This window comes from Erinaceus europaeus, chromosome 4, assembly GCF_950295315.1.
Source record: "Erinaceus europaeus chromosome 4, mEriEur2.1, whole genome shotgun sequence".
NCBI classification, from domain to species: domain Eukaryota; kingdom Metazoa; phylum Chordata; class Mammalia; order Eulipotyphla; family Erinaceidae; genus Erinaceus; species Erinaceus europaeus.
This window is the reverse complement of record NC_080165.1, coordinates 54,442,589-54,513,406: the sequence shown is the minus strand read 5'-3', so window position 1 is coordinate 54,513,406 and position 70,818 is coordinate 54,442,589. Positions and strand designations below refer to the sequence as shown.

General features: G+C 43.0%; 2 protein-coding genes, 1 long non-coding RNA gene and 1 pseudogene across 4 annotated transcripts; 1 reads left to right on the top strand and 3 right to left on the bottom strand.

The window, feature by feature from the left end:
* Positions 1-10,466: 10,466 nt before the first annotated feature.
* On the top strand, positions 10,467-22,437 carry LOC103128070 (saoe class I histocompatibility antigen, C alpha chain-like; annotated as a pseudogene).
* LOC132538064 (uncharacterized) lies at positions 17,028-22,098 on the bottom strand. The gene is made up of 2 exons (XR_009549477.1): positions 17,303-22,098; positions 17,028-17,137 (listed from the first exon to the last, which is right to left on the bottom strand). It is a non-coding gene; the product is annotated as an uncharacterized LOC132538064 (long non-coding RNA).
* Positions 22,438-23,740: 1,303 nt separating the features above from the next.
* Positions 23,741-30,409, bottom strand: LOC103128069 (putative HLA class I histocompatibility antigen, alpha chain H). Its single transcript, XM_016195154.2, has 8 exons — positions 30,216-30,409; positions 29,672-29,941; positions 29,192-29,467; positions 27,780-28,055; positions 27,567-27,665; positions 27,132-27,164; positions 26,940-26,987; positions 23,741-24,184 (listed from the first exon to the last, which is right to left on the bottom strand). The coding sequence occupies exons 1-7, from the start codon at positions 30,277-30,279 to the stop codon at positions 26,971-26,973; spliced, it is 1,035 nt and encodes a 344-aa protein (XP_016050640.1). The 5' UTR covers positions 30,280-30,409; the 3' UTR covers positions 23,741-24,184; positions 26,940-26,970.
* Positions 30,410-43,930: 13,521 nt separating this feature from the next.
* On the bottom strand, positions 43,931-56,561 carry LOC103128071 (BOLA class I histocompatibility antigen, alpha chain BL3-7-like). Of its 2 annotated transcripts, XM_016195156.2 has the most exons (8): positions 56,408-56,561; positions 55,610-55,879; positions 54,848-55,123; positions 45,519-45,794; positions 45,297-45,404; positions 44,657-44,687; positions 44,489-44,517; positions 43,931-44,340 (listed from the first exon to the last, which is right to left on the bottom strand). In XM_016195156.2, the coding sequence occupies exons 1-8, from the start codon at positions 56,472-56,474 to the stop codon at positions 44,336-44,338; spliced, it is 1,062 nt and encodes a 353-aa protein (XP_016050642.1). In that variant the 5' UTR covers positions 56,475-56,561; the 3' UTR covers positions 43,931-44,335. The 2 variants fall into 2 exon arrangements, with proteins under 2 accessions (XP_016050642.1, XP_060045423.1); XM_060189440.1 differs by lacking the exon at positions 44,489-44,517 and having other exon boundaries at positions 44,655-44,687.
* Positions 56,562-70,818: the final 14,257 nt, after the last annotated feature.

The window sequence follows — 70,818 nt, the reverse complement described above, 5'->3', positions numbered from 1 at the left end:
CTTGGTACTGGAACATGAATAGACACACTGATCAGTGGAATAGAATTGACAGCCCAGAAGTAAACCCCCACACCTATGGACATCTAATCTTTGACAAAGGGGCCCAGACTATTACATGGGGAAAGCAGAGTCTCTTCAACAAATGGTGTTGGAAACAATGGGTTGAAACATGCAGAAGAATGAAACTGAACCACTGTATTTCACCAAATACAAAAGTAAATTCCAAATGGATTAAGGACTTGGATGTTAGACCAGAAACTATCAGATACTTAGAGGAAAATATTGGCAAAACTCTTTTCCGCATAAACTTTAAAGACATCTGCAATGAAACAAATCCAATTACAAAGAAGACCAAGGCAAGTATAAACCTATGGGACTACATAAAATTTAAAAGTTTCTGCACAGCAAAAGAAACCAATACCCAAAGAAACCCCTCACAGAATGGGAGAAGATCTTTACATGCCATACATCAGACAAGAGTTTAATAACCAAAATATATAAAGAGCTTGCCAAGCTCAACAGCAAGAAAACAAATGACCCCATCCAAAAATTGGGAGAGTATATGAACTGAATATTCACCACAGAAGATATCCAAAAGGCCGAGAAACACATGAAAAAATGCTCCAAGTCTTTGATTGTCAGAGAAATGCAAATCAAGACAACAATGAGATACCACTTCACTCCTGTGAGAATGTCATACATCAGAAAAGGTAACAGCAGCAAATCCTGGAGAGGGTGTGGGGTCAAAGGAACCCTCCTGCTCTGCTGGGGGGAATGTCATTTGGTCCAACCTTTGTGGAGAACAGTCTGGAGAACTCAGAAGGCTAGAACTGGACCTACCCTGTGATCCTGCAGTTACTCTCCTGGGGATATAGCCTAAGGAACCCAACCCACCCATTCAAAAAGATCTTTGTACACATATGTTCTTGGCAGCACAATTTGTAATAGCCAAAACCTGGCAGCAACTCAGGTGTCCAACAACAGATGAGTGGCTGAGCAAGTTGTGGTATATATACACAATGGAATACTACTCAGCTATTAAAAATGGTGACTTCACCATTTTCAGCCGATCTTGGATGGAGCTTGAAAAAAACATGTTAAGTGAAATAAGTCAGGAACAGAAGGATGAATATGGGATGGTCTCACTCTCAGGCAGAAGTTGAAAAGCAAGATCAGAAGAGAAAACACAAGTAGAACCTGAACTGGAGTTGGTGTATTGCACCAAAGTAAAAGACTCTGGGGTGGGTAGGGGGTAGAATACAGGTCCAAGAAGGATGAAAGAGGACCTAGTGGGGGTTGTATTGTTATATGGAAAACTGGGAAATGTTATTCATGTACAAACTATTGTATTTACTGTTGAATATAAAAAAAATAATAACAATGAAAAAAGAAAAAGAAAAATACAGTCTTAAAAAAATAGGGCCAGGGATGTAGTTCAGTGGTAAAGCACACCTTTCACTTGTACAAGGCCCAGGGTGCAATCTCCAACCCCCTCAACCCCGGAAAAAATAAATAAATAAAATAACTGACAGCTCTTCAGCTCTTTAAATATAATAAGAACTGGGGCAGGTGGTGGCGCACCTGGTTAAGCACTCACATTACAGTGTGCAAGGACCCAGGTTCAAGGTGCAAAGCTTCACGAGTGGTGAAACAGGGCTGCAGTTGTCTCTCTGTCTCTCTCCCTCTCTCTTTCTCTCCCTCTCTCTTTCTCTCCCTCTGTCTCTCCCTCTCTCAATTTCTTGCAGTCTCTACCCAATAATAAATAAAATTAAAAATATAAAAATAAATTAAACAAATAATTAAATAAATTAAAAATATTAAAAAAATCTAACAGGGGAAGTCTGGTGGTAGCCAGCGGGTTAAGCGCACATGGTGCAAAGCACAAGGACCAGCGTGTAGGGATCCCGGCTGGAGCCCCTGGCTCCCCACCTCTAAGGAGAGTCGCTTCACAAGCAGCAAAGTAGGTCTGCAGGTGTCTATCTTTCTCTCCCCCTCTCTGTCTTCCCCTCCTTTCTCCATTTCTCTCTGTCCTATCCAACAATGACACCAACAATAACTACAACAATAAAACAACAAGGGTAACAAAAGGGAACAAATAAATAAATATTTGGAGTAGGGCACCAAAGTAAAAACCCTTGGGTGAGGGTGAGGGTGGATGTTCGCTTCACAGGGCTGGGTGGATGGGATGGGACAGTATTTTGGTTGTGGGAATGGTGTTTAATCATCCTACTAGGGAAAGAGACAGGCTGGGAGTATGGATCGACCTGTCAACGCCCATGGTCAGTGGGGAAGCAATTACAGAAGCCAGACCTTTCACCTTCTGCATCCCACAATGACCTTGGGTCCATACTCCCAGAGGGATAAAGAATAGGAAAGCTGTTAGGGGAGGGTATGGGATATGGAGATCTGGTGGTGGGAATTGTGTGGAGTTGCACACCTCTTATCCTATGGTTATGTCAAGGTTTCATTTTTATAAAAAAAAATTGAGAAAAGAAAGAAAAAATGGGTTGAAATGTGCAAAAGAATGAAACAAAACCACTATATTTCACCAAACACAAAAGTAAATTCCAAGTAGATTAAGGACTTGGATGTTAGACCAGAAACTATCAAATACTTAGAGGAATTTAAAGGCATCTTCAATGAAACAAACCCAATTACAAAGAAGTCTAAAATAAAAATAAATCAATGGGACTACCTCACACTAAAAAGCTTCCACACAATAAATGAAACTCCCACTCAAATAAAAAGACCTCTCACAGAATGGGGAAAGATCTTCACATGTCATACATCAGACAAGAGGCTAATAACCAAAATATATAAAGAGCTCGCTCAACTCAACAACAAGAAAACAAATGACCAAAAATGGGCAGAGGACATGAACAGAATATTCATCATAGAAGAGATCCAAAAAGCCAACAAAAATATGAAAAAAAATGCTCCAAGTCATTGATTGTCAGAGAAATGCAAATAAGACAACAATGAGATACCATTTCACTCCTGTGAGAATGTCATACATCAGAAAAGGTAGCAGCAACAAATGTTGGAGAGGTTGTGGGAAAAATAGTTTTTGTAAAACTTGTCTTGATTCACCATCATTTGACTGCACTTCGCTGAGCCTGATAGCTAACATGCAGGCAGGCTAAAAGTATTTTCTGGCAAGATGGTGTCAGAGTTGAATATAGTACTAGAGAGCTGCATCAGGGCAAAGAGTAGCTCTTTGTCTATTTTCCTCTGCTTTCTTTCTTCCTTTCTTCCTCTCTTTCTTCCTTCCTTCCTTCCTTTCTTTCTTTCTTTGTTTTTTTAAAAAAACACATATATTTTATTTATTTTAATGAGAAAGATAGAGAGAAATAAATACCAGAGCACTTCATAGCTCTGGTTTATGGTGGTGCTGGCAACTGAATTTGGACCCTCTGAGCCCCAGTCATGAAAGCCTACCATTATGCATAACCATTATGCTGTCTCCCCAGCCCTCCTCTGCTTTTTATTTTATTTTATTTTATTTTATTTTATTTTATTTTATTTTATTTTACTTTATTTTATCTTTGTCTCCAGGGTGATTGCTGGGGCTCGGTGCCTACACTATGAATCCACTGCTCCTGGAGACTATCTTTTTTCCTTTTTGTTGCCCTTGTTTTATTGTTGTTGTTGTTGTTATTATTGTCATTGTTGCTGGATAGGACAGAGAGAAATAAAGAGAGGAGGTTAAAACAGAGAGGGGATTGCTCAACAAATTGTTTGGCTTTGTATGTTAACTCTCTTTTCAATCACCAGGTTCCAGATGCCACCAGGATGCTGGCTAGGCTTCCCTGGATTGAAGACCCCACCAATGTGTCCTGGAGCTCAGCTTCCCCAGAGACACACCTTACTAGGGAAAGAGAGAGGCAGACTGGGAGTATGGACCGACCAGTCAACGCCCATGTTCAGCGGGGAAGCAATTACAGAAGCCAGACCCTCTACCTTCTGCAACCCTCAACGACCCTGGGTCCATGCTCCCAGAGGGCTAGAGAATGGGAAGGCTATCATGGGAGAGGGTGGGTTATGGGGATTGGGTGGTGGGAATTGTGTGGAGTTGTACCCCTCCTACCTTATGCTTTTGTTCACTAATCCTTTCTTAAATAAAAAATTAAAAAAAAAAATTAAAAAAAAAAAAACAGAGGGGGAAGAGAAAGATAGACACTTGCAGACCTACTTTACTATCTATGAAGCAACCTCCCTGCAGTTGGGGAGTGTGGGGCTTGAACCGGAATCTTTACTCCTGTCGGTGCGCTTTTTGCCATGTGCACTTAACCAGCTGCGCTATCGCCCAGCCCCAACCCCACTTGCTTTCTTATCTCATTGTCTTTTCTTGTATTTTTTTATATTTATTTATTATTTTCCCTTTTGTTGCCCTTGTTGTTTTTTTTATTGTTGTAGCAGTTATTGTTGTTATTTATGTCGTCATTGTTAGGACAGAGAGAAATGGAGAGAGGAGGAGAAGTCAGAGAGGGGGAGAGAAAGATAGACACCTGCAGACCTGCTTCACCACCTGTGAAGAGACTCCCCTGCAGGTGGGGATCCAAGGGCTCCAACTGGCATCCTTATGCCAGTCCTTACGCTTCACGCCACTGTGCATAAGCCACTGCGCTACTGCTCAACTCCCTCTTGTATTTTTATTTGTGTTTCTAGTTCTAGTCTACTACTGATCACCTCACTTAGAGCCTGTTTCCCTTTCCTTCTTCTTTTCTTTCTTTTTACTTTTTATGTTTTTGATTAGTGATTTAATAATGATTAACAAGATTGTAGGATAAGAGGGGTAAAATTCCATATAATTTCCATCACTAGAACTCTGTATCCCATCCCCTCCATGGAAAGTTTCCTATCCTTTTTTTTTTCTTTATTCCGGGATTAATGATTTACAGTCAACAGTAAAATACAATAATCTGTACATGTGTAACATTTCTCAGTTTTCCACATTTCCATTCAACCCCTGCTAGGCCTTCCTCTGTCATTGTGTTCCATGACCTGAATCCTCTCCCACTCCAGAGTCTTACTTTGATGCAATACACCAACTACAGTTCAAGTTCTGCTTTGTGTTTTCCCTTTTGTTCTTCTTTTTCAATTTCTGTATATGAGTGAGATTATCCCATATTCTTTTGAAGGCTTCCTATTGTTTATCTCTCTGGGAGTATGGACCAAAATTCTTCATGGGGTGCAGAAGGTGAAAGGTCTGGCTTCTATAATTGCTTCTCTGCTGGACATGAATGTTGGCAGGTCAATACATACCCTCAGCCTGTTTCTATCTTTCCACAGTGGGATAGGGCTCTGGGGAGGTAAGGTCCCAGGACACATTGGTGAGGTTGTCTGCCCAGGGAAGTCAGGATGGCATCAATGCCAGCATCTGCAACTTGGTGGCTGAAAGACATTAGAGTATAAAGCAGAACAAATTGTTTAGTAATCAATAACGTAAAGGTGAAAATAGATACAATGGAACTAAAGGTCTTTATGTGGGAAGAAGCTAGGAAGTTTATTTTAGGTATATTCCAAAAAGCTCATGACTATAGTAGTTTTTGCCTGACCCTTATAGCTAACATGCAGGTAGGCTAAAAGTATTTTTCCGGGGAGTCGGGCGGTAGCGCAGCGGGTTAAGCGCAGGTGGCCAAAGCGCAAGGACCGGCATAAGGGTCCGGGTTCAAGCCCCCCAGTTCCCCATCTGCAGGGGAGTCACTTCACAAGTGGTGAAGCAGGTCTGCAGGTGTCTTTCTCTCCCCCCTCTGTCTTCCCCTCCTTTCTCCATTTCTCTCTGTCCTATCCAACAACGATGACATCAAGAACAACAATAATAACTACAACAATAAAGCAACCAGGACAACAAAAGGGAATAAATAAATAAATATTTTTTTAAAATATTTTTTTGGTAATATGGTGTCAGAGTTGAAAATAGGACTAGAGAGCTGGATCAGGGCAAAGAGTAGCTCCCAAATATAAGGGAAGCATCTCCCGTATCTCCAAACTCAGTGGCCAGTCACCTAACTCAAGTTGGACGTGCTAAGATTGACCCATTCTGGAAAAGAGAAATTTCCCATGAGTGGTCATCCCACTCCCATTTATCTTGTCCATCTCCAAAACTCTCTCCCTTTACACTGTCTGAACTGGAAGACGCTTTGAAGAGGGTTAAACCGGGAACGGCTGCTGGCTATGATAACATCACCCCAGAACTCATTCTTAACTTGGGCCCCGCAGCAAAGAAGTGGCTCACTACATTCCTGTCCCACATATTGGAATCCGAATCTATGCCCAAAATTTGGCATCATGAGAAGATAATAGCAGTTTTGAAACCAAAGAAAGACCCAACACTGGCTGCCAGCTATAGACCAATTTCTCTCCTCTCTGTGTGTTACAAACTTCTTGAGAGGCTGCTTCTGTCACGTATTTCTCCTCTTACAGAGAAATTCCTATCACCCGCCCAAGTTGGTTTCCGCCCAGGAAGATCTACCTGTGAACAAGCCCTGGCCCTCTCAACTTACATTGAAAATGGATTCCAGAAGAATTTAAAGATGGGTGCTGTCTTTGTTGATCTCACAGCAGCCTATGACACGGTCTGGCACTGTGGTCTCCTAAGTCAAGATCTCAAGATGCCTGCCTCCATGGGTGGCCAACACTATATCGTGTCTTCTCCAAAACAGAAGATTCCGGGTGCATCTGGGTGACAAGTCTAGCAGATGGAGACTTGTCTCAAGTGGCCTCCCCCAGGGCTCTGTTCTGGCTCCTATGCTATTTAATATTTACATCAATGACCTTCCAGAAACTTCTTCAAGGAAGTTCATCTACGCCGATGACATCTGCTGTGCAACTCAGGCATCCAAATTTGACATCCTCGAGGAAACACTCACGAAAGACATGTCTCTGATATCTGATTACTGTAAAAAATGGCGACTAATCCCTAGCACTGCAAAAACGGTATCATCTGTTTTCCATCTACACCATGCCTTGGCCTCGCGTGAGCTTAATGTGCAGCTTGACGATACGAGAATCCGGCATGAAGCCCAGCCAGTCTATCTTGGCGTTACTCTCGATCACACTCTGTCATTTCACAAACATCTCATAAAAACTGCAGCAAAGGTGGGCGCGAGGAATAACATCATTGCAAGACTGGCCAGCTCCTCATGGGGCGCGAGTGCTTCCACACTACGATCATCATCTCTGGCATTATGCTATTCCACTGCAGAATACTGTGCCCCAGTATGGTTCTGTAGCCCCCATGTCCACTTGGTTGATTCCAAATTATATTCCTCCATGAGGATAATTTCTGGAACCATCCGTTCCACCCCGGTTCCATGGCTGCCAGTTCTTAGCAACATCGCCCTGCCAGATATTCGTCGGGATGCGGCATCATCTAAGTTCATTTCCCACATCTACGCTCGACCGGACCTGCCAATATACGCGGATATCTTCGCCCACCCTGTCCAACGCTTGACGTCTCGTCATCCAATCTGGTCCCCTACGCCTACACTGAACTTCTCTGTTCCAGTCTCTTGGAAACAGAGTTGGCAGTCAGCTGAGGTAAAGAGCAAACACCTCATCACAGACCCCTGCAAGCGTCAGCCCGGCTTTGACCTAGCACGTTATGATTGGGCCCTCCTCAATCGCTATCGAACAGGCCATGGCCAGTGCACAGCTATGTTCCATCGCTGGGGAGCCAGAGACGACCTGAACTGCCCCTGCGGCTACAGACAGACTATGACCCACATAGTCAATGACTGCCACCTCTCCAGATTCAAAGGAGGTCTTGAAACTTTACATCAGGCTCAACCTGATGCTGTTGACTGGCTATGGAAGAAGGGCAAATGCTAGAAGAAGAAGAAGCGCATCATATCTTTGTGGGAATCCAAGGATTCCTGACTAGAGCCTCAGACGGTGGGGTAGCCTGGTATTGATCAAAAGGACCATCACTAAAGTGAGCCGGTCTCTTGCTCTTATCGAGCTTTTGTAGTTCTTACTTTATCTGACAAGATTAGACTTAGAGTGATTGAGGGAAGTGAAGTAGGGGGTAGGAGAGAAGGGTGTCTTGGCCTAAGTAAAAAACATTTGTCTAGGTACTTTATGGCGTATTTTTCAGTTTTCACTTACTTGCTGCACTTAGTGAGTCTAAGTCTACTCACTGCCAACTACTGCACACTTTACTTTAAGGTATACATTTCCCCTAACTTATAGATACCTGTGGACATGTACCCTATCCCTTGGATCCTGTTCTATATCTAGGTTCTGTCACGTTGTTAGGAAGAGTGTCACCCAAAATGAAACTAAACTTCCCTATTCTTTATCCCTCTAGGAGTGTGAACCAAAATTCTTTATGGGATACAGAAGGTAAAGATCTGGTTTCTATAATTGTTTCACTGCTAGACATGGACATTGGCAAGTCAATTCATAGCCCCAGCCTGTTTCTGTCTTTCCCTAGTTGAGTAGGGCTCTGGAGAGGTAAGAATTCAGGACTCATTGGAGAGGTTGTCTGCCCAGGGAAGTCATGATGGAATCATAGTAATGTCTGCAATTTGGTGACTAAAAGGCAGTAAGATAGAAAGCAGGACAAATTGATAAATAAACAGGAAACCAAAGGTAGAAATAGAACAGTGAAATTAGAGGGTCTTCATGTGGGAAGAAGCTAGGAAGTCTATTTTAGATGTGTTCCAAGGGGACCAAGGCTTTAAAGATTTTTGTGTGAGCCTGCTAGCTAACATGCAGATGGACTAAAAATACTGTCTGGGAAGATGGTGTCAGAGTTGAGAATAAGGTTATGGAGCTGTATTAAGGCAGAGAGTAGCTCCCAAACATGAGGAAAGTATATAACTACCATTAACTGTATACCCCAATGATCTGACCTAGGGCCCATATATATTCATATTTAGCACAGGAGTTTGAGTGACCTCTGAGTCCCTACCAGTTTGAGCTTGCAGTCTATGATCACAGCTGGGAACATTCTAGGTTATGCTCATTCTAGGACAGTCTTCCTCAAGTGGCAGAGTAGGTTGTCTTCCTTCAGAGAATGGGGCAGTCCCTACCAGTGCTGCTCTACATTGAGGGCTAGGTCCTATAGAGACCCACGAGATGATGTTCCTGATGGAAGTAACCAGTGATGGTGGAGAGAGGGATGCTAGAGGTTTAGGCCTACCGTATCTATGTGGAAATACAAGAATTCCCTGACTAGGGCCCCAGATGATGGAGTGGCCTGGTATTTACCAAAAAAGCCATCATTAATGTGAGCTAGTCTCTTGCCCTTATCCAGCTTTTGTAGTACTTCCTTTATTTGATGAGGTTAGACTTTCTCCCACTTGTTTAATCATTGAGTATCCTTTGTTGTATCCAAATAGGCTTAGGGTTTATGGGATCTGGCCTCAAGTTAGGGACAGAATAGAAATAAAGTTTAAGTGGGATCTAAGTTAACCTTAAGTTTTACTGTATTTTACTTATTTGATAGTTATAATAGAGTTTGTCATATGGGACAATAATTTTCCATGGTTGACATACATATTTTTGCCAGTGTATCTCTTGGCCAATTACATACAGTATTCCTTCTAAAGATTTTTTAAATTAAAAAAAATTATTTATAAAATAAAAATATCAACAAAACTATAAGAAAGGGGGTAAAATTCCACACATTTCCCACCATCAGAGTTCCATATCCCATCCCCACCATTGGAAGCTTTCCTATTCTTTTTATTTATTTTATATTTATTCCCTTTTGTTGTCCTTGTTATTTTATTGTTGTAGTGATTATTGTTGTTGATGTAGTCATTGATGGATAGGACAGAGAGAAATGGAGAGAAGAGGGGAAGACAGAGAAGGGGAGAGAAACATAGACAACCGCATACCTACTTCACCACCTGTGAAGCAACTCCCCTGCAGGTGGGAAGCCAGGGGCTCAAACTGGGATCCTTAAGCCAGTCCTTGAACTTTGCGCCACATGCGCTTAATTAGCTGCGCTACAGCCCGACTCCCCGAAGCTTTCCTATTCTTTATCTCTCTGGGAGCATGGACCCAGGATCCTTATGGGGTGCAGAAGGTGGAAGGTCTGGCTTCTGTAATTGCTTCTCTGCTGAACATGGACATTAGCAGGTTGATTCATACCCCCAGCCTATTTGTATCTTTCCATAGAGGGGCAGGGCTCTGGAGATATTGGGTTCCAGGGTACATTGGTGAGGTCATCTGCCCAAGAAAGTCAGGTGGATGCCATGGTAGCATCTGCAACTTAGTGTCTGAAAAAGCACTAAGATATAAAGCAGAACAAATTGTTTAATAATCTGGAACCCAAGGGCACGGAATATAGCAGGTGAGATTTGGGGTCTCCATTTTGGAAAAAGTTAGTAGGTCTATTTTAGGTATATTCCAAGGGGCCCATGACTTTACTAATTTTTTGCTTGAGCCTGACAACTAACATGCAGGTGGGCCGTCTGGTATTTTCCGGTCCAGGCGTCAGTCGAGATTTGCAAAAAGACCCCGTGACCTAGAAAGAGCCCACGAGGATGAACTCGGGGTTTGATTTCGGTTTCGGCTGGAAAGAGAGGAACCTGAACCATAGGTACCTTGCGGGGCGGGGCCTGTGGGCAGCACTGACCTCAGAGCCGCGCAGGGTCTCACACCACCAGTAGATGTCCAGCTGCGACGTGGGTCCCGATAGGCGCCTCCTCCGCGGGTATCACCAGTTCGCCTACGACGGCACCGATTACATCGCCCTGAATGAGGACCTGGACTCCCGGACCGCAGCAAACACCGCTGCTCAGATCACCCAGCGCAAGTGGTTAGAAATCGGTGAGGCTGAGCACTGGAGAGCCTACCTGCGGTGGGAGTGCGTGAGTTCGCTCCGCAGATGCCTGGAGATCGGGAAGAAGGAGCTGCAACGAGCAGGTACAAAAGTGGGTTGATCAAAAATAATTTTGATTCGTACTCCTACTGTGGGAGGGAGAAATGATAGGGGAAGATGTTCAGAGAACTCTAAACTACAACTTCATTAGAACCTGGAGAGAGAAGAGGAAAAGGGGACATTTGGATGTAGTAAGTTGTATGTGTGACTTGGAAAGGAAGAGAAGATGGGACCTTAGGAAAAGAAAATGGGGGGGGGGGAGAGATATAGGCAAATAGTTATGGAAATTATAGTTAACCCATATCTGCAGTCTTTTTTATTATTTATTTATTCCCTCTTGTTGTTATTGATGTTGTTGTTGTTGGATAGGACAAAGAGAAATGGAGAGAGGAGGGGAAGACAGAGGAGAGGGGGAGAGAAAGATAGAGACCTGCAGACCTGCTTCACCTCTACTCCCCTGCAGGTGGGCAGGGGGGGGGCTCAAACCGGGATTCTTGTGCTTTAAAGGTAGGTTTAACCTGCTGAGCTACAGCCCCATATCTGCAATCTTAAGAGAACTACTGTAGCTTACAATGGAAGGATTGGGGATTCAGAATTCTGGTGGTGGGAGTGGTGCTAAGTTGTACTTCTGTTATCTTGTAATTTTGTAAATCAATATTAAATCACTAATAAAAAATTTAAGTGGGTTGTGAAGCAGCTAAAAGTTATACAAAAAAGACTTTTAAGAGCCTAAGGCTCTGAGGTCCAGGGTTCAACACCCAGCACTACTAGAAACCACAGCTGATCAGTGCTCTGGTCTCTCTCACACTGAAATATAATAAAGGGTGTGTGTGTGTGTGTGTGTGTGTGTGTGTTAAATACCAAAAACCTCAAGAGCCTGTGGCACTCCCTTATGCTGGAACCAAAGTTGTTCTAAGTGAAGGAAATCCACAGCCACACCATCTTTATTACACAAGTCTCATCTCATCTGGAAACATCTGGTAAGGTAGTGAAACAGAATCCCTACCAGAATACTGCCCCTCCCATAGGTTAGGAGAGCACAAAATTCCCCTAGATGTTCATACTGGGTACCAGAGAGTGGGGCTTGGATTGCACCTGATGGACAATTAAGTCTTTTTTTTTTTAAAGAGACTCTTCTTCTTTTTAAAAAATCATCTTTATTGATTCACTTGGCAGAAACAACCAGAAATTGAGAGGGAAGGGGGTGATCGAGAGGGAGAGAGAAACACCTGCAACACTGCTTCAACACTCGCAAAGCTTTCCCCCTACAGGTGGGGACTGGGGGCTCGAACCTGGGCCCTTGTGCACTGTAACATGTGCGCTTAACCAGGTGTGCCAGCACCCAGCCCCATATGTTTTCTTTTAAGAAATAGTAGGGATTCCCTCTGACTCTTGAAGCAATTCTGGGAACCACAGGGTATGTTATCTCTCAGGATTTCTTCTCTGTCCCAATCAGTGTGTTTGAGGTCTAACTCCAACTTTTCTGACTCATTTGACCTCAAGATTAGGACCAGAAATTTCTTTTCTCCCTCTCAGAGAACTGCCTCCCACCATGACCTGTCTGTTTTGATTTGTAGACTTTTCCCCTGAATGGGAGATTGTCCCAGCGCCTTGACTGGTGCCTAGTTTTCTATTCATTCTCACCCTAGTTGTCCTGTGCAGTCTCACGGCAGTCACTTAGCACTATTTAACAACACAATAAAAATGTAAGGTTCCTGAAATTTCATTTTCTTTTGAATATTTGTTTTTATTTTATGAAAGAAAGGGTAAGAGATAGAGAACCATAGCATCACTCTGGTATACTGGATGCAAGGGATCAAACCTAGGGCCTCATGCTTGAGAATCTAGGGCTTTATCCACTGTGCCATCTGCTGGGCCACAAGTTCCTGACTTTTCTGACCTTTCTCCTCAGATCCCCCAAAGACAGATCTGACCTGTTACCCCATCTCTGAACATCTCCTCTCCTCTCCTCTCCCCTTCCCTCCTCTCCCCTTTCCTTCCCTTCTTTCTCCTCCCCTCCCCTCCCCTGCCCCCTCTCCCCTTCTTTTCTCTTCTCCTCTTCTCTTCTCTTCTCTTCACCTCCTCAGTTCACTTATAATTGCACTTGTCTTTGTAACTCTGGCAGCTAGAACTAACATCTGGAGCAAGAAGAATTCAGGTAGAAAAGGGAGTAGGGGGGTAAGAGTTTTCTTTTCCCTTTGGGAGTTACTCAACCTGTGATAGGGTAAAGAGAAGGAAGTGACCAAAGAGCCTCTACTCGAATGAGTCAAAAGTCTTTGGAGACTCTCAGCTGGACTGGGGCTAAGGCCTACAGATCAGACTCTCATTTCTCTTCCCTTCCTTTCCTAAAGCCACTCCTTCAGAACACCATCCTTGTGGCAATCCTTGTTGCCCTAGTTCTCCTTGGAATTACAGCTGTGGTAGTTGTGATCCAGAGGTGATGCTGAGGTAAGGAAGGGGTGTGGGCTTGACTTTCTTTCTTTCTTTCTTTCTTTCTTTCTTTCTTTCTTTCTTTCTTTCTTTCTTTCTTTCTTTCTTTTTTTCCTCCAGTGTTATCTCTGGGGCTAGGTGCCAGCACTACAAATCCACTGCTCCTGGAGGCTATTTTTCCCATTTTGTTGCCCTTGTTGTGGTTGTTATTGTTGTTATAACTGTTGTTGTTGTTGTTGTTGGATAGGACAGAGAGAAATCAAGACAGGAGGGGAGACAGAGAGGGGGAGAGAAAGATAGACACCTGCAGACCTGTTTCACTCCTTATGCCGGTCCTTGGGCTTTGCGCCATGTGTGCATAACCCACTGCGCTGCTGTCCTGCCCCCTTGGGCTTGACTTTCTTATTGTACTGAATCTCGAGCTGAGATAGAATCTTCTTGCCCTGTATCATTAATGGGAGGTGCCACGCACAAGCACAAATATTTTCCCAGTCTGGGCCCTGATCTGCTGATACGTACTCTGTTGTAAAGTGCATATACAAATGAAGGACAGAATTTTTACCTTGATGAATCTAGTCATTGTTAGATAAGTCAGAGAGAAATGAAGAGAGGAGGGAAAGACAGAGAGGGGGAGAGAAAGAGAGACACCTGCAGACCTGCTTCACCGCCTGTGAAGAGACTCTCCTGCAGGTGGGGAGCCGGGGGCTCGAACCAGGATCCTTAGGTGGGTCCTTGTGCTTTGTGCCACGTGCTCTCAACCCAGTGCTCTATCACCCAACTCCCAACCATTTAATTATTTTTTAAGATTTATTTTTCATGAACTACACACCCAGAAAGAGAGCTGGAGAGGCCAGAGCATCATTCTGGCATATATGGTGTCAGGATTCAAACTTAGGAAGGGCTTCATGTTTATAAGCCCGAGCTCTGCCACTACAAAAAATGAGCCAGTCAAATGATGCTAAGCTGAAGACCTCTACAAACATTCCTAAACTCTTTTCTCATCCTATTTCCGTCTTCTCAGTAAAAAGTCCCCAAAATAAAGGAATACAGAGAGATGAGAGGAAATGAAGCCTTGCTCCCGAAGGACAGACTTTTGCTATGGTCCTGGGGTGAAGGAGGTGACTTAATGGGACTTTTTTATAAAGAAGTGAATATGCTAAAATCAATCTGGAAACAAAGACAGCCTGCCTTAGGGACTTATATCCCCACCCCTGTTACTGTTGAACTTACCCTCCTAAAAAAATGAAGAATAGTTAGGAACTGTAGACTTTTGTTTGATAGTTAGGAACTGTAGACTTTGAGAAGAAGTTATGGTTATGAGGAGTTATGGTTCTGGAGGCTTGAAGATCTCAGGGAACTTTGACCTTTCCCTGATTGCCCCTAAACCTGGCTCCTGGTTTCCTGCTTCCCAACTCATACCTGTGCAAAAGACTAACAATCTCTGGAAGGGTGTGGGTTGATTGAATAAGATATCCTAACTTCTGCTGTGCCCGTGCAAATGGCAACAAAGTCATTTCCTTCATGCAAACACTGGTATAATAGAGTGGTTTCCTGCTGCACTGGGCAGTGGGCCCATGTGGGGCTTCAGAAAGTCTCTCTGACTCTTGCCTGTCCAGTCTGGTATTGAAACTGTTCTTTCTCTTCTCAAATGTATATCTGGACCCCTTGTCCAGTAGCAAATTCATTTCTCCCCACACAGACCTGGTTCCAAGGTGTGCTGGGACTGTGGATAAGAATTATGAGATCTTAGATGTTGGATGTCTTTGTGTTATACTAGGGGTGTGGACCAGCATACAGATCCCTGCATCTGTGATTTTTAAATTTTTTATTTTAAAGATTAAACATTTTTATTAGAGAGAAAATAAGAGATATTTCTATGGTTTCTCTACAAATGCTAGCTTGTTTCCTTAATAGGGAACCTGACAGGTAGATTATTACATTAAGCACTGCAAAATTAAGAGACAATTGTATTTTAACAAAAATACTCTGTACATACCAGCTGCAAAAGGCAAAGCTGTTTTTTTTTAAAGTTTTCATGATTATTTGCTATAATACATAAACAATATGCATTTTACAGCATTGGTTTTACATACTGTAGATGCTCTGACATCCCAAATAAGAAATCCCCATATTTAAAAGTTGCAAGAAACTCCTTTATTCTTTTTAAAAATTTTAAGGGTATATATTAATGAGAAAGGACAGTAGAGAGAACCAAAGCATAACTGTGGAACATGCAATGTTGGGGCTTGAACTCTGGACCTCATAAAAGAAAGTCTACCATATTCAAGTAACCTGCTATATATCATGCCATAGTAAATGCAGGACCATAACTGTGATACATGGTAGTTTATAAGTTTGGCAAATGAAAATGCTAAAATATGTGAACAACTGCTCTGTTTAAGTTCAGAGCACTGCAAAATTCCATGGATGAGGGTGGGGGAGGTAGCATGATAGTTATACAAAGAGACTCTCATGACTGAGGCCCTAAAGACCCAGTTTCAGTCCCTATCACCACAATAAACCAGAGCTGAGCAGTGCTCTGGTAAAATAAATGAATACATACATAAGTAATATATATGTTTTTAATTCCATGAATGATTTTTACATTCTAGTTTTTATGATTTTACATTCTAGTTAACATAGACATTTTACATTTTACATTCTAGTTAACATAGACAACCCACTAAATACAGCATACTAACACACACACACACACACACACACACACATATATGGAAAGTGATACTGTACAAAGATTATAAAACTTTCATAAATCAATACAAGACTCTTCATTATAGATTACAAAATCACATTTTTGCTGGAGTCATATCTTACTTTAGTGATAAATTCTACTCCAAAAATGACATTTACATACCACATTAAAATTCTGGCTTCAGTGGTGGTTTACAGATAAGAAATTTTCCTCATGCAAGATCTTTTATAATTTTTTAATTTTATTTTAACCAGAGTGTTGCTCAGCTCTGGCTTATGGTGGCACAGTGGACTGAACCCAAAACCTTCTAGTCTCAGGCACATACTACAACATACCTGAGCAGTACTCCTTAGAGTATCAAGGAAATTTTAAAAAGCAAGGGAAGTCAGATAACTCACAACTGGAGAAACCTTACAGACATGACTAGGGGGGCAGGTGGTGGGACACTGGGTAGGGTGCGTGTTACAGTGCACAAGAACCCAAATTCAAGTCCCTGGTCCCCACTTGCAGGGGGAAAGCTTCACAAGTAGTGAAGCAGTGCTCTTTCCTTCTACCCATCTATCTCCCCATTCCCCATCAATTTCTCTCTGCCTCTCTGATTTTTCCATTTTATTGGGCAGTAAATAGTTTACAGTGTAGCTGTTGACACATAGGAATAGTTTATCTCCCCCTGGAGATAAACTATTGTGTGTGCAGAACACTCTCACCCCCAGCTTAGCATCCTTCCCATCATCATTCATCAAGATGTCAAGACCTTCCTCACCCCACTTTGCTTTGGTGCAATACACCCCCACTCAGACCAAGTGTTGCCTTATGTTTTCCCTCTCTGTTTCTATTTTTTTAAAGTCCCACCTGTCAGTGAGATCATCTGGTATTTGTCCTTCTCCTTTTGTTATTCAACTTAACATAATGCTTTCCAGCTCCATCCAAGATGAAGCAAAGGATATGACTTTGTAATTTGTAACAGCTGAGTAGTATTCCATTTTGTGTATATATTGGGAAGCCCAATTTCCCTGCCTCTTCACTTTATGAATTAAACAACATCAAAACATTCAGATTCCTTTTATAGAAAGAGAATCAGAAGAATCTTAAAGTGACAAAATAAGTACAGGAATAAATCTTCCATCATTGAGTCCATACAAGACAGTCATCTCACACTGTCAGAGAAAAAAAAAATATTAACAAATTCAGATGAGTCACATAAATGGTGACATTTTCAACAGCCCATCATATGTTCAACATGTCCTATTCAAAGAATCCCCACATCCCAGTTCTATTCCTTTTGTCCCAACCACTACCCATTCAGGCCTCCAGAGTCTCACCTTTAGGACTCATGAGAGATGTATCAGAGCCCTGGGCACTCTCATTTCCTGGGGTGAGAACAAGTAAGAAAGCCATAGTCAGAGGTCACAAAAGATTAGACTAAAAGTGGATTTATGGGGTGACTAAATTCAACCAAAGAAATCCTTCTACACTTTCTCAAGGGCCTCAGGCATCATGTCCTCCTCAATACCCAATTTCCCTCAATATTTACTTGTAGCCTGAGAGTAGTTCTTTCCTTTTTTTTTTTTTTTTTTTTTTTTACCTGAGAGAAGAAACATAAGATTAAGGAGAAAGTCTAGGCCATTCTATGCTAGAGGAATCTTGTCATCCGGGATCACAAGTTTTTAGACCGGTGACTGAAGACCCAGAGCAGGATTAGAAACATGAAGAAAAGGGTGTCCTTAGACTATAGCAACCTTCTCCTGGAGCTTTCTCCTCAGCAGGAGTATTCCCTGTAACCTTCCACTGCTAGGAATCTGGACCCTGTGGCCAGATTTATCACGGTTACAAATATGTCTTCAATCTTCACAGGATCTTGGCAAAACAGTGGTAGCAACCAGAATGCATAATGCATAGTGTGAGTGATACTTTGCACTAATAGGGTTAGCTAATTTCTACCTCTGGTTGAAAACTTCCATCAGGATAGAACATTTAGGACTACTCTCCCCTTATTTTCCTACTTGAGCACTATCTCCACATCACAAATCCAACCATGGCAATGAGCACACAAAAAACCAGGACAACACTGATGACAGTTGTGAGAACAGGAAACTGAGGAGGCTCTCTAAAGGGAAGGTGAAGGGTCCAGACTTCAGTCTTGAGTCCTTACCTATGGAGGGTGTCGAGGGCTCTGCATTCTCTCAGAAACTCTGCCCCTCATCTTCCTCCTTACCCCATCTCTGGCTGAGGAGATGTGCTGCACATGGCAGGTGTATTTCTGCTACTCTCCAGAAGGCACCACCACAGCTGCCCACTTCACTCACAGGTGGTGAAGCAGGTCTGCAGGCGTCTATGTTTCTCTCCCCCTCTATCTTCCCCTCCTCTCTCCATTTCTCTCTGTCCTATCCAACAACAACAATAAAACAACAAGGGCAACAAAAGGTAATTAATAAATATTTAAAAAATAACAATAAGTTAAAGAGTCAATTGGGGGTTATGCTACAGAGTGCCCCAGCAATAAAACCGGCAGCCAAAATATATGTCCTATAGATAGATACATTGTTCTCTCCCCCTCTCTGTCTTCTCTTCCTCTCTCAATTTTTCTATGTTCTATCCAACAACCATAACAGTAGTAGCAACATCAATGGGTAGATAAGGTCTTTATTCCCAGAGCTGGGACCTGGGACCTGGGACCTGCCAAACAGGGGCTTCTTCTGATAGCCTGTTTAATTAGAAATGCAGCAGGGACCAGAAGATGGCTCAGCCGGTAGAGCTCACTCTTTTCAATGTGCTCAAACCAAGACCCAGGTTCAAACCACCAGTCACCAGGGAGAGCACCTATAGGGTGACAAGCAGTGCTGCAGTGTCTCTCCTCTCTGTTTCTCACCTGTTTAGTTAAAAAATAATAATAAATTAAAGAGTCCACCATGGGGTTATGCTGCACCGCTTCCCAGCAATAAAACTGGTAGGAAAAATATCATGTGGTCTATATGTATAGATAGACATAATTATCATTTTCAAAACTAAACAAAATGCAACCTTGTATCCCATGAAGTGGCACAGTGGATAAAGCGTTGGACTCACCAATCATAAGTTTTTTTAAAAAACAATAAGAAGCTGGGCAGTAATGCACTGGGTTAAGCGTACACAGTGCAAAGTGCAAGGACCCACACAAGGATTGTACGAGACCCCTCACTTCCCAATCTTCAATGTCTAGTGCTGTTATAGTCCAAATACAACCAGAAGCCATATGGCAATAGAAGACAGACCATGCTGAAAGCAGAAGTCATGCAGCAGGGTGGAGTAGTTAGGTAAGGACTCTGGGGTGAGAAGAATGTAGAATAATGAGCACACAGAGCTGCAGTGTCTCTCCTCTCTGTTTCTCACCCTGTTTAGTTAAAAAAAAAAAAAAGCAATAAATTAAAGAGTCAGTCATGAGGTTATGCTACACAGTGAGTGTCCCAGCAATAAAACTGGCAGAAAAAATATATGGCCTATATCTAAAGATATTGTTCTCCTCCCTCTCTGTCTTCCTTTCCTCTCTCAATTTCTCTATGCCCTATCCAACAACCACAACAGCAGTAGCAACATAAATGGGGGGGGGGGGAATAGCCTCTAGGAGTAGTGGATTTGTAGTGTAGGCACCAAGCCCCAGAGATAACCCTGGAAGCAAAAAAAAAAAAAAAAAAAAGCAATATAGCCTTAAGCTACTATAAACTCCATCAATGCTAAATTACAATAAGATGCCAAAAGCAGTATATTCTTGGAGGAAAGCCGAGAAGAAGTTCATTAGTGGTTAGCCAGGAGGGTTCTGGGCTGCACAAATCTAATATTAAATACTGTCACTCACTCAGATGTGAGAGACTGGGGACACTGTGAATTGAGACATTAATGTCAACACGGTAGCAAGTGCGCTCATTATTCTCCACTCTCCTCACCCCAGAGTCCTTACCTAACTACCCTACGCTGCTGACTTCTGCTTTCAGCACTGTCTGTCTTCTATTGCCATTTGGCTTTTGGTTGGGTTTGGACTATAACAGCACCAGTAGTTGAGGTTTGGGAAGAATCACTGAGAGTTCTGATTTGATCTGCTCCCTCTAAGGTGTGAGGTGGGTCATTCTTCCACCAGCAGCCACTGGTCAGGTAGGCTGCCCCTCCTGTGAATCTATAGGTTTTTCTGAGCTTGAAACTGTTCCTTCCTCACTACATCAAGTTCAGAGATAAAAAGTTTCACACCATGGAACTCCAGGAGCTACTGTCGAGGGCAAGTGTGTGTGTGTGTGTGTGTGTGTGTGTGTGTGTGTGTGTGTGTGTGTGTGTGTGTGTGTGTGTGTTAGGGGAAGTCCTTAGGCCTCTTGTTCTTTGGGGTGCTCTGTGCTCCAAACACTACGTGGTAAGAGTTTTGTGTGGTATGAATTTTGTAGTTTGTTATTTTATTTTACTTTTATTTTACACCTTATTGTAAAATAAAACACAGATACCAAAAAGAACAAGTGTCTAAAAACAATGCCACTTAAGGGATCGGGTGGTGGCACAACTGGTTGAGTGCACATGTTATAGTGCTCAAGGACCCAGGTTTGAGCCCCCGGTCACCACCTGCAGAAGGAAAGCTTTGCAAATGGTGAAGCAGGGATGCAGGTGTCTCTCTTTCTCTCTCCCTCTCTATCTCTCCTACTCTCTCGATTTCTGACTGTCTCTATCCAATAAATAAAGATAATGAAAAAAAATTGAATGCCACTTAATAAGACAAGCTATAACCATCAAAGAGATAAAAATTTGCCAACCAGCCATTGCCCCTCCAATTTCCAATTTCAGTCATAGCATCTCCCCATCCCCAAATAAAAGCTGGTATTAACTTTTATAATGATCATTTCTTTGCTCTATTTTATAATTTAAACTTCTACAATTATAGTGTAGTTTTTACTTTTAATAATGCTGTTCTTTTTCATTCTTGAGGTTTCTCTTTTGTGTCTTCTATTCTCCAGAAGATATGTCTTTTTTAAAAAATATATTTATTTATTCCCTCTGTTGCCTTTGTTATTTATTGTTGTATTTATTATTGTTGTTGTTATTGATGTCATTGTTGTTGGATAGGACAGAGAGAAATGGAGAGAGGAGGGGAAACAGAAGGGGGAGAAAAAGATAGACACCTGCAGACCTGCTTTACAGCTTGTGAAGCGACTTTCCTGCAGGTGGGGAGCTGAGGGCTCGAACCAGTATCCTTGTGCTTTGCACCATCTGTGCTTAACCCGCTGTGTTACTGCCTTTTTTTTTTTTTTAACCAGAACACTGCTCAGCTCTGGCTTATGGTGGTGTGGAGGATTGAACCTGGTACTCTGCAGCCTCAGGCATGAGTCTCTTTGCATAACCATTCTGCTATCTACCCACACCCAGTATATGTCTTTTAGAGTTTCCCATAGTTTGGATTTTGTTGATTTTACCACCACGGTATAGATAAAAGATATTTCTATCATCTGTATTTCATATAAATTGGTGGTTGATTACAGAGCTTTGATTATATCTGGATCTGATAGAGGAAAGATTACCTCACTGGTAATTTTTTCATTCACCTAGATGCATTCACCGCCTGGTTATTTATTTCATTGTGAGATTTAAAGACATTGTGTTCTATGGCTAAATCTAATCCTTAGCAGCTGTGAAAAGTTACATCCTCAGATCATCATTTCCTCATCATTCATAGGCTGAAGAATTTGAAAAAGCTGACATCTTCACAATTCTACCACCGCTTAGCTAAACGAACTCCAAGTTTGTCGCTTAGTTTCTGAGTTCTTTGCTGCCCACTAGAGAAGATCAGGGTCCCCCTGGAGGTGGCACAGTGGATAAAGTGTTGGACTCTCCACAGCTATATACAAATAATGTCAAAGAACATAAATTATGGTGATGTTGTGTATGATACAGCAAATCCTAACAAAGGGATATTTCAAAGTTGCCAAATAATGTGATTATAGCAATAACTATCTATTGTCTTCTTAACCCTAAGACAGCAGGAAGCTCCCACTTCCTCTATAGGACCTATATTTCCCCCAGTCCTGGAACCTCTAGGGTGGGCCTCAATTTCCTGCATGCTTCTCTCAACTCATACCAAATGATATTGCATCCACAGATCCCAACCTAATCAATGCAATGAGTACCATCTCAGCATGTTTCACTTCAGACTGTGTCCAGAGACCTCTGGCATGGAATGTCAACCCTTCACCCTCATTACTCGGGTGAGACCTTTCCTTTCATAGTATTCTCTAATTCTATTCCAGGAGGTTCACTTCCTAACAAAATCCCAAAACCTAGATATAGACCAGGTCCCATGAGACAGAGCATATGTTCACATGTATCCATAAATTAGGGCAAAATATATACCTGAAAGCAAAAATACACAATAGTCTGTAGTGAATCAGTATAAAGTTCCTAATGAAATATTGTCTATTAGACTTAGATACCCTCCTCACCTACCTACCTTCTATTATAGTTCTCTCACTCACTCCAAAGCTCACCTCATCAAAGCAAGGACTGCAAAAATTGAATAAGGGCAAGAGACTGGCATACTTTAATGATGACTCTTTAGTCACTATCAGGCCACCCCATCAGCTGGAGCCCTATTCAGGGAGTTTTGAGATTCCCAAATAGACAGGATGGGCCTAGATTTCGAATAAATTTCTCTCTCCACTATTACTGGTCATTCCTATCAGGAACAACACAATAGACCCCTTTGTGGGCCCCCACGGGACCTTGCCTTCAACTTGGATCAACAATGGTAGAGAATGTTCCATCCTCCAAAGGGAGGCTGGACAACATACTCTATGCTACACACCTGAGGAAGATGGGTCCTGATATTGGGGCAGTTTAGAATGTCCCTATTCATGACCACAGAATGTGAGCTCAGATCAAGAGGGATGCAGAGGTTGCATAGGCTCCTAAGCTGAATATGGGCCCCAGATCACATCAAATTGATGGGATTTACAGTCAACAATATTTATACACGTTTCCCATATTTGGGAGCTACTATCTTCCCTGATGCAGATTTCTGGTCCTTTTTCTATCCATGACATCACCTCCCCAGACAATAATTAGGATCCACCTGCATATAAGATTTCAGGCTCAGGCAAAAAAACAAAAATAAAAACAAAAACACTAGTATAGCCACAGGCCCTTTGGAACTTAACTAAAATATGCCTACTAGCTATCTAAAAACTGGAGTAACCCCCAACTCTTCATCTGCACTATTCTAGCCTTTAGGTCCACGATTGTTCAACAATTTGTTTGGCTTTGTATGTTAACTCTATTTTCAACCACCAGGTTACAGTTGCTTGCATGATGCCAACCAGACTTCCCTGGACAGACAACACCACCAATGTGTCCTGGGGCTCCACTTCCCCAGAGCCTTTCCCCACTAGGGAAAGAGAGAGACAGGTTGGGAGTATGGATCGACTTGTCAACGCCCATGTTTAGCAGGGAAGCAATTATAGAAGCCAGACCTTCCACCTTCTGCACCCCACAATGACCTTGGGTCCATACTCCCAGAGGGTTAAAGAATAGGAAAGCTATCAGGGGAGGGGATGGGATACAGAGTTCTGGTGGTGGGAATTGTATGGAGTTGTACCCCTCTTATCCTATGGTTTAGTCAATGTTTCTTTTTTATAAGTAAAAAATTAAATTAAAAAGAACACTGAATAATAATGGAAAACAAAAAAAAGTTGGACTCTCAGGCATGAATTATAACAACCTCAATCTCTGACATCGAGTGTGTCAGAATGATGCTCTGGTTCTCTCTTAAATAAATATTTTATTTTTTTAAATAAAGAAGATCTGAGCAGCTAACTCATCTTTCTGTGAGTTACTCCCTTAAATGTACATGGATGGAGTGCTTGGCTAACATTGATTTCTAACTTCAAATATTGTGGTTAGGGTAGCAGGGCACATGAAGAAGTCTATAACGTGAAGAACGATCTCTTTTCTCAGAACAGGGCTCTGAGCATGGCAGGCACATAGTTCTTCATCAACCAAGCAGAATTTCTTCCACTCCTGTTTGTGTCTGTATTCTCAAAGGAAAGAAAATGTGATGGGGGCACTAGAAAAACAGATCACTGTGTGGGGCATGCTCCTTGCCATGTGTGTAGCTGGGCCTTGTTGCTGCGATGTCTCACCTTCTCTTTCTCTGTGTATATCTTCCTGGATGGGGGGGGGGGGGCAGCCCAAAAGTCTCAGTTCTGAAAAAAAAAGTGCTGATGAATTTCTTACCATTTCTGTTAGGGATAAAGTCCTCATTAAGCAACAGAATAATTCCTTTTCCTTAAGAAACCTAGAAAGTTTGGGATTCCCTGATCAATAGGCTTCTAGATGCAGCATTAGAACTGTGCCTTCTTCTTCTGGTATGTGACCAGATTACTCAGCTTTGTGGCTTGGGGGATTCAGTTGTCTGGGGTATTTTGTTTTGTTTTGTTTTGTTTTGTTTTGTTTTGTTGTTTTTGCTGGCACAGCTTTGATGGGACAATACCGCCACTCTGAGATGGCTTTTTTTTCTCTCTCTCTTTTTTCCAGATAGATTATGACAGGCAGCAATGAAGATAACAGATAGAGAATCAAGGGGGCCAGGTGGTGGTGCAGCTGGTTGAATGCCTCTATTTTCTCAACAGTACAGTTCTCTCCTTCCCCCACCACCTCTGCCTAAGCAGTACTAGTCCTCCTGCAAAGCACAGCACACAGCACACCGGTTACTTCAGAAGAGAGGACCCTAGACTACTGGAGCCAATTTTGTAACAATTCTGCATGTAACTTAGACTCTACCTTATGCATCTGGGAATTTGGATCAGAGACAGAAGTCGGATTCTAGATCTTAGAGAGGGAGATGGGCAAGTTGCAGAGAAGAAAGAAAGCCAACAGGAATTTAATAAGGATATAATTTATAGATCCCTCCTCTCTGTCATTTCCAGAATGTGCATCTGTCAAAAAAGGTGGGGAGGAAATCAAAAGAAAATCCAGGAAATAGCCCCAGCAAGAATGGCATGACTCTGATAATTTCTCTCCTGTTGCCACAGAGACTCCTGCATACAAAAGACACCCTAGACCCTGTAGGGACAGTGACAAGGAGAGTGTCTCCTGCCTCTGTCAGAGACAAAGATACATAGAGGAGAATGAGACATGAATTTGTACAAACTCCTACACATATGCAAACTAGTCCTAATCCCCTAAGAACATAACAAACATTCAGAAATAGGTGCTAAGGACCAGGACATGTCTGAAGCTCTGTTGGACCGGTCATTCAATAAACAGTCCTGCCGCTCATAGTCCTGGAGACAGGACAAGGCCTAGGAGATGGCTGAGTACATGTGATCAAGTCCTGGTGGGACAAAGTTCTACTGCAGAGACCAGGACAAGAAATAGAAAAATAATCCATATAATGTGTGACCACATCAAAACCCACAGTGTACCCTACTGTAGCACAAGTAGGGCATAGGTCACATTCATACCTGGTTCCTCAGACTTCTCCTGTTCCCACTAGGAATAGGCTAAACACAGCAAACAAAAAGATCCTAGGAAATTCTCAGTACTTCCTCTCTCAAACTTTAAGAATCTTTTTCTGGGGCTGGGCAGTAGTGCAGTGGGTTAAGCACACATGGTGCGAAGCACAAGGACTGGCGTAAGGATACCGGTTTGAACCCCCAGCTCCCCACCTGTGGTGGTGGGGGGGGTCGTTTCACAAGCAGTGAAGCAAGTGTGTAGGTGTCTATCTTTCTTTCCCCATCTCTGTCTTCCCCTCCTCTCTCGATTTCTCTCTGTGTCAACAAACACAACAACTACAACAAGGGCAAAAAAATGGGAAAAATAGCTTCTAGGAGCAGTGGATTCGTAGTGCTGGCACCGAGCCCCAGCAATAACCCTGGAGGCAAAAAAAAAAAAAAAGTCTCAGTACTGTAGTGTCTTTCTTTTTTTTTTTTTAATTTTTTTAAAAAAAATATTTATTTTATTTATTCCCTTTTGTTGCCCTTGTTTTATTGTTGTAGTTATTATTGTTGTTGTCATTGTTGGATAGGACAGAGAGAAATGGAGAGAGGAGGGGAAGACAGAGAGGAGGAGAGAAAGATAGACACCTGCAGACCTGCTTCACCACCTGTGAAGCGACTCCCCTGCAGGTGGGGAGCCGGGGTTCAAACCCGGGATCCTTATGCCGGTCCTTGTGCTTTGCGCCACCTGCACTTAACCCGCTACGCTACAGCCCGACTCCCCTGTAGTGTCTTTCTATCTATCTCTGTCTCTGTCATTCTATCTGAAAAGGTCATCCTGGAGTGGTAAAGCCCTAGTGACAAAAGAAAGAGTGGAAGAGAGGATCGGAGACAGCCCAGTGTATCTTTTCCTGGTAGAGAAAAGTGGATCATTGAGAAGACAACTCTCCCCACTCTTACATTATTATTAGAAACACCAGCACCCTCATATGCCCTCTGCAGAAAGAAATCAAAGATCTTAAGACTCACAAAGTGGGACTGTAACAAAATCCTGCATCACTGAGTTTCATGTAAGGCAGTTGTCTCACAAAGAAAGAACAAAAGCCATGAACAAATTCAGGTGAGTTAGTCACATGTTCAAAACATCCTATTCAATCCTAACAAAATAAATGGGCAGAAAGGTAGGGAAGACAGCATAATTGCTCTGCAAAAGACTTTCATGCCTGAAGCCCCAGATTCAGTCCCTCTCCACACCATGAACCACAGCTGAGTAGTACTCTAGTAAAAATGATTAAATAAATCCTACCAAGCAAAAATACAGATGCACCCCTATGCTCACAGCTGAACTGTTCACGAAAGCCAAGGTATGTAAGCAATCTAAATGACCACCAATAAGACTATTGGATAATGAAATTATGGGACATAATTTCTGCATTATTTCTACTCTGCATTAAAAGAGATGAAGTACTTTAACTGTCTCCTTTGCTTAGTCTCTCCCCACTTCAGATTTCCAGAATCTTACCATTAGGAACTGTGAAAGATACATCACGGTCCTAGGCATTGTCATGACCTGGAATAAAACAAAAAGAACACAGTCAACCCCACAAAAGATGAAAACCAAGGACAATGGAAGGGGTGGATGGGCTCACTCCATGGACTCCCATCTACACTATTCCCAAGACCTCAGGGATCAGGCTCCCAGCCACATACTTACTTGCAGCCTTATTGTAGTTCCTTGCTTCCCTACCTGAGGAAAGAAACATCGAGTCAGGAGAAGACTGGGTTATGATATTCTAGAGGAAACCAGTAGTCCTGAAACACGAGAAAGTTGAAAGACCTATAACTGAAGACACAGGGCAGGATCAGGAGCCATGAAGAAAAGAAATGTTCCCAGACTGGAGCAACCTCCTCTTGGTGGTCTCCCCTCAAAGGAGCATCCTCTGTGAACCTCAACTGTGGGGATTTAGGATGCCACCAACAGAATTATTAAGGTGAAACTGTGTCTTTGATTTTCACATTGCTACACATCGGAGTGTTAGCATAAGCTACCAGACTGGGCAACACACTATAAGAAGGGAAAACCTCTACCTACGGCTGAAACCTCCCAGAGGGACAGGAAATTCAAAACTACACATTCTCCTTTTTCTACCTGAGTTCTTTGTCACCCAAATCACAGCTCCAATGACTACAATAAGAACCAGGCCAACAGCGATGACAATGGTGAGGACAGGGGGCTGAGAAGGTGGCTCTGTGAAGGAAAGGTAAGAGAGGTCTAGATCTCAGTCTTGAGTTCTGAACTCACTGAGGGTATCCAGAGGGCTCTGCATTCCCTCAGGAACTCTGCCCATCACCCCCTCCTTACCCCATCTCAGGCTGAGGGGCTTAGGCAGCCCCATGTGCTGCACATGGCAGGTGTATCTCTGCTCCTCTCCAGAAGGCACCACCACAGATACCCACTTCTGGAAGGTTCCATCTCCCCCAGGCCTGGTCTCCACAAATTCCATGTCCTGGGTCAGGTCCTCCCCATCCTGCTGCCAGGTGAGGGTAATCTCAGCAGGGTAGAAACCCAGAGCCCAGCACTTCAGGGTGACCTCTCCTTCAGAGTTTGAGTGATGGGTCACATGTAACTTTGGAGGATCTGAAGCGGATGAGTCAGACAATCAGAAAATTCACTTTGGTTTGCCACCATGAGACACTCATTTGACAATCTGAAAAATGGACAAGACAATGTGTTTAGAAGGAAGAAGCATAAAACCCAAATACTGGGGGCCAAGCTGTAGCACAGCAGGTTAAGGGCACATGGTGCAAAGTACAAGGACCCAGGTAAGGACAATGGTTCAAGCCCCGGTTCCCCACCTGCAGGGGAGTCGCTTCACAGGCGGTGAAGCAGGTCTGCAGGTGTCTAGCTTTCTCTCCCCTTTTCTGTCTTCCCCTCCTCTCTCAATTTCTCTCTGTCCTATCCAACAACAATGACAACAATAATATTAACAACAACAATAGACAACAAGGGCAACAAAAGGGAAAAAAATGGCCTCCAGGAGCAGTGGATTTGTAATGCAGGTACTGAACCCCAGCAATAACCCTGGAGGAAAAAACAAACCCAAATACCAGCCTGGATCCAGGCATCTGGGATAATCTAGTCTTTGGAATGAGACTTGGGAAGGAGATTTCTGGTTTCCAAGAAGAACGCAGGCCCTGGTGGTGGCCTGATTGGATGGTGGATGACTCAGAAGAATTGGAGTCAGATCTCCAAAAATGGGTTCTGGGAAGAACGTGGCCCTCACAAGAGGACCATGAGGGCTATGGAAACCTTTGATCAGTTCTTTCAGGGATGGTCCCTCCTTCATTGCAGGAGAGATGGATTTCTTAACTGTCCCTTAGAAAAAGAGTGGGTAGAGGAGCACCTGGTTGAGTGCACATGTCACAAAGCACAAGGACTCAGGTTCCAGCCCCATTCCCACCTGCAGGGACGAAAATTTTGTGAATGATGAAGCAGCGCTGTAAATGTGTCTCTGTTTCTTTCTCCTTCTATTTTCCCCTTCTCTCTTGATTTCTGGCTGTCTCTATCAAATAATAAATAAATAAACATTTTTTAAGTCTGCATGGCAAGAGAAAGGGTCAGGTTCTGCAGGTGACTTACTCTAACACAGAATAAGAAAACCTATGCACACTCTTTCCTGTCCTAACCAGGAGAACAGTATTTGACTGATTCCATGTTCTTTCTCCATGTAGCAGCCCAGCCCCGGAGGAGACCAGGGAGTCCACTCCTCACACCTGCGCGCTGCAGCATCTCCTTCCCCATCTCCAGGTGTTTGTGCAGCCACTCCACGCACTCCCCCTCCAGGTAGACTCTGTCTCTCTCGGCCTTGTGAGACACTTCCCACTTGCTCTTGGAGATTTGCGCCGCCATGTCCGCCGCGGTCCAGGAGCTCAGGTCCTCGTTCAAGGCCACATAGTCGGTGCCATCATAGGCCAGCTGCCAGTATGCGCGGAGGAAGTGTCCCTCGGGCCCCACTTCGCAGCCGTACATCAACTGGAAAGTGTGAGACCCTGACCCGCCCCGCAGAGAGCAAACCTGAACTGAAAGTGAAACTGGGTTCCTGTGAGTTCACCCGGTGTGTGTGTGGGGGGGGGGGGGGTTACTGTCGGATGATCTCTGACCCCAGACTGGGGCTACCGCAGCCCGTCTGTGGGGGTGGGGGTGGGAGTGGGGTGGGGTGGAGGGTCTTGATCTGCACCCGGCCGGTCGCTCACCGTCCTCGCTCTGGTTGTAGTAGCCGAGTGCGGTGTGCAGGTTCGCTCCGTTAAGGTGAGCTGCGTTCTTGCAGATGCGCGTGTTCCGCTCCCAGTAGTCCGGCCCCACCTTCTCCATCCACTGCGCCCGCGGCTCCAACCTCGGATTCGCCGCGTCGTTGTCGAACCGCACAAACTGCGTGTCGTCCACGTAGCCGACGATGATGAAGCGGGGCTCCCCGAGGCCGGGCCGGGACATCGTGGTGTAGAAATACCTCATGGAGTGGGAGCCTGGGGACCAGAGGGGCTGAGACCCGGCCCGACCCTCCCCCCTGCGCCGGCCCATGGTCCGAGATGTTAGGGCCGGAAGGGGAAGGCCAGGGTGCGGGATCACGCAGGTCCCGGGCGCAGGTGTGTGCGGGGAGGAGGTGGATGCTGGGGAGGTACCGAGAGGCACCCGACGCGGCGGGGCCTGGGGACTTAGGGGCTGCAGGCGAGAAACCCCCTCCCCAGCTCCCCGCGCTGCTCCCCCGCAGAGGCCATTTCCTCCCCTCTCCGCACTCACCCGCCCAGGTCTGGGTTAGGGCCAGGGCCCCCCACAGCAGCAAGAGGAGGGTGCGGGCCACCATATCTTTTCCGCCCCTTCCTCTGGTCTGGGGAGACTGAGTACGACTTAGTGAGTGAAGTTTTTTTTATATCCCAAACCGCGGCGACGCTGATTGGCTTCTCCAGAACCCGGCCCACAATGGGAGTGAGCACTGGCGTCGCGCCATCAGTATCCATGCAGAAAGAGCCTACACAGGTTGTGAGAAGCAGAAGTGAAACTCCAGAGAGTTGGGGAACACTGCCCTTCCTAGCCCCAGAAATCCCTGAAGCTCTGGAAGCCACCCTAGTGATCTGGGACCTTAATTCCTTTTCTCGTGCACTCAGGAGCTTTGTCACACTGTAACCAAGGGTGTCTATACAATGCTACAAACTGAGGACCTAGTGGGGGTGTATTGTTATGTGGAAATGTTATACATGTACGAACTACTGTATTTTACTGTAGACTGTAAACCATTAATCTCCCAATAAAGAAATTAAAAAAAAAAAAAAACCAATGCTACAAACTAGTGAGGATGACAGAAATGCTTTTGCTTGTAAGGATCATATCTATCCCCCTCGTCAACCTGAAATGGTACAGTGGGTCGCTCCCACCTGGTGACGGTGTACCACCGTTGTCCCATTTTTTTGGTGTTTCGGGACATGTATTCCGGGTGGCCAGTTGCTCTGTGTCTCCGAACGTGTATTCCCGAGGCCCAGTTGCACCTGTTTCTGTTTTTGTTTGTTGGTTGTGTGTCTCTTTTTGTTTCACTTTTTTATCCTGCAGGAATCCAGGATCATGGGACAAAAACCGTTGACCCCACTAACCACGGTCATAGATCATTTCAAAGAACTCAAGTCAACTGCCCATAATTTGAGCTTAAGTGTTAAAAAAGTTAAATTAATGACTTTTTGTTTCAGAAAATGGCCTGAGAAACATTAATTTTAAGGTTAAAAGTGTAAGTCGCTTTGAAGCTGCATTCTTATCAAAGTTAAAAAAAGCTGTCTAATGTAAAGCTGTATAGATGTTTTAGCTAACCAATTATCTATCTCTTTTCATTTTATTCAAGAAGTGTGCCCCTGGTTTCCCCAAGAAAAAAACTTTAGATGTTGAAATATGGGGGGAGACTAGGTGAAAAATTAAGAGAGTTTTATGTTCAAAATGGACCAGAAAATGTTCTGGTTGAAACCTTTTCACTTTAAAACTTGTTAAGAAATTTTTTTAGATCTTACTCATTTTTTAGATCTTACTTTTGCTTTCACAGCGACTTGCTACTTCTGATATAGTTGTTACTGAGATAACTCCTCTATTTAGAAAGATTACAAAAATTATTATCAAATAATTGGCTTTTGAGAGTACAGATTCTACTTGTCAAACTTTAATTAGTTCTTTTAGATAGTAAAAAATTATTTGGTTCATTTTAAGACACTGTCAGAGATTTATTCTTGATAAATTAAGTTGGTATATGGTGTTTCTGGTCTGATAAAAGATTTGATGTTTGGCAAATCCTGATTTAGCAAAATTATTTAGTCTAAAATTGTTATTTTAAGGTGATGTAAAAGTAAAAGATTATTTTGAACATTTAAGCTATGAGGTTTACTTTAGCCTTTTAAGTTGCCATATCGGAGTTTTAAAGTATAAAGTCTATTAATAGAGTTTTATATCCACCCTTACTCATGATAGTTTTGTGATGAGTAAAGATCCTAGCAAAAACTAAGTTTTAATATTGTGCTTAAATTGTTTAAGAAGTTTAAAAATTATGCTAAAGAAATGGTAATCATTTTATCATGTCAGCATATTGGGTATTGACTTTATATACTATACTGATATACCTGTTTGTTAAAAAGGCCTTGTAAAATTATATAAAGATCTATAAGCCATTTCTAGTCATTGGATTATCAATTTTAGTGAACTTCTAATTTGGTTTTGTGTATGTCTTGCTGGTCACAAATGAATGACTGCAGCTGTGACACCCCTTCAATTGTACGGCCAGTTTCTCCTAGGAGGTCTCCAAGGGGCAGTAAAAATCTAAGGTGAATATAATGGCACTAAATTTGGCCTTTTGTTGCTCAAATCCACCCCAGATATTAGAAGAAAGTTACAGAAAACAGAAAGATTTAAATAAAACCTGACCAGTAAATTGGTAGAAATTGCTCAGAGCGTTTTTTAAAAGTTGGCAAATATTTTGACATTGGACTTTGAAAAAAAAGAAAAAGAAAGTTGGGGCAGTGACCAGAGGCAAGAGAAAAGTCAGAAAGATTAGGCTAAGGGTAGGGAAAGATCAGTGATTTTACTATAAAGAGAAAGGACACTGCAAGAAAGACTTTTATCAACAAGCCATTTAGACTGCTTGTGGATGAACATAAAGGCATAAGCCGGGGAGTGTTGACCCAAAAACTTGGGCCATGGCACAGACCCATCACCTATTTGTCAAATATTGGACCCAGTGGCTGCTGGATGGCCAAAATGCCTAAGGACAATGGCACCTGTGGCACAGCTGGTAAGGAAAGCAGACAAGCTATCACTGGGGCAAGTCGAATGCCCACCTAATCCACTACCAAGCTCTGTTCCTAGACCAGCCATGAGTGAAGTTCAGTGCCACCACCAGCCTGAACCCTGCCACCCTGATGCCGGAGACAGATCCTGAGGCTCCCCCCCAAAAGCATGACTGCCAAGAGGTATGCCTTTGCTACATGGCAAGTGCATGGAACACGTGGGGAGAGAGGACTCCTGACCTCCACCGGGAAGAAGATCCAGCACAAGGACCAGATACTGAACCTACTGGAGGCTGCATGGACCCTGAAAGAAGCAGCCATGATCCATTATTCCGGACATCAGAAAAGAAACCGGAGGGCAGATGAAGCTGCTTGTGCAGCTACACAGCAAGCAGGGCCAGCCTTGGCATTGATTCTACCAGACCCCCTGCTTTCAAAGGACCCTGGATACAGTAAGGAGAAAGATAAGAGGGGCAGGAGATTAGGACTAGGGACTAAGGAAAGAAAAGGTGAAAAAACATTGGGAAGTAGATTTTATAGAAGAGAAACCAGAGACTTTTGGGTATAAGTACTTGCTTGTATTTATAGACACATTTTCAGGTTGGGTAGATGCTTATCCAATAAAGTCTGAGGGGGCATGGATAGTGAGCAAGAAAAATTTTAGATAAAATAGTGCCCAGGTGGAGAGTTCCCCCTCACCATTGGTTCTGGTAGTGGGCTGGCATTCACTGCTACTGTGTCTCAGTTAGTGGCCTGAGCAGTGGGAACAAATTGGAAATTTCATTGTGCTAATGGGTCCCATAGCTCTGGGCAGGCAAAGTGGTAAATTAGACCCTGAAGGAGACTTTAACTAAATTAACCCTTGAAACTGGCGGGAGATAGGTATTGCTCCTAGCCCTGGCCCTTCTGAGAGTGCGCTGCTCCCCATTTGTAAATGAGCTGTCTCCCTTTGAAATTGCTTTTGGCAGACTGCTGCCTCTGATGCCTGTCATGATCCCTGATGCTCTTGTCACTAATACCAATGCTCTACTAACATTGGGGAGAGGGTATGCTTGTTTTTCCACAGGAGCATATTCTCCCATTTAGAATTCAAAGGATCTGAAAAGACCTCCACCCCTGCCAAAAGACTTCATCAACTTCCTCTAATTTGAATAGTAACAAAAAGATTTTTAGATTTTAAAATTAATGATTCTTCTTCTTCTAGCATTTGCCCTTCTTCCATAGCCAGTCAACAGCATCAGGTTGAGCCTGATGTAAAGTTTCGAGACCTCCTTTGAATCTGGAGAGGTGGCAGTCGTTGACTATGTGGGTCATAGTCTGTCTGGAGCCACAGGGGCAGTTCGGGTCGTCTCTGGCTCCCCAGCGATGGAACATAGCAGCGCACCGGCCATGGCCTGTTCGGATGTAAAAGATTTAATGATGCTTAGAGTGAATTTTCTGTTATTCCCTTTCCTCCTTGTACTAAGTTTTTAACAGATTATAATCATACTTGACAGTGTATAGATAAAACTAAAAGAATGTCGCAAAAAGGTTGTAAAAGTAAAAAAAAAAAAAAGCTGAAGTGGAATTAGAAAGAGGCTCTGATAAATGAGGTTTGATGTAAATAAGATGTGTGGGTAAAAATAAGTGATTATGTGGGTAAGAGTAAGTGAACTTTTGTTGGCTAGGAGTTGGCAAACTTTCATATGTGTGGGAGTTGGCCAGGGAGGAGTCTCCATGCTTTGCGGCAGAGGATTTCTTTAGGTGGGTTAAAATGGGTTAAAAAGAAAAGCTGTTAGATTTAGCTCCAAGGAAAAATGTTTATTCATACAGAAGGTCAGAGCATGATTAGAGAAAGCTGAGAAAATGATAAAGACTTTGCAGACTCTCTGAGAAAATGATAATTGTCTAACTACATGAACTTTTGCCTCAACTGTATTTTGTTCATGTTCTGAGAAACTGTACTTTGCTTATGCACCTGGATTATGTTTTGAGAAACCTTATAAAGAGCCAGTCATAGACCAGGAAACAGAAATAGACCCATGATTGAGCCTATTGACTCCCCAAAGAAGGTCCCCAATGTGAGGGCCACTGTTACTCCATATTGTCTAAGGCAGCCAAGAAAAACCTCATAATCCAACAGCTGTAGCACAGCTACACTTTAGCCTTGAAAAACTAGTCTCAGCATTTCTACCTATCAGCAGTTGTTCTGTAAACAGAGGTCATGATATGCTGGGCTAGCTTCTCGAGTGGGAGACAGATGACCAGGGACTCATGGCTGATCTGGGAATGCAGTTCAATCTTTATTGAGTGGGAATGCAGTGTAATCAATCTAATCTCTATTCATTAGAAAATACTGTCCTTTATATCTCCTGAGGTGGAAGTGTCAGGTTGGAAGAGGAAGTACGTAGGATAGGGGGTAGGGAGAAGGAAAAAGCGGGCACACTCAGAAGTATCAATCTTGCATCTAACCAGTGGGGATTAAACCAATGCCCTGTAGGCAGGGCAGGTCTCAGGTAAAGCAGTGATTATGTAAATATACCACAGCTTTAAGCAATGCAAGTGAACCTAACATGATGATCAAAACAGAAGGAGTCTTAGAAGCAGACCAACATTTCCCCCTTTCTTTTTAACTAATGGCCATAGTATCAGGAGTGTGGGGTGAACAGAAACCTATATCACGCAGGCATTTTCAAAAGAACTGGCACAAGACAGGGAGAAACAAGTAAGAGAGCAGCAAGAACCAGCTTGATGTCAAGGGAAGGCTTTCTGGGTAAAGGAACATTTCTTGCCTCAAATGGCGTTTACTGCCTCTGGGGGCATTTTCTGCCTCTGGGATCAGGGCCTGCCGGTGAAGGGAGCATTTCCTGCCTCTGGGGCAAGGGCCTGCTGGTGAGGGGGTATAGCCTTAGAGTCCCAAGACAGCTGGTGGAAAGGTCCATGGACTGCTACAGTCTGTCCTCGAGAAGTCCAGCAGTGTAAAGGGAGTGTCCAAAAGTGTACCAGCAAGTCCCATAGAAGCGTCAGTCCAAGCAGATAACCAAGCAGATGACCACGGAAGAAATGCCAAGGGATGAAATGCTGCACATCTGTCTCAATGGGGAAGGTCAACCATTGTAATTCTGCTTTTCTGTATAAAGTGAGCTTTGGAGTCTGTGAATCAGTTTCTTCAGGTTGTGCCAGGTCACAACATTGGTTTTGGGGGGGCGATGTTGGAGGACAGGGGTCCAAATGGATTTCCAGGGATTCCATTTGAGCAGATGTTTTTTTCATGTGAAGACGACAGTTGTAATTCACTTACTTGTGAAACAAAACTTGTAGCAGATTAGAAGTTAACTATTATTGATAACTCAATTATAATTGGTTTAAGTTCCTTTATAATTTTGGAAGTCCTTTCTAGTACTGTTTTAAGGTTATTTAAACAGTTTAAACTCAATAGAATGTGGAAAGGTAAACAGAAGAACCATGGTTAGAAGCCTCAAGCATGAGAATCATTAGCATAACCATTGTGCTATCTACCCTGCCCATACTCATAGTTTTCAAGATTAAATGTTTCATATTTATACCAGACTTAAAAAAAAAAAAATCAAAAGAGAAAAAAAAACTGATTTTTCTTTTTTGGACTGTTTCTGAACATCTCCAGAAATCATGGCTGCGTCCAGCATTTTTTTTTAAGTCAATTAAATTTCAGAATGCCCCGACCAGCGGGGCGGTGAACAGGGGCTAGGAACCTAAAAGACGTGGAATAACAGGGACAAGAGATACGAAAGAACGACAGCAAGACAAGTTTCTGATTAAGCTGCAAAATTTTATTGTGTTCACAGGCATTTTAAAGCTTTGGGGAAGGAGGAGCAAAGAGGGAAGGGGGAGGCAGAGATCGCGGTGGAGGGTCCCTTGCAACTATTTTTGTTAAACTATAACTATATGGTATGTCACTATAACTATATGGTATGTCACTTAGTTTCTGGCAAACATCCTTCCTACGGGAATTAGAAACTTATCTCAAGGGCTTCTGTTGTTTCAAGGATTAGCTTCTATCAAGCAGAGAAATGGCTCCTGGCATATCCTCCCTTCGTTATAATTTAACTTGAGGCAGGCAATCGGGGGTGAGGAGCAGAGACCTTAACAGCAGGTTTGGTGGGCATAACCAGAGGGGCGAAGTATTGACCCAATTCCTCCCGCGGGGTGAGTGCAAAACCAATCTTCCCGCATCTTATAAGGATCTAGGTGTCTTTTTGGGGAGGGGAGGCAGAGCCACAGTTTCTAGGGAAACAATTTTTGTTGCTGACACCAACCTCCATGCAAATAAGGTTTGCTTCACGGGGGACTCAGAGGTGGATGATAGGGTCCTCCTCCTGCAGTGCTTTGCCTTGCACTCCTTACTGGTGTCCTTGCCCTGCCAAGGTTGGATGCCTCAATGCATAATTCTGAGTTTTATGCCATCCGAAAAGGAGGTCTGTCACCCTCAGGTTCAGCCAGGCCTCTATCAGCCAAATCAAGTCTGTGATAATGTATTTGCAAAGGTTTTGATGCCAAGGAGTCAATCTGCCGTTTTATAAAATCAGTAATCTTATTAAAAATAAAGGGTCTTAAGGTAATCATTAACAAAAGACTAATAAGGGTCCCATAAGGGGCTCTGTAGTGACTCAAGACTATTTGTGGTGGAGTCTGTAACCTGTTGTAATTTGTCAGAAAATTCATGGGAGGAAAATATAGAGTGTCCTAGCATGCCACCAGCAAGTCTAAGGGAAGCAGTCAGTGGATGTGATGTCTAGGGGAAGAAACACAGCACATGTGGTCTTCTGGTGGTGAAATTTTTCCTCTTCATAGAGGGTCAACTGTGGAACAAGCAAAACTAGGAGGCAAGGACTAGGTAGAGAAGAATTGACATGAAAATATAGGATGGTGTTTACCAAAACACAGAGGAGGTACATACACATTAGGTGAGGTTCCTTGAACATGAGGAATATTTTGAGAAAAGTGAGCAGTCAATAAACATGCAAAGATGAAGTCAGCAGTGGTAGGTCAGCAGAAAGAGAAGACTTGGATAGGCTGGTGAGGTTAGCTGGAGTATATACTGCCATGGCGTCCTTTGTGGTAAGGACTTGCCAACAGGGACTCTGTGAATTTTGCAAGAGCAATAATGTTATCCACCATAATAAAAGGAAAACAAACATGGACAGCCAGTGTTGAAAAAGAGAAAAAAGGAATATGTCTCTGTGACTGGAAAAGTGGGTGGCTTTGTCAATGAGATACAATAAATGGACAATTCGAATTTTTGTAAATATTAAGAAGGTTTAGTATGTTACTTCATTGACACTTTAGCCAACTGAATACTGGGGGGTGCATTCCCCTTCTTTTTTTATTAATTAAGCTTAAGGGTTTTAGTTTTTCTTGTTTGAGCTGTAGCCCACATAAATTTGGAAAAAATACCAATTGAGAAAAAAAATGTTTTTGTTCACTAAACATGGGCAGGTGAATTACATCAATCTGTCAGAGAGCATTGGCTTTTATCAATGGAGATTAATCTTAAAAGTCTGAATAGCAGGATCTTAATTAAACAGTGCAGGAGCCAGTAAAGTGCTCTCACTATGGCAGGTCAAGCGTTAAAATTTTAAGAGGCTTGTAAAAAAAATGAGAAAAATTTTAGGATATGAGTGACTTTAGGAGTCATCATACACCCATAAATAAAAGATGAAAAATGTTTAGTTTTAAATCTTACCATATGAGCAGTCAGTTCTTCATGTGCAGATGTACCTATAATTATTTACTTAGGGAGAGAACTTGTACCAACTTCATTGATGATCTAATGGTCAGAATTGGCTTGAGTTCTTTTATACGATTTTAGAAGGCTCTTTATTAGAATATACCAATAGAAAGTCAATACCTAATGTGTTGACATGATAAAATGTTTACCATTTTTTAGCATTATTTTAAACTGATTAGACAGTTTAAGCACACTATTATACCTTTAGTTTACTAAGATCTTTACTCATCACAAGGCTATCATGAGTAATCATAGATATAAAACTCTTAATAGATTTTGCTCTTTAGAACTCTAATATGGCAACTTAAAAGGCTAAAATAAAACCTCATAGTTTAAATGTTCAAAATAATAATTTTGTTAAATCAGGATTTGTCAAAACAAATCTGTCAGACCAGAAGCACCATGTATTACCTTAATTTATCAAGAATAAACCTCTGGCAGTGTCTTAAAACAAACCAGATAATTTTTAAAAGCAGAAAGATATAAAGAGGAAAACCAGAGCAAAAGCCTCTGGCATGTAAATAATTAACATAACCATTGTGTTATCTTTTACTAACCCAAGCCAGTCTTAAACAATTTTAAGTAAAATGTTAAACTTTGTTTGCTAGGATCTTTGTTTATCACAAAGCTATCACACCCTTAGGGCAGCTATGAACAAGGGTGGGTACACAACTTAATTGATCTTTCACTTTGATTTGGATAGGTAACTTAAAAAGCTAAGATAAACCTTATAGCCAAAATGTTAAAATAAATTTTTACTGTTAACATTTCTTTTAGATGACCATTTTACACTAAATAATTTTGTTGAATCACATCTGTTGAATAAAAATTTTTTATCAGGCCAGGAATATCATTTAAACCTTTTTTTCTTGGCAAGGCCACTGCTCTACACTGACTGGGTTATTAGAAAGCCAATTCAAGCATGGAATTAACAAGTTAACAAACAGTGGCAGTTGGTATTGGGGTGCTGGTAATATTTAGAATTTTTACAAGAGGGAGAGAGACTGCAGAGGCATTTTACCACTCCTAGAGATCTCAGAAAATCTTTTAACTAATGAATTGATGCTGATATTAGCTATCAGAAGGACGAAACTGTCTTATATTTTACTCTGGTAAAGGTGTGCCAACTCTATGAGTCAGGATCTTTAAAACCACATTTAGCTTAACTAAATCTTATTTAAAACTTAAAACAACCTTTAGTTACTTAGGGGTTAACACACATTAATGAAAACAAGGTTAGCAGACAGACTTAAAACATACATTTTTGGTGAAAAGAAAAATTTCCCTTTTGAAAAGCGGCTTTTGGATTTTCAACTCACAGCCTCCCAGGAGGGGCGTTTGTGGCTAAGAATGATTGACTGAAGTCTTTGCCAATCTGTGGAGTAGGAGCTCTGTGTCGTGATTGGCTGCATGGACAGAACAGGCGGGCTTAGTTTACCGCCACACAGAGAAAAATCTTTGAAATTTTTTTTCTGGGCTAAGGTACATTATACAGTTTTAAAGAAACAAATCATTAAATTTTTATCAAAAGTGTGTACTGGTTCTCTGATTAATAGCTTTTAAGTTAAAGAGAACGTCTTGTTTGATTGATTTCATTCTTTCTCTAAATAGCTTGCTAGCCAGATAAGATCTCACTCAGAACTGGTTTAACGCTTTCTGAGAGCTCTGGGGGAAGCCAGAGGGAAAAACCTGGATTTTTTTTTTTTTTGGCTTGCTAGTTTTAAGATAATGCCAAATCAAGAGCCCACAGTTCTTTAACTAATTGTAAATGCTCTCATTTTTTTTTCTATTAATTTTATAAGGGAAGCTGTTTTTTGTGCTAGTTGTGGGGGGTCTTCAATTTCTATAGAAGCTTCATGTGCAGGGTCAGTTTGAGCCTGGCTCCGAGTAACAGGGAAAGCCAAAACCGGTTTTGATTTGGATGGTTTAGTTTTAGTTTTAAGGATTGGGTTTAGGTTTTTTGGTGAGGCTGAAAATGTAAGTTCTTTTGTAACTGCAGCTATTTCTTTCATTAATTGAAGCTGCTCTTTCCGGTCAGCAAGGACCTTGCAGAGGGTGGAAATTTCTGTAAGGGCTCCTGAGCGTGCCCGCCTGACAGAAGGATTGTCAAGGAGAGGGTCAGGCTGGAGAGCAAGTGTTTGGAGGGGGATCAAAGGGAGGAGGACACCAATCGGGATTGTGGTATTTGGCAGCCTCTTTTTCTAGCAAAGCCTCATCCTCCGTGGGAAGTGCTTTAGGAGAGGGGGGGGGTTTGTAAAACTGGATAGAGGCGGGGGAAAGAATGCTGGGTTTTATCCTCATGTGAATTAGCAATAGGAGGGTCAATGGAGGGAACTTTAGTGAGTGAGGTGGAACCTATAGGGAGAGAGACAGGGCTTTTACTTTCATCAGGTGCTGGGAGGCTTTTATTTTGACTGGGTACTGGGGGATCAAGATCAATAATCACAGAAGGGCATGGGGATGGGGGTCTTTGTCCTGGACGGCAGACATGAAAGTTGCCGGAGGACCTTTTCACCCTCTGTAATAAGGTTTTTAATATCAGGGTGGTTATTATAAATTTTTAAGATATCATTAATTAAATTCCAGTAACAAAAGGCAGAAACAGGTACACGTTCAGGACCAAAAGACTGATAGTGATCATTGAGACAGTCACCAATTCTCCTCTAATGTTTCTCATCTATAGTGCCTTCCTGGGGGAACCAGGGGCAAATATTTCCAATATAGTCTAAAAACTTCTTTAATTCTTTCTTTTTAACCCTAGTTCCTCGTGTCTTGAGTGACTCCTTGAGTCCTTTAATGAATAAATCTTGTTTGCTAAATTCATGTCCCATGGTTTTGCTTACCTCAGCCGCTGTGACACTCCTCCAGATGTGACTCACAGTCAGGTATTTCCGTGGCGATCTCTGCGAGTCTTTGTGTTACTCCCTCGGCCATGATGAATCAGTGAATTCGGATAGGCCTATCCTCTTGATCAGCAGAGTTCCTAGGTCCAGAAGGCTTCTTCACCCCACGTCCGGGTGCCAGATGCCCCGACCAGCGGAGCGGTGAACAGGGGCTAGGAACCTAAAAGACCTGGAATGACAGGGACAAGAGACACGAAAGAACGACAGCAAGACAAGTTTCTGATCAAGCTGCAAAATTTTATTGTGTTCACAGGCATTTTAAGACTTTGGGGAAGGGGAAGCAGAGGGGGAAGGGGGAGGCAGAGATCGCGGTGGAGGGTCCCTTGAAACTATTTTTGTTAAACTATAACTATATGGTATGTCACTATAACTATATGGTATGTCACTTAGTTTCTGGCAAACATCCTTCCTACGGGAATTAGAAACTTATCTCAAGGGCTTCTGTTGTTTCAAGGATTAGCTTCTATCAAACAGAGAAATGGCTCCTGGCATCAGAATACTCAGAGCAAAATGGGTCATACAAAAATTTATTCAAATCACTCTAATACAAAACACAACTGAAAGCAGACAGCAAACTTAACATATTCAAAGATAACAAGGGGGGAAATGAGAGAAAAGCGGTAGGTAGTTTTTTTTTACCTTGAACCAGATTATTTAGATTCCACTATGTCACATCATGAGTCCCCCAGAGGGTGTCCTAGTCCAAAAAGCTCCTCAAAATTCCATTTAGGGTGCTTCTGGCAGTTCCTGCAGGATTGCTGTAGGCATCCATCCCCAAAAACATCTTCCCATAGAAGAAAGAATTGAATCAGCAGGGTAGAACTAATCACGTGTCTCCATTCTTGGGGATTTCCAGGGTACTGGAGAATGCTCTTCAAGTTAGAGTAGTCCTTCTCCACGGGAAACATGGGAGAGGGAGTCCAGAAAGTCCCAGGGGAAATCTCCACACATCTACCAAGCTCTACGATCACAGTCATAAGGAACCAAAGTGTGGCCCGGAGCAAAATGTTCCAGAGACAGAGAAACTATCTCATGAAGAAAGAGTAGAGGCTTTGGGAAACCTCTTCATAAGTAAGAAGGTAGCCCATGGTGTTGGTATGCATCTAGTTCTGCTTCTGGGATCTAGTTCTGCTTCTGTTACATTGCTTGACATTGTGGTCTATTTACATGGTCTTTTCTGTTACATTGGTTTGGTCTCACTCCCCCCACCTGTGGGAGATTTGGTTTAGCCCTTGCTAGTTTCGCAATTCTTCCTTCTCCCTGCCCCCTACCCTACGTACTTCCTGAGTTCCTGCCACTGCCGCTGGAGGAGAAAGATGGAGGAGCACATTGTGTGGTGATTAGGTGTTGGACTGTTTGCCCACTTGTAAATAAAGATTAAATTGCATTCTTAGCTCAGCCACGAGTTTCTGGTCATCTGTTACCCACCTGTGAAGCCACCCCGGAGAAAACAACACCATGGTATACAGGTAGCCAAGCGGCATATACTTATCCGGAGGCATGTCCATAGGTCTGCCGCTTGTGTGTGAAGCCGAGGGGTAGGTCCTTATTCAGGTGCCAATATGCTGGGCTAGCTTCGCAGACAGGAGACAGACAACCAGGGACTCATGGCTGAGCTGGGAACTCAGTTCTATCTTTATTGATGAGCGGGAATGCAGTGCAATCAATCTAATTTCTATTCATTAGAAAATCCTGATATATCTCCTGAGCTGGAAGTGTCAGGTTGAAAGAGGAAGCACGTAGGATAGGGGGTGGGGAGAAGGAAAAAGTGCGCACGCGCTTGAAAGTATCAAGCTTGCATCTAACCAGTGGGTATTAAACCAATGCCCTGTAGGTAGGGCAGGTCTCAGGTAAAGTAGTGATTATGTAAATAGACTACAGCGTTAAACAATGCAAGCGAACCTAACATGATGATCAAAACAGAAGGGGTCTTAGAAGCAGAATTAGAAGCAGACCAACAAAGATAGCCCCGAAACCCAAAATTTGCAGAACTGACAAAAACTGCCAGGGACTGTGGTCAAAACTCCCTGACAAACAGGTCGGAACTTTAAGTGACCCCCTAAGTCCCCCCCATGTGGATAAAAAGAATCTGTCTGTGTTTCTTCAGGGCTCACATGCCACTATTGGGAAGTGCATGTAGCCCAGGCTTAAGCTTGCTTCAATAAAGGCTCTTTGCTTTTACATGTGATTCTGGCCTCCTCTCTGTGGCAATGGGATTTAAAAATCTGGGCATAACACACATTCCATTGATCAAACTCATACTAAACATTTTTTTCATATCTATTTTTAAAATATTTTATTTATTCATTTATTGAGTAGAGACAGTTACTGAAATGTAAAGGAGAGATAGGGAGAAAGAAACAACTGAAGCACTGTTTGGCCATTTGTGAAGTTCCTCTCTGCAGGTGGGAACTGGGGACTATCAGTTACCACATACTCAACAGAGTGCACCACCACCAGGCCCCAACATTTGGATAGACAAAAGGGAAACATGTCTGCTTCCTCACAGCCTTCTGGCCCCACCAGAACAGATCCAGCACAGCAAAAACTATCTAGAATGTTCTCAGTGCTTTCATTTATTTATTTATTGGATAGAGAAAGCCAGAAATCAAGAGGGAAAGAAGGAGATATGAGAGAGAGAGAGAGAGAGACCTGCAGCCTCTCTTTTTCATCATTCATGAAGCTTTCCCTCAGCAGATGGGGACTGGGGGCTTGATAGTGACAAACTGGGAGCTGGGCGGTAGAGCAGCAGTTTAAGCGCTGGTGGTAAAAAGTGCAAGGATAGGCAGAAGAATCCCAGTTCAAGCCCCCAGCAGGGAGTCCCAGTCTCTTCCCCTTCTCACATGATGTTATTGGAACACAGACTCAGTCCTCTGTGTTTTGCAGAAGGAGAATCAGAGGACCTTAAAATTATAAACAAAGGACCTTCCATAACTCTGTCCATGTAGGGCAGTTGTTTCATACTGGAAAAGAAAACAATCATGAACAAATTCATATGATTCATGTAAATGGTGGCATTCTGTTCTAAATATTACATTTTAAGCATTCCCACAGCCCATTCCTGACCCTTCTGTCCCAATACCTCCCTACGTCAAATCTATGGGGTCTCACCTTTAGGGATCTGGACACTATCATGCCTTAGAAAGCACCCAAAAAAGGGGGGTGATCATGATGAAAGCCAAAACGATAAGAAACTAAAGAGGGAATTATGGTTTGGCTGAGCTCTCCCCACTACAAGAACTCTAAGTGCTTCAAGGATCACCCCCTCCATACTTACCTGCAGCCTGAGTGTAGATCCTTTCTTTCCTACCTGTCAGAAGAGAACATCATGTGAAAAGTGAGGGAAAAGAATGGTTCATAATACTCTAGAGGATCCCCATAGTCTTGAAGCACAGAGAAAATTTTAGACTTGTAACTAAGACTCAGAACAGGATTAGAAACATGAAGAGGACTGGAGAGACAACATAATGGTTATGCAAATAGACTTGCATGCCTGAAGCTCCAAAGAGCCTGGGTTCAATCCCCAGCACTACCATAAGCCAGAGTCAAGAAGTGCTCTAGTAAGAGAGAAAGAAAGAAGGAAAGGAAAGAAGGAAGGAAAGAAGGAGAAGAAAGACAGTCATGAACAAAGGTTAGATTCACGAACTACAGTAATGTCTCCTGGGTATCTATAATCAGCAAGAACATCCCTTTGACCTTCAATTTCTGGGAATCAAGACCTCATCACCAGAGTTACTAAGATAAAATAAGCTTTTAATTTCACAAGTGCTTCACAAGAAAGCTAGTATCAACAATCAAAGTGGGCAACTAATTGTGTGGATGGTACTTCCCATTAAGGAGGCAAGCAAATTTCTACCTCTGGTTAAAATCCTCCACCAGTACAAAACATTCCAGAACTATCCCTCCTTTATTTTCCTACCTGAGAGCTTCCTCCACATCACAGCTCCAACCACAGCAATGAGCACAATGAGAACCAGGATGACATGGAAGACATTGGTGAGGACAAGAGGCTGAGGAGGAGGAGGAACTGTAAAGGGAAGGTGAGAGAGGTCTAGACTTCAGACATGAGTTCTGAACTTATTGAGGGTGTCCAGAGGGCTCTGCATTCCCTCAGGAACTCTGCCCATCATCCCCTCCTTACCCCATCTCTTGCTGAGGGGCTCAAGCAGCCCCTCATGCTGCACATGGCAGATGTATCTCTGCTCTTCTCCAGAAGGCACCATCACAGCTGCCCACTTCTGGAAGGATCCATCTCCTCCAGGCCTGGTCTCCACAAACTCCGTTTCCTGGGTAAGGTCCTCCCCATCCCGCTGCCAGGTGATGGTGATCTCTGCAGGGTAGAAACCCAGGGCCCAGCACCTCAGGGTAGCTTTACCTTCAGGGCTTGGGTGGTGGGTCACATGCACTTTTGGGGGATCTGTTGAGAAAGGTCAGAAATTTGCTTGTTACGAACCTGTTGAGTCACTGAATCAGCATTCATATGACTATCCTAAGAATGGACAGGAAAACCACAGTGGAAAATGGAAACATAAAACCAGACAACAAGTTCAACCCTCAGCACTACTATAAACTAGAGCTGAGCAATGCTTTGGGGAAAAAAATGAGGTGAAAAAATATAAAAATAAAATGAATTTTAAAATGAAATGAGAGGTGTTTCTCACTTCATTTTAAAATTTATTTTATTTATATATTATTTTATTTCTCTTCTCCTCTCCCAGATCAACTAGGAATACCAAAGGAGACCACCTGGGACTAAAACAAGACAGGACTGGAACACCAGTCCTATTTGAGTTTGAGTGCAAACACGTGTGGACAGACAGGAGCCTAGGAAAGATTAAGTGCCTGGTAAAAGTCCACAGTTTACCAGTTGAGATACCATCTCCAGTCTGTTTCACCAACAAAAAGACGGCTGAAGGGAGGAGAGGACTCCTTTAACACTCACCAGATGCAACTGTGAGTCTCCATTGCTACTAACCTCAGAATATGGAGGAGCGGCAGAGAGGCCCTGTACTGATACCAGGGGACAGAGAACTAACCAGGAAACTCAGGAGAAGACCTATACCTCGGTGGCCTAGGGTGGGGCTGTGAAAGTCTCTTTGCATAACCACTGGATTATCTCTACCACACCCTGCTTTATCTCTTGGTCAGGAGTCAGTGATTAAGCTAAGAAGCCTACTTATAGTTGATAAGACCTCAGGCTCCCATAGCCTACAGGTAAGAAAAAGAACAAAAGAAGATTTTAAGCCACTGAGCTCCAAATCAGGGATTTAAATACTATTGAAATAACTGTTAACTTCCACAACTGTGAACCCTTTAATTACCTTACTTAGACACAAGTCAATCCATGAGATAGTGATCAGTAATTTGAAAAGTACTGAGAGAGGGACCTCATAACATAATATATAAAATGGTTAAACCAACAAGAAGAAATATTGGAGAAATGAACCACGACAAGACTTCAGCTAAAAGCCCCCCAAAGGATGAAGAACAAAACAATGAGGTCAACATCCAAACACTAGTTAAGGAAATAATCACAGGAATGAGTAAAGAGTTTGAAAGCACTGTCATCAGAAATGCAGAAGCAACAAATGACACTCTGGAAGAAAACACTAATTATCTCAAGGTTATTAGAGAACTGAAAGCTGAAATAGCTGAGCCAAGAACACAACTAGCTGAACAAGCTAAAACAGTATCACAATAGGGTAACAAAATAGATGAACTCCAGAAAACAGTAGAGAGGAGAGAGAATAAATCAATGAGAATCAATGAGAATTAGCAAGATAGAGGATGAACTAGAGACAACTAAAAAAGAAGTAAGAGATCTCAAAAAGAGATAAAGAGATACTGAAAACAACAACAGAGACCTATGGGATGACTTCAAAAGAAACAATATACGCATTATTGGCCTGCCAGAGGAAGAAAGTATTCTTTTTTAAAAAATTTCTTTATTGGGGAATTACTGTTTTACATTCAACAGTAAATACAATAGTTTTTACATGCATAACATTCCCCAGTTTCCCATATAACAATACAACCCCCACTAGGTCCTCTGTCATCCCTCTTGGACCTGTATTCTCCCCACACACCCACCCAGAGTCTTTTACTTTGGTGCCATATGCCAATTCCATTTCAGGTTCTACTTGCATTTTTTTTTTTCTGATCTTGTTTTTGAACTTCTGCCTGAGAGTGAGCTCATCATCAAGATCAGCTGAAAACGGTGAAGTCACCATTTTTTATAGCTCAGTAGTATTCCATTGCATATATATACCACAACTTGCTCAGCCACTCATCTGTTGTTGGACACCTGGGTTGCTTCCAGGTTTTGGCTATTACAAATTGTGCTGCCAAAAACATTTGTGAACACAGACCTTTTTGGATGGATGTGTTGGGTTCTTTAGAATATATCCCCAGAAGAGGAATTGCAGGATCTTAGGGAAGGTCCATTTCTAGCCTTCTGAGAGTTCTCCAGACTGTTCTCCACAGAGGTTGGACCAATTGACAGTTGCACCGGCAGTGCTATAGGGTTCCTTTGACCCCACAACCTCTCCAGCATTTGCTGCTATTACCTTTTCTGATGTATGACATTCTCACAGGAGTGAAGTGGTATTTCATTGTTGTCTTTATTTGCATTTCTCTGACAATCAGAGACTTGGAGCATTTTTTCATGTGTTTCTCTGCCTTCTGGATCTCTTCTGTGGTGAATATTCTGTCCATGTCCTCCCTCCATTTTTGGATGGGGTTATTTGTTTTCTTGTTGTTGACATTTGCAAGTTCTTTATATATTCTGGTTATTAGTCTCTTGTCTGATGTATGGCATGTAAAGATCTTCTCCCATTCTGTGAGAGGTCTCTTGGTTTTGGTAGTGGTTTCTTTTGCTGTGCAGAAGCTTTTTAATTTGCTGTAGTCCTGTAGGTTTATGCTTGCCTTAGTCTTCTTTGTAATTGGATTCGTTTCACTGAAGATGTTTTTAAAATGTATGCGGAAAAGAGTTCTGCCAATCTTTTCCTCTAAGTATCTGATAGTTTGTGGTATAACATCCAAGTCCTTGATCCACTTGGAATTTACTTTTGTATTTGGTGAAATACAGTGGTTCAGTTTCATTCTTCTGCATATTTCAACCCATTTTTTCCAACACCATTTGTTGAAGAGATTCTGCTTTCCCCATTTAATAGACTGAGCTCCTTTGTCAAAGATTAGATGTCCATAGGTATGGGGGGGGAGAAGCATTCTTCAGGCCATAATAGCTGATAACTTCTCTAGTCTAGACAACATCAAAGACATAAAGGTTCAAGAAGCCCAGAGGGTGCCAAACAGAATTAACCCAGACTTAAAGACACCAAGACACATCATATTTAGAATAGAAAGGAATAAGGATAAAGAAAGGATCCTGAAGGCTGCAAGAGAAAAACAAAAAGTCATCTACAGATGAGAACCCATAAAATTAGTAGCAGACTTCTCCACACAAACACTACAGGCCGGAAGAGAATGGCAAAATATCTATCGAGTGCTCAATGAGAAAGACTTCCAACAAAGACTACTGCATCCTGCTAGACTGTCATTCACACTATATGGAGGCATAAAAACCTTCTCAGACAAGCAACAGTTGAAGGAATCAACTATCACCAAGCCTGCCCTGAAAGAAGTTCTGAAAGCTCTCCTTGAAACAGTCAGACCACCATAAATAGGCAATATATATCAGAACACTGTAAAACTCTACAAGAATGGCATTAAAATATCTTCAATCTTTGATATTAATAAATGTCAATAGCCGGAATTCACCTATTAAAAGGCACAGAGTAAGAAGATGGATCAGAAAACACAAACCAACAATATGCTGTCTATAGGAAACCCACCTAACTCAACAAACAAACACAGACTCAAAGTGAAAGGATGGAAAACTATCATACAGGCCAATGGCCCACAAAAAAGAGCAGAACAGCTATTCTCATATCTGACACAATAAACTTTAAAATACATAAAATTAAAAAGGATAGGGATGGACACTACTTAATGCTCAGAAAATCAGTCAATCAAGAGGACTTAACAATTATTAACATATATGCACCCAATGAGAAGCCATCTAAATACATCAAACATCTACTGAAAGAGCTACAACAATATATTAACAGCAACATAGTCATAGTAGGGGACTTCAACACCACACTCTCTCAGCTTGACAGATCATCCAGGCAGAAAATCAATAAAGACATGAGGAAGCTAAATGAGGAGACAGATAAACTAGAACTACTGAACATTATCAGAGTCATTCATCCCAAGAAAGTGGAATACACATTCTACTCAGGTCCACATGGGTCATTCTCAAGGATAGACCATAAGTTAGGCTACAAAGACAGCATCAGCAAATTCAAGAGCATTGAAATAATCCCAAGCATCTTCTCAGACCACAGTGGAATTAAACTAACACTTAACAATCAACAAAAGATTAGTAATAGTCCCAAAATGTGGAAGCTCAACAGTACACTCCTTAACAACTACTGGGTCAAAGAGGAAATAAAGGAAGAAATCAAAATGTTTCGAGAGTTCAATGAAAATGAAGACACAGCTATCAAAATATTTGGGACACAGCTAAGGCAGTACCGAGAGGGAAGTTCATAGCCACACAAGCACACATTAAAAAACAAGAAAAAGGGGCTGGGTGGTGGCACACCCAGTTTAGTGCATGTATTACAATGTGCAAGGACCCAGGTTCGAGCCCCCAGTCCCCACCTGCAGGGGGAAAGCTTTACAAGTGGTGAAGCAGGGCTGCAGGTATCTCTCTGTCTCTCTCCCTCTTTATCACCCCCTTCCCTCTTGATTTCTGGCTGTCTCTATCCAATAAATAAAGATAATTTAAAAAAGAAAAGAAAAAAAGAAGAAGAAAACAAGAAAAAGCACAAATAAACAGCCTGATTGCACATCTTAAAGACCTAGAAAAAGAAGAACAAAGGAACCCTAAAGCAACCAGAAAGACAGGAATCACTAAAGTTAGGGCAGAAATCAATTAACATTTCTTATTGTTAACATTATTAACAATAAGAAAACCATACAAAAGATCAACGAAAGTAAATGTTGGTTATTTGAAAGAGTGAACAGAATCAACAAACCTTTAGCCAGACTCACAAAACAAAAAAGGGAGAAGATCCAAATAAATCAGATCATAAATGAAAGAGGAGATATCACAACAGACACCACAGAAATTCAACATACCATGCAAGGCTTCTATGAACAACTATATGCCACCAAGCTAGAGAACCTGGCAGAAATGGGCGATTTCCTAGATACCTACCAACTTCCAAAACTAAGTAAAGAGGAAGTGGATAACATGAACAGGCCCATCACAACTAATGAAATTGAAACAGTTATCAAAAATCCCCCCAAAAATAAAAGCCCTGGACCAGATGGTTTTACAAATGAATTCTACACAACCTTCAAGGAAGAACTAGTACCTCTATTTTTAAATCTTCTTTAATCCAGAAGATTGAAGACACTGGAATACTCCCTGCCAGCTTCTATGAAGCCAATATCACTTTGATACCGAAAGCATACAGGAACACAACCAAAAAAGAAAACTACAGACCAATATCTCTGATGAACATAGATGTTAAAATACTGAACAAATTTTAGCCAACCATATACAGCAGTATATTAAAAAGATTGTTCATTATAACCAAGTGGGGTTTATCCCAGGCATGCAAGGTTGGTTTAATATACGTAAATCAATCAACATGATCCACCACATCAAAAAAGCAAGACCAAAAACCACATGGTCATATCAATAGATGCAGAGAAAGCCTTTGACAAAATACAACATCCTTTAATGATCAAAACACTACATAAACTGGGAATAGATGGAAAATTCCTGAAGACAGTGGAGTCTATATATAGCAAACCTACAGCCAACATCATACTCAATGGTGAAAAACTGGAAGCATTTCTCCCTCAGATCAGGTACTAGAAAGGGATGCCCACTATCACCATTACTATTCAACATAGTGTTGGAAGTTCTTGCCATAGCAATGAGGCAGGAGCAAGGAATTAAAGGGATACAGATTGGGAGAGAAGAAGTCAAACGCTCCCTATTTGCAGATGACATGATAGTATACAAAGAAAAACCTAAGGAATCCAGCAAGAAGCTTTTGGAAATCATGAAGCAATACAGTAAGGTGTCAGGCTACAAAATTAACATTCAGGGAGTCGGGCTGTAGCGCAGCGGGTTAAGCGCATAAGGATTCTGGTTCAAGCCCTGGCTCCCCACCTGCAGGGGTGTCACTTCACAAATGGTGAAACAGGTCTGCAGGTGTCTATCTTTCTCTCCCTCTCTCTGTCTTCCCTCTCCCCTCTCCATTTCTCTCTGTCCTAGCCAACAACAATGACAACAATAACTACAACAATAAAACAACAAGGGCAACAAAAGGGAATAAATAAATTTTTTTTAAAATTAACATTCAAAAATCAGTGGCATTCCTCTATGCAAACACTAAGTTAGAAGAAGTTGAAATCCAGAAATCAATTCCTTTTACTATAGCAACAAAAACAATAAAATATCTAGGAGTAAACTTAACCAAAGATGTGAAAGACTTAGGGCAACAAAAGGGAATAAATAAATAAAATAAGTATTTTTTAAAATATTTTTTAAATCTTTATTTATTTTCTGGATAGAGACAGTCAGAAATTAAGAGGGAAAGGGTTGATAGAGAGGGAGAGAGACAGAGAGACACCTGCAGCACTGCTTCACCACTTGTGAAGCATTCCTCCTGCAGGTGGAGGCCAGGGGCTCGAACCTGGGTCCTTGCGCACAATAACATGTGTGCTCAACCAGGTGTGCCACCACCTGGTCCCAAAAATAAGTATTTTTTAAAATAAAATTTAAAAATAAATAAGTCAAAGACTTCTATACTGAAAATTATGAGTCATTACTCAAGGAAATTGAAAAAGACACAAAGAAGTGGAAAGATATTCCATGTTCATGGGTTGAAAGAATTAACATCATCAAAATGAATATACTACCCAAAGTCATACATACATTTAATGCTATCCCCATCAAGATCCCAAGCACAGTTTTTAGGAGAACAGAACAAATGCTACAAATGTTTATCTGGAACCAGAAAAGACCTAGAATTCCCAAAACAATCTTGATAAAAAAAGAACAGAACCAGAGGCATCACACTCCCAGATCTTAAATTGTATAATAGGACCATTGTCATCAAAACTGCTTGGTACTGGAACATGAATAGACACACTGACCAGTGGAATAGAATTGAGAGCCCAGAAGTGAGCCCCCACACCTATGGACATCTAATCTTTGACAAAGGTGTCCAGACTATTAAATGGAGAAAGCAGAGTCCCTTCAACAAATGGTGTTGGAAAAAATAGGTTGAAACATGCAGAAGAAACTGAACCACTATCCTTCACCAAATACAAAAGTAAATTCCAAGTGGGTCAAGGACTTGGATGTTAGACCACAAACTATCAGATACTTAGAGGAAAATATTGGCAGAACTCTTTTCCGCATACATTTTAAAGGCATCTTCAATGAAACGAATCCAATCACAAAGAAGACTAAGGCAAGCATAAACCTATGGGACTACAGCAAATTAAAAAGCTTCTGCACAGCAAAAGAAACCACTACCAAAACCAAGAGACCTCTCACAGAATGGGAGAAGATCTTTACATGCCATACATCAGACAAGAGGCTAATAACCAGAATATATAAAGAACTTGCAAATCTCAACAACAAGAAAACAAATAACCCCATCCAAAAATGGGGGGAGGACATGGACAGAATATTCACCACAGAAGAGATCCAGAAGGCAGAGAAACACATGAAAAAATGCTCCAAGTCTCTGATTGTCAGAGAAATGCAAATCAAGACAACAATGAAATACCACTTCACTCCTGTGAGAATGTCATACATCAGAAAAGGAAACAGCAACAAATGCTGGAGATGGTGTGGGGTCCAATGAACCCTCCTGCACTGCTGGTGGGACTGTTAATTGGTCCAACCTCTGTGGAGAACAGTCTGGAGAACTCTCAGAAGGCTAGAAATGGACCTACCCTATGACCCTGCAATTCCTCTCCTGGGGATATATCCTAAGGAACCCAACACACCCATCCAAAAAGGTCTGTGTACACATATGTTTTTGGCAGCACAATTTGTAATAGCCAAAACCTGGCAACTACCCAGGTGTCCAACAACAGATGAGTGGCTGAGCAAGTTGTGGTATATATGCAATGGAATACTACTCAGCTATAAAAAATGGTGACTTGACCATTTTCAGCTGATCTTGGATTGACCTTGAAAAATCCATATTAAGTGAAATAAGTCAGAAACAGAAGGATGAATATGGGATGATCTCACTCTCAGGCAGAAGCTGAAAAACAAGATAAGAAAACAAAACACAAGTAGAACCTAACTGGAATTGGCATATTGCACCAAAGTAAAAGACTCTGGGGTGGGTGGGTGAGGAGAATACAGATCCAAGAAGGATGACAGAGGACCTAGTGGGGATTGTATTGTTATATGGAAAACTGGGAAATGTTATGCATGTACAAACTATTGTATTTACTGTCGAATATAAAATATTAATTCCCCAATAAAGAATTTTTTAAATGAATGAGATAAAAACAAAAATAAAAAGAGACACAAGACTGGACTCAAGTCTCTGAGGTAATCTCTTATTCTCTATCTCTTTTATACATTTTATTATCCTTACTTATATATTGGATAGAGATAGACAGAAATGGAAAGGGAAAGGGGTAATAGAGAGAGAGAGAGAGAGAGAGAGAGAGCCAGAGAGACACCTGCAGAGCTGCTTCACCATTTGTGAAGCTTTCCCCCTGTAGGTGTGGATGGGGGTTCAACTCAGTCCTTGCTCACTGTAACATGTGCACTCAGCCAGGTGCATCACCAGCCAACTCAAGTCTCTCATTCTCTGGAATCAAAGTGAGACAGTCAAAGGCAAGAGGCAGGTCTCTGAAGGAGAGAAAAGTCATTTCTGGGCCTGGTCAGATGGGAGCCAAATGACTCAGAAAAGCTGGAGTCAGGCTTCAAACACATTCGTGAAGCTGAGAAAGTCAGCTATGCTTCCTAGAGCAGGTGCCAGTCATCTCAAGGACTGCTTCTCCTTCCACCTCCAAAGTGAGTGAATGGGGTGGTTTGCAAGACAAGCTTTCATGCCTATGGCACCAGGGGTCCCAAGTCAAGTCTCCAAAAGGTCAGAGCTAAGCAGTGCCCTAGTTTAAAATCAATCAACAAATAAACAAAATGTAACAGCACAAAGAGAGTGAATCCTTCATTGTCCAGAGACAGGGGTGGGTACTTTTGGAGAGTACCCGGAGTACTCTTGGGTACCCACCCAGTTAGATTCCTGGCTCTGCAGACCAAAAGAAAGGTCATCATTCCATGGTAGGTCCCATTTTCCTCTCTGAGCAGAGAGGTACAACTCCAGATTGAACGGAGCTCCCTCTTACCTGAGACTAGCAGCTCTTCCTTCCCCATTTCCAGGTATTTCCCGAGCCAGTGCAAGCACTCCCCATCTAGGTAGGCTCTGCTATGCTCCGCCACAAACGCAGCATCCCACTTGCGCTGGGTTTTCTGAGCCATCATGTCCGCGGCGGTCCAGGTGCGCAGGTCGTCGTTCAGGGCGAGGTAATCCGCGCCGTCGTAGGCGAACTGGCTGTATCCGCGGAGGAGGCGGCCGTCGGGCCCCACGTCGCAGCCGCACATCCACTGGTACGTATGAGACACTGAACAGATCACCGATTAATCCAGCTCACTTATCTCCGCCCCCACACACGCGACCACACAGCCCCGCTCGTGTGGTCCCGGCCTGCGAGTGGTCAGAGCCTCTTCAACTCCAGTGTAAAGAAAACCTAGGCTGGTGGTGGTGGTGCACCCGCTTGAGCGCATATGTTGCAGTGCACAAGGACTCGGGTTCGATTTCCCGGGTCCTCACCTCTAGGAGGAAACCTCTGCGAATGGTGAAGCAATGTTGCAGCTGTCTCTCTGTCTCTTTCCCTCTCTATCACCCCCTTCTTCTGATTTATGGCTGTCTCTATCCAATAAATAAATAAAGAGAAGACCAAAAAGATAGAGGAAACCCTGGCCATTGCCCATAAGCGCTTCCTGGATGCAGGTGTATCTCGGGGTAATGCTCAGACCCTGAGACTCCGGGCAATCTTGGGGATGCGTGGACACTCGGCATGGACCCCGGCCCGTGTCGTGGCGCTCACCGTCCTCGCTCTGGTTGTAGTAGCTGCGCAGGGTGTTCAGGCTCACTCGGAAAGTCTGTGCCGTATCCCTGTAGATCCGCGTCTCCCGGTCCCAGTACTCCGCGTCCTGCGTCTCCAGCCACAGCGCCCGCGGCTCCGCCTTCTGATCCCCCGCGTGGCTGTCGAACCGCTCGAACTGCGTGTCGTCCACGTAGCCCACGGAGATGAAGCGGGGCTCCCCGAGGCCGGGCCGGGACACGGACGTGTAGAAATACCTCAGGGAGTGGGAGCCTGCGGGCGGGAGGGCTTGAGACCCGGCCCGACCCTCCTCCCCGGGAGCGCGGGCCCTGGGTCAGCCGAGGGCGGGGCCCGCAGGGACAGAAAAGCAGAAAAGAGCCCGAGTTCCGGGAGTCGGGCGGTAGCGCAGCTGGTTAAGCGCATGTAGCGCAAAGCGCAAGGTCGGCTTGAGGATCCCGGTTCGAGCTCCCCACCTGTAGGGGTCTCTTCACAGGTGGTGAACCAGGTCGTGTCTCTCTTTCTCTCCCTATATCTGTTTTCCCCTCCCCTCTCCATTTCTCTCTGTCCTAACAACGACGACAACAAAATTAAAAAAAAGAGCCCGAGTCCCAGAAAGTGGGGAGACTGAGACTGAGGGAGAAGGAAACAAGGGGTTGGCAGGGAGGGGCCAGCGTGGGGGCAGGGAGGAGGAGGAGGGGTTGGGATAGAGCCTCTGATGAAACGTCCCTTAATAAGGGCCTGACACCCCCCCCACCCCCCACCCCCGGCTGAGGCCATTTCCTCCCAAGCCTGTACACCTACCCGCCGGTGTTTCCCTCAGGGCCAGGGCCCCCGACAGCAGCAGGTAGAGGAGGGTTCGGGGGCTCATGACCTGAGCCCTCTGGGTCTCAGTCTGTTGAGGATATGAGTACGGAAGGGTGACTGGAACTTTGATAACCAGAACAGCGGAGGCGCTGATTGGCTTCCCTAGAACCGGCCTGCAAATGGAAGGGAACATTGGGACCGCGTCATCAGTATCTAGGCAGGAAGATATGCTATTCTTCTAGAGAATGGAAAGTGAAACTTCAACGAGATCGGTACTCTCCCAAACCGAACTTTTCTACCCCAGACCCTTCCCTAGGGACCTGACAGCCACGCCTTGAAGAGTACTTTAGACTTTGTCCTCACCTCATGGGTGTTGTGTTCTTAGTTGCGCATAAAGTTCAATGAATCCTTGTGTGTACCCTACTAGTGCGCCCCCCCACCCCCACCCCCCAGCGCCCTCTTTGTGAAGCAGAACCCTCTACCCTGTAGGATTCAAAATGCCAGAGATGATAAGCACAAAATCCCCCCGTGGGTGACTGGAAATAATGGTTAGTGGGGCTCTCCCTGCCTTGTTTTCCTCGACTAAGGAACTTCATACTCTTCCTGTTGATAGCATGGCACCTTGTCAGGTCTCTCACTCAGTGAATACAATATGAACACAGCCAGCCCCATCCCACCCTACACCGCCAGAATATGTCCTCAAAACCGGCATCTTTAGAAGGCCTTTCCAGTGTTTTGTGTGCCCCAGGATGTTATAAATTGTGCTATGACCACTGGATCTACCATCTGGAATTATTTTGCTTTGAAGTAGACTCCCACATTGAATACTCCATGGCGGGGCCAGGTGGCGGTGCACCTGGTTGAGTACACATGTTACAATGTGCGAGGATCTGGGTTCCAGCCCCGGACCCCCACTTGCAGGGGGAAAGCTTCAAAAGTGTGTGTGTGTGTGTGTGAGAGAGAGAGAGAGACTCCCTCTCTTTCTATCTCCCCCTTTCTTATGGTTTCTGATTGTCGCTACCCAATAAATAAAGATAATTTTTAGAAAATTCTCTGACCACTAGATAGTGGTTCTAGTGGAAGTTCTGAAGACAGACAAGGTAAATCCAAACATAAAATAGGTGGGGAGAATACAGGTCCAAGAAGGATTCAGAGGACCTAGTGGGGGTTGTATTGTTATATGGGAAACTGGGGAATGTTATGCATGTATAAACTATTGTACTTACTGTTGAATGTAAAACATTAATTCCCCAATAAAAAGAATTAAAAAAAAGAATATTCACCAAAGAAGAGAACTAAAAGGGGGTCAGGCAGTAACCCAGCGGGTAAAGCGCACATGGCACCAAGCACAAGGACCTGCGTAAGGATCCCGGTTTGAGCCCCCAGCTCCCCACCTGCAGGGGAGTCACTTCACACTTCACAGGCAGTGAAACAGGTCCGCAGGTGTCTATCTCCCCCCCCCCCCCCCCCCCCCGTCTTCCCATCATCTCTCCATTTCTCTCTGTCCTATCCAACAACAATAATAACCACAACAAGGCTACAACAACAAGGGCAACACAAGGGGGAAGAAATGGCCTCCAGGAGCAGTGGATTCATGGTGCAGGCACTGGTAACCCTGGAGGCAAAAAAAAAAAAAAAGAGAGAGAACTAAAAGTTCACCAGACATGAAAAAAATGCTCCAAGTCATTGTCAGAGAAATGCAAATAAAGACAACATGAGATTCACTCCATTGAGAATGTCATACATCAGAAAAGATAACAGCAACAAATGTTGGCGAGGTGAGGTCAAAGGAACCCTCCTGCACTGCTGGTGGGAACGTAAACTGGTCCAACCTCTGTGGGGAGCAGTCTGGAGAACTCTCGGAAGGCTAGAAGTGAAACGACCCTTTGACCCTGCAATTCCTCTCCTGGGGATATATCCTAAGGAATCAAACACACCCATTCAAAAAGACCTGTGTATACCTATATTCATAGCAGTACAATTTATAATAGCCAAAACCTGGAAGCAACCTAGGTTGCATCCAACAACAGATGAGTGACTGAGCAAGTTGTGGTATATACACAATGGAATACTACTCAGCTATTTAAAATGGTGAATTCACCTTCTTCACTTCATCTTGGATGGAGCTTGAAGGAATCGTTGTGGGGTCTTGCATAAGCCGAGGTCAAGTGTGGTGCAGGTCATCCAGGGGGTACCCCTCGATGCCTGGGAGGTAAAGGCCTTCTGTCAGTCTCCCCAGTGTCGGGGGCTGCAGGTTCTTGAAAGGCAAGGCCCCTGGGCCTGTGAGCAAAAGGCTGGCAAAGTAGGCTTTCTGCGAGCCCCTGACCTTTCTCTTAAGATGATTAGAGAAAGCTGAGAAAATGATAAAGACTTTGCAGACTCCTTGGGAAAATGATAAAGACTTTGCAGACAAACTCCCTGGGTAAAAATAGCTAGTTATCTGCCTGTATTTTCATGCCCATGACTGCATGTACTTTCACTGTACCTTGCTTATGTCTTGAGAAATTTACAAAGTTACAAGATGCATGCTGTAAGTATAAAAGACTGTGAGAAAAATTAATCTGGGCTGCCAGTCATTGGGCTGGAGCCCTCCCACTCCCATTTCACTGTCTTCTTTCTCTTCTCAATCCTCCTGTCCTCTCCAGGATCTGTTCCTGGTCAGCTAGCTATTTGCCTCTATGGGTTGAGCAAGAAGGAACCTGCCTAATAGGTCCTAGTCCCCCTGTGAGTCTTCCTCATGCAGGAACCCACATTCCCTCTGTGCTAGCTGGCTCATTCCCCAAACTAACTCGACCATTTACCCAGTGGTTACTGGAAAAACCCTCACAATTTCTCTACCCTCTGCTGTCTTGACCATATAAGGTATCCCTTAACAGACCTCTCCTCGCCCCTGCCACCCTTTAAAAACTCTGCTCTGTCTGACCAAGAAGAGGGTCCATGAAGGATCCTGACAAATCATAGTAAGTGAGATAAGTCAGAAAGAAAAGGATGAATATGTTATGATCTCAGCCTTAGACAGAAATTGAGAAACAAGAACAGAAGTGGAAATACAAAGCAGAACTTGTACTGGGTTTGGTATGTTGCACCAAAGTAAAGAACTGGGGCGGCTGGGGCTGTGGATGGGTTGGTGGGGAGATGTTTACAGGTCCTGATACAGATAGTGGAGGAAGGTGGGGGGAGGTACAGGACAATATGATACGATACAGAATGTTTGCAGAAAACCAAGAAATTTTACACATGTACCAATAGCTGTATTTATTGTTTACTGAAACCATTAATTTCTCCCAATAAAAAATTTAAAAATAATAATAAAAGCAGGGACTGGGGAGTTGGGCTGTAGTGCAGCGGGTTAAGCCCAGGTGGCATCCTCAGCTCCCCACCTGCAGGGGAGTCACTTCACAAGCAGTAAAGCAGGTCTACAGGTGTCTATCTTTCTCTCCCCCTCTATCTTCCCTTCCTCTCTCCATTTCTCTCTGTCCTACCTAACAATGACGACATCAATAACAACAATAATAACTACAACAATAAACAACAAGGGTAACAAAAGGAAATAAATAAATAAATATTTTTAAAAAAGAAATACACTTTAATAAAAAAAGTAACAGCAGGATTCAACTGTATCTATGTATCATTCAGCAGATGCATTTAGTTATTCACTCAGTAAAATGTTTTAAAATCACCACTCAGGTGCTTTCAGAGCAATAGAAATACAGCTGAATAATCAATATCTTTGTCATCATAAAATATACTTTATTGAGGGAGTACAGACATACGCAAATAAAGGCTTTTTTTTTTTTTAAACCAGACTACTGCTCAGCTCTGGTTTATGGTGGTATTAAGGATCAAACCTGGGACTTAGAGCCTAAGGCACTAAAGTTTTTTTTGCTGTTGTTGTTGTTGTTGTTGTTTTGTATAAACATCATTCTATCTCCCCAGCCTGACAAAAACATTTTAAAGTGTATATTAATGAGTAGGATGTGAACTGACAAAACAGGATGTGAACTGACAAAACAGGATGTGGGAGGAGCTCTGAGTGAGGACTCTCAGAGAAGTTCAGAGAGGGAAGTGTTTTCTGAGAGCCATGTTTCAGGCCAGGGAACCTCAGCGATGACTCTAAAGTATGACCCCTTGGAGGAACCAGCCAGTGAGGGCCTGGATCTGGGCCTATCACACACCACACCTTATAAACTTGGCGTTTACTGGAAAGGGTTCTGTAGATAAAAATATTTTTAATATAACATTTTGAAAAGATCATTCAAATTCAAAACCCAGAAGCAAATTCAAGAGATTTCAAAGGACTTACAGTAGAAAGTGTCCATCTCATTAGAGTCCCAGACCTAGATCCACTGACAGAGGAGGATGTTACCAATTTCTCACATCTCCATCTGAGAAAAAGTATACAGATGTTGTTACTCTGATCACATTGAGAGAGAATCCTGGAAAGAAATAGGGAATGGTGGAAATGTGGTTTCCAGTTATCCTGGGTGTTGCCACCTGTGGATTGGGGTGAGACAAGCAGAATAAAGACACTTCAGAGATGACACAGGCATCCATAGCACTCTATTTTCAGTCCTTACCACCTGGAGTCTGATCCCTCCCTAGGCTGCTCAGAAGCTTCTTTCCCTTCCTGAAGATCATCTTCCAGATCAAACACCTCTGCCAACTGGCCTCTGTGTAACTTGAAAAAAGAAAAAAATGAGCTGCTGGGCCTAGGTTTTCTCTGCCAGACCAAAAGTGGAAGGAAGTGCCAGTATCAACATCAACATCAGCATCTGCTGCTAACTCCAGACCAAGGTATCTAATGCACAAAAGCCACAAATGGAGTGATACACAGATAAGTCTAGAAACATGACAAGTCCCCTGAGGAAGACTTGCACCTTGGCGGGGACTAAGTGAAAAGATACATGTGGCAAATGTGACTGGCAATGTCCCTACAGCACCTTATCCCTGTTTCACACAACACAAGGAGCTGACTAATAGGACCTCTCCTACAAAATAATGGTTAGGGGCTGGGTGTTGGTGCACCTGGTTAAGCGCACATGTTGCAATGCATAATGATCTGGGTTCAAGTCCCCAGTCCCGACCTGCACCGGGAAAGCTTTGCAAGTGGTGAAGTAGTGCTGCAGATGTCTCTCTGTCTCTCTTCCTCTCTATTGCCCACTCCTTTCCCAATTTCTGGCTGTTTCTGTCCAATAAATAAAGATAATAAATTTAAAATAATAAAAATAATGTTTATATAAATCTCTGAGGAGAAGGATCAAATCCACATATAAATATACTCATGAAAGAAAAGAGGACTGAGGCAAGGTTGAGAGATACAATTCTTAGCCTCTAGCTCCATGTTCTGGAGAAGGGTTCAGCCTGGAGTCTCTGATCTGGGTTATTGCTGGGGCTTGGTGCCTGCACCACGAATCCACTGCTACTGGAGACTATTTTTTTCCCTTGTTGTTTTATCGTTGTTATTGATGTTGTTGTTGGATAGGACAGAGAGAAATGGAGAGATGAGGGCAGTAAGATAGGCACCTGAAGACGTGCTTCACCGCTTGTGAAGTGACTACCCTGAAGGTGGGGATCCCAGGGCTCGAACTGGGATCCATATGCTGGTCCCTTGCACTTTATGCCACCTGTGCTTAAGCCACTGCGCTATCGCCCGACTCTCCGGAGGCTACTTTTTTCCCCTTTTGTTGTCCCTGTTGTTTATCGATGTTATTATTATTGTTGTTGTTATTGCTGTTGTCGTTGTTGGATAGGACAGGGAGAAATTGTGAGTGGATGGGAAGACAGAGGAGGAGAGAAAGATAGACACCTGCAGACCTGTTTCACCTCTTCTGAAACGAACCCCTGCAGGTGGGAAGCCAGGGGTTCCAACAGGGATCCTTATGCCAGTCCTTGTGTGCGCTTAACTCGCTGCTACCTACCGTCCGACACCCTGCCTTTTACTTCTTTTTTTATTTATTTTATTTATTTATTCCATTTTATTGCCCTTGTTGTTTTATTGTTGTAGTTATTATTGTTGTTGTCGTTGTTGGATAGGACAGAGAGAAATGGAGAGAGGAGGGGAAGACAGAGAGGAGGAGAGAAAGATAGACACCTGCAGACCTGCTTCACCGCCTGTGAAGTGACTCCCCTGCAGGTGGGGAGCCGGGGTTCGAACCGGGATCCTTATGCCGGTCTTTGTGCTTTGCGCCACCTGCGCTTAACCTGCTGGGCTACAGCCTGACTCCCCCGCCCTTTACTTCTTTACAATAATACCAACAGCACTGTCAGGCAGAAGTTGAAAAAATCAGAAAAGAAAACACAAGTAGAACCTGAAATGGAATTGGCTTATCGCACCAAAGTAAAAGATTCGGGTGGGTGGGTGGGGAGAATACAGGTCCATGAAGGATGACAGAGGACCTAGTGGGGTTTGTATTGTTATATGGGAAACTGGGGAATGTTATTATGCATGTAAAAACTATTGTCTTTACTGTTGAATGTAAAACATTAATTCTCCAATAAAGAAATTAAAAAATATATACCAACAGCATACCTAGGTTCAAGTCTAGCCCCACTGCACTGGAGTAAGTTTCAGTGTTATTCAGTCTCTCTCTCCAAAAAGTCAACCTAGAGCAATGAAAGCATAGTAACAAAGAAATTAAAATTTTCTATTAATCAGGTACCAGCTTCTCCACCCACCTAAAATGGTGAACCTGTTCTTGATTTTTCTTACAATGAAAGGTCCACAGTTTGTTTTTCAAGTTTCTAGAGGAAGGAGCTCAGCTCCTGGGAACAGAGTGGTACAACATTGCCACCTTGTGGTTTACGAGCTTCATTTCCCCAAGTGAAACAGGACTGGGCCATTAATTTTTTTTTTTATTGTTTAAAGGAATTTATTTGATACAGTGGTTTAGGGGAAATCCAAGATAAATTACAGTAAACACTGCATTTTATACTTCATGCATGTTTCTTCATCCCTCTACAGAATCAAATGTACTCATATGGCCTCAGGAATATTTTTTTTTTAAAAGTGCTGTTATGCATGCACAAACTATTGTACTTACTGTTGAATGTAAAACATTAATTCCCCAATAAAAAAAATCAGAGTAAAAAAAAAGACAGAAGACATTATATTTTGACATTAGACATTACATTCTTACATTTAGGGGGATGTAAATAATAAAAAGCATGGGAGGGCATTGGGAAGGAGGCTTCAAGGAACTAGGAAGGGGATGTAGAATGTGGGGTTGGGTGAAGGGGCACATAATGGTTGTGCAAAGAGACTCTCACACCTGAGGCTCTGAAGTCCTTGGTATAGTCCCCTGCACTACCATAAGCTAGAGCTGGGCAGTGCTCTGGTAACAGAAAGAGAGAGGGAAGGAGGGAGGGAGGGAGGGAGAGAGAGAGAGAGAGATGCAGGAAAAGAGAGGGCTGCAGCAGAGTTCAGTCTTTCCAGGAGAGGCAGCTGGTGAAGGACAAGGAAAGCAGGTAGAAAAAGAGCTGGACTTCTGCCCACCACATGTGCTTAAGTCCAGTCCAATGTCAACCTGACCTCAGTCATATGCTAATTAGATCCCTCAGCCCCAGCCATATGCTAATTGCGTCCCCCAAATGCGTGCCCTGTCACAACACAAGGTAAAAATGACTCACACATTTTACTCAAATTCTTCTTCTAGCGTTTGCCCTTCTTCCGTAGCCAGTCAACAGCGTCAGGTTGAGCCTGATGTAAAGTTTCGAGACCTCCTTTGAATCTGGAGAGGTGGCAGTCGTTGACTATGTGGGTCATAGTCTGTCTGGAGCCGCAGGGGCAGTTCGGGTCGTCTCTGGCTCCCCAGCGATGGAACATAGCTGCGCACCGGCCATGGCCTGTTCGATAGTGACTGAGGAGAGCCCAGTCATAACGTGCTAGGTCAAAGCCCGGTTGACGCTTGCAGGGGTCTGTGATGAGGAATTGTGGGAGAGACTGTAGCATGATGAGAGGGAGGAGGAAAAGGGCTGGATGGGGAGAGGCAACTAACACCGTGGGGGAAACAGCACCCTGAGGGTACCATCACCCTGGCCTCAAGATCCTGGCTTTTGGCTCCTGAGTTCCTAAGTCTTCCTAAGGGTTTTGAAACATGTGGAATAAGCACCTAATGGCCACAGTGCACTCCTATCACATAAACCACATCCATTTTCCTTAATGTTTGATTATAATAATAAAACTAATAAAGCCTAAAAAAAAGTGCTCATAATCATTGACTTTTGTAATTTTTGCTTGCTCTTGATTAGCTAACATGGAGGTGGACTAAAAATATTGTCTGGAAAGATGGTGTCAGAGTTGAGACTAGAACTCAAAAAAGCTGTTGAAGAAAGCTGTTGGTGTATTGCACCAAAGTAAAAGTCTCTGGGGCGGGTGGGGGGAGAGTACAGGTCCTGGAAAAGGATGACAGAGGACCTGGTGGGGGCTGTATTGTTTGTTATGTGGAAAACTGAGAAATGTTATGGATGTACTACTGTATTATATTCACTGTCAAATGTAAAACATTAATTCCCCCAATAAAGGAAAACAATTTTTAAAAGGGTGGGGGTACAGCATAATGGTTATGCAAAGAGACTTTCATGCCTGAGGCTCTCAAGTCCCAGGTTCAATCTGCCACACTGCCATAAACCAGAGCTGGGCAGTGCACTGGTTAAAACAACAACAACAACAACAAAAAAAAAAAACTAGAAAGCTGGATTAGGGTAAAGAGTTGCTCCCAAATTTGAAGAAACTATATAAATGCAAATAACTGTTTACCTCCTCTATCTGACCCATATATATTCATATTTAGCACAGAAACCTGTATAATCTCTGAATTTCTGTCAGTTTGAGTTTGCAATCCATGATCATAGCTGGGAACATTCTAGGCTGTGCTCCTTTCAGGACCAGTCTTCATAGAGTGGCAGAGTAGGTTGTCTGCCCAGGGAAGTCCGGTTGGCATCATGCTGGCATCTGGAACCTGGTGGCTGAAAAGAGAGTTAACATATAAAGCCAAACAAATTGTTGACTAATAATGAACCTAACGGCTGGAATAGTGCCGATGAAGAGTTAGGGGTCTCCATTTTGTAGATAGTAGTCTAAGTTTATATTTCAAAGGGCCCATGACTATACTCCTTTCCTCCTCCTCCTCCTCCTCCTCCTCCTTCTTCTTCTTCTTTCTTTCTTTTACTTCCTTTCTTTTTTTTTTTTTTTCTGAGCCTGACATCTGATATGCAGGTGGATCCAAGTTATTGTCTGGGAAGATGTCATGGCTGGAAAAAGGACCAGAAAGCTGGGTTAGGGAAGAGAGTAGCTCCCAAATATGGGAAAGGTGTATAAACATTGTTGACTGTAAACCCCACTGATTTGATTTGATCTGGGGTCCATATTCAGCGTAGGAGCCTATGTCACCACTGCATCCTTGTAGATCTGAGTACATATTCTGTGGTCATGAGTAGGAACATTCCAAGCTGCCCCAATTTCAGAACCCATCTTTCTCAGGTGGAAGACAGAGTATGTATGTTATCCGGCCTCCCTTCAGAGGATGAAACATTCTCTACCACTGTTGATCCAAGTTGAGGGCAAGGTCCTATGGGGGCCAAGAAATTTTTTGTTTCTGTGCTTAGATATGTCTCTACCCCCAATGAATTGTCTATCTTCTCTGTTAGGGGTTCTGGCCCTGATTTTAATACCTAAATAATTTCTTCCCTTATGAAAGCAAAATGAGTTTCCCTCACAGTCAGAAAAGGAGAACAGTCAAAGAAAACAGTATTTTCTCATAGACCTGAAACTGGGAAACATGGCATGGAAAACACCTGGAAATTTGGGGAAGGACAAATAATTTGGAGAAGAGTAACTACCAGAACTATTATTACTGCCCCCAAATTTTATTAACCAGCACAAGGTCAGATGTCCTGCCACTAGTTAATCATTGGACTTAATGGTTTAACTTTGCTCTTGTCACTGAAGCTTCAATGGTCCCATTTAACTTTTTCATATAGAAATACAGAGGATGGTGGTTCACTAGGTAGAGCATAGGTGTTACCAGGCACAAAGACCTGGGTTCAAGCCCCGAGTCCCCATCTGTAGAGCGGAAATTTCACAAATGGATGAAGCAGGTCTGCAGGTGTTTCTTTCTCTCTTCCTCTTTATCTCCCCCTTTCCCTTTTAATGTCTCTCTGTATCTATCCAATTAATAAAGAAGAAAAGGAAAGAGAGAAAAGAAAAAGACAATAAAAGAACACCCCTCAGAGAAGTAGTCTGAACACAGCTAGGCTAGTCTGGCACAGGAGGGGCGCTGGAAAACCTTCTCATGCCCCTCCACCAACCCCGCTTCTCTAACCCTCCTGCAGGGGGCAGCCCTGCACGCCCCCTCTGATCTGGGTCAAGAGAGACCCTGCGCCCTGAGGCCCCAACTGCAACACCACTCAAGGAAATCCACCAGAGCCTCTCCAACTTCAACAGACTGAACACACTTGTTCTCCGAGGCAATAAGGTGGGGTGGAGCCCCAGAGCAGGACCTCACTTCCTTTGGAGGTGGAGGAGGTGAGTAGGGCCCCTAAGCGTTGCCCCTAGAAACCCAGTTTCTCCTGGGTGCAAAGGATTAACTCAGGGCTGTCCTGAAAACTGGATGTACTTATAGCTCTCAATAAAATTCGTGGTACTGGAAGTGATTATGCTTAGTGAAATAAGGAGTGACAGCTACAAGATGGTCTGGTTCATATGTGGTGGGATAGCGATAACTAAAGCAAATGAACTTGCCCAAGAGCAAGCAAATAAACAAAAATCCCAAAGAAATAGAAAAAATAACAAAATGGACTTTTAAAAAAGGGGGGAGTGGGCAGTAGCGAAGCGGGTTAAGGGCATATGGCACAAAGTGCAAGGACTGGCCTGCATAAGGATCCAGGTTCGAGCCTCCAGCTCCCCACCTGCAGGGGGGCCGCTTCACAAGCGGTGAAGCAGGTCTGCAGGTCTCTCTCTTTCTCTCCCCCTCTCTGTCTTCCCCTTCTCTCCATTTCTCTCTGTCCTATCCAACAACAATAATAATAGTAACAAGGATAAAAAAAATTAGATGGGGGTATAGCATAATTGTTATGCAAAGAGACTTTCATTCCCAAGGCTCTCAAGTCCCAGGTTCAATCCCCCACACTGCCATAAACCAGAGTTGAGCAGTGTCCTGGTTGGGGGCCGGACCTTAGCACAGCAGGTTAAGTGTACATGGTACAAAGTGCAAGGACAGGTGTAAGGATCTGTTTGGAGACTCTGGCTCCCCACCTGCAGGGGGGTTGCTTCACAAGTCTGAAGGTGTCTATCTTTCTCTCTCCCTGTCTGTCTTTCCCTCCTTTCTCAATTTCTCTCTGTCCTATCCAACAATAACAAGGACAATAACAATAAGGGCAACAAAATGGGAAAAATGGCCTCTAGGAACAGTGGATTCTTAGTGTAAGCACAGAGCCCCAGCAATAACCCTGGAGGGAAGAAGAAGGACCATGGTATAGTGCTTTCCTGAGGTCCAGATGCAGAAAAGAAGGAAAAGGAGAAGAGGGAGGTGGCGCACCTGGCTAAGCACTTGAGCGCACACATCACAGTGTGCAAGGACTGGGTTCAAGCCCTTGGTCCCCCCCACATGCAGAGAGAAAGCTTCAAGAGTGGTGTTTCTCTGTCTCTCTACCTTCCCCTCCTCTCTCGACTTCTGGATGTCTATCCAATAAATAAATAAAGGTAATAAAAATATTTTTTTTAAAAAAAGAAGAGGGAGAGGAAGAGAGGAAGGGGAGAGAAAGAAGGAAAAAGCACACAGGGAAATAGTTCAACAGGTAGAGATCAGGTTTTACATGCCTAAGGCCCCTGGATGGATCCCTGTCACTACATGTACTATAATGGTGCTCAAACCTTTCTCTCTTTCTTTTTCTCTCTCCCTCCTCCAGGGTCCCTGAAGGAAAGGGGGAGTCAGCAAGATGAATGAAGTGAGTGACGCGTCAGATGCTTTAGGTGCAGGAGAGAAGCATCTTTTCCGTCGCTCTGCAGAGATTTATTTATTTTATTTTATTTTATTTATTTATTTATTCCCTTTTGTTGCCCTTGTTGTTTTATTGTTGTAGTTATTATTATTGGTGTTGTTGTTGTTGGATAGGACAGAGAGAAATGGAGAGAAGAGGGGAAGACAGAGAAGGGGAGAGAAAGATAGACACCTGCAGATCTGCTTCACCGCTTGTGAAGCGACTCCTCTGCAGGTGGGGGCAGAGATTTATTTTTAAAACACTTTTTTTGCCCGGATATAGTTGACATCATGTAATATTGTTTTCATTGGGAGTCGGGCGGTAGAGCAGCGAGTTAAGCACACATGACGCAAAGCATAAGGACTGGCGTAAGGGTCCAGGTTTGAGCCCCCGGCTTCCCACCTGCAGGGGAGTCGCTTCATAAGCGGTGAAGCAGGTCTGCAGGTGTCTATCTTTCTTCCCCCTCTCTGTCTTCCCCTCCTCTCTCCATTTCTCTCTGTCCTATCCAACAACAATGACATCAGTAACAACAGCAATAATAACTAAAACAATAAAATAACAAGGGCAACAAAAGGGAATAAATATTTTTTAAAAAGATTGTTTTCATTAGCATCAAGGATACAGATGACATCATGTATAATTGTTTTCATTAGCATCAGGAATAACCTTAAACAGCATTATTATTATTATAGGTATGTTTTCCTTAGAAAGTTCCCTAGGTCTGAGGCATCTTGATCCCTCCTTGAAAGTTTCTTGGGTCTGGGGTAATCTAAATGTTCACTTGAAAGTTCCCTTGAAATGACCACCTCATTGTGTTTTGACCACCTCCCTGTTCTGATCTTCTGTATGAGTAAACATTTTTCCCTGGAGCTAAATCAAATAGCTTTTCTTCTTAACCCATTCTTGGATGGGTCTAAACCAAGTCTTTTGTAATATCTAATAAGCTGTCTACCTAAAGACATCTTCTGCTGTAAAGTAAGCACACACAATGGGGGCTCTCTCCTGGTTAACCTTTGCATATATGAAAGTTTACTAACTTCTACCCACATACCCTAACATTAGCTATTTAACTACACAATCTTTATACTCATCCTGGATGCCTATAAAGTGGAAGCAGGGGGGTTGTGGGTGAGGGTAAACAATAGAGCCTTTTTATAAATAAGTGAAGACCACAGTCTGTCACTCATACTACAAGCCACCTGTAATTCTGGCTTTTGGTCTGAGTCCAGCTGATTGAAAAGCGGTAGTGGTGATAAGTAGCTCCTTTTCTGAAAGCCTTTCAGTGGGTACAGCAGCTTCTGTTCCTAGTCCATTTTTAGTCTTGTCACACTCACTGCCATAATTGCTGTCACTATGTACTTCCCCTGGGGATCTCTTTCTATTGTCCCCAGGTAATATTTGTGTATTTCCAATATAGCCAATAAGTCCTCAAATTATCAATGTAATTAAAGACAAACAGCTTCAGTTTAGTCTAGAACTTCCCGCTCTGCAGTAGGTTCCAGTCTGTTCAGACTGTCTGGCAACATATGTGACGTCATCTCCGCTATTACACAAAAAGGATGAATAGTTTCAGTTCAGTCCTGGCTTGCTTGGATTTTGTCTGACAGCAGCTGTAACATCACCTCCACCACTCCCCCTTCTCCTCCCTATCTCTTCTTATTTTCTTTCTTTCTTCCTTCCTTCCTTCCTTCCTTTTTTTTTTTTTTTTTTTTTTCCTTTTCTTTTTTACTAGAGCACTGCTCAGCTTTGGCTTATGGTGTTATGGAGGATTGAACCTGGGAATTCAGAGCCTCAGGCATAAGAGTCTCTTTGCATAACCATTATGCTATCTACCCTTGCCCTTCTCTCTATCTCTCTCTGTCTCTTTCTCCTCTCATATGAATCTACCTTAGCGCTTCTTGGCCTTTTGGCTTAGATCAAGTGAATCTACCTCGTGTTAAATAATAAATCTTAAAAAAAAAGAGTGGGGAACAAAAGCTGGTGCAGTGGGGACAACACTGACCTTATGCTCAGGAGTTCAATCCCTGGTATCAGATGTACCAAAGTGATACTCTGACTATGTCTCTAATTCATAAATACTTTTTAAAAAAAAAAAAAAAAAGTAAGATGCGCTGGAGGTAGCCAATGGCAACATTTTGGGCTTGCAAATCTGAGGTCCTGTATTTGATGCCCAGCACTTTATGTGGTAAAGGGTCTCTCTGTTCCTTTTCTCTCATGAAATACATAAATATTAAAAACAAAAAATAAGGTGGTCCAGTATTGGACTCTCTTAGCATACTGGTTATTCAAAGAGACTCTTATGCTTGAGGCTTCAAGGTCCCAGGTTCAATCCCCCACACTAGTATAACTGATCAGTGCTTTGGTAAAATAAATAAATAAATAAATAAATAAATAAATAAATAAAATATATGTCATAAAAATTGATAAAATAA

Coding starts and splice junctions, on each gene's coding strand:
- LOC103128069 (XM_016195154.2), bottom strand. CDS start 30,279: ATGGTGGCCCGCACCCTCCTCTTGCTGCTGTGGGGGGCCCTGGCCCTA. Junction 29,468..29,671: donor CTACAACCAGAGCGAGGACG/GTGAGCGACCGG, acceptor GGGGCGGGTCAG/GGTCTCACACTTTCCAGTTG. Junction 27,165..27,566: donor TTGGGTGACAAAGAACTCAG/GTAGAAAAAGGA, acceptor TTCTTTCCTCAG/GTAGGGAAGCAAGGAACTAC.
- LOC103128071 (XM_016195156.2), bottom strand. CDS start 56,474: ATGAGCCCCCGAACCCTCCTCTACCTGCTGCTGTCGGGGGCCCTGGCC. Junction 55,124..55,609: donor CTACAACCAGAGCGAGGACG/GTGAGCGCCACG, acceptor TGATCTGTTCAG/TGTCTCATACGTACCAGTGG. Junction 45,795..54,847: donor GGAAGAGCTGCTAGTCTCAG/GTAAGAGGGAGC, acceptor CTTTCTCAACAG/ATCCCCCAAAAGTGCATGTG.